Source organism: Phoenix dactylifera, chromosome 12 (genome assembly GCF_051530095.1).
Source record: "Phoenix dactylifera cultivar Ajwa chromosome 12, Ajwa_hap1_PhDact_Kaust_v1.1, whole genome shotgun sequence".
In the NCBI taxonomy this organism is placed as follows: Eukaryota; Viridiplantae; Streptophyta; class Magnoliopsida; order Arecales; family Arecaceae; genus Phoenix; species Phoenix dactylifera.
The window spans coordinates 13,899,571-13,971,659 of record NC_143201.1 but is presented as its reverse complement, the minus strand read 5'-3'; the positions used below and the strand labels follow the sequence as shown (position 1 = coordinate 13,971,659).

Below are 72,089 nucleotides of genomic sequence, written 5' to 3'. Positions count from 1 at the left end.
AATAAATAACAAACATTCAAACTTCATTGATCAAAATAGGAGCATTTTAGTACATTCATGCCAAAAACAAAAGCAATTACAATGTTCCTTAATCAAAGTTTAAAGATACATGATAAACACAAAATACATATGAGAACTGGATATCTAGCCTAGGCTCTAAACAGAAATGCTAATATCAGCCTAGGGAGTATCTAATGGCTGGGATCTAGTCCTCATCCTCCTAGTGTATGTGGCGAGGGGAGGTCAGCCTGGTGAGACTGTGTCTGGCGTGGAGCTCGACGAGCTGGATGACTCTGTGCCGAAATCTCTGACTCAGCAGCCTATGGCACAGATGGTCCATGGGTCTCTCTCTCTCTCCGTAGAGCTCCTATCTGCTGCCTCAGATCACTGATCTCAGCAGACATGATGTCCAGTCGGCTCGTCAGCCCATCAGTGACAGTCCTCGCCTGAGCTGACATAACATCTAATCTGCTCGTCAGCCCGTCAGTGATAGTCCTCGCCTGAGCTATCATAATCTCAATCATCCTACTCCAGAACTCATCTGTATCTCTCGGAGGAACAGATGACGATGGTCCAGCCTCTGAAGGTGCAGTAGGATGATCCATATGCTCCTCATCCTCAGGGATAGGGTCTCCAATATCTGGTGCATCACCCTCTGGTGCCTCACCCTCTGGTGCCTCACCTGAATCCCTGCTCCAGTATGAACCCACTGCCCGTTCACTTTTTCATAGCCCATACGTATAAGTGTCCGTGCAGTGTATGTATCAGTATGAAGCAGATACCTGGATACCTCCCCCTCGACAGATATGCCGTGCTGTCGAAAAATCAAAGTGAGTATCATACCATAAGGTAGGGATACTCTGGAGTTGCAGATCACCTTCCTCAATTGCCTCAGTATCATGGCCGGAAGATTCAGGGGAATACCCTGAATAATGTGCTCCATCACTACAAGATCTCGCTCAGTGATGAGATCGAATCTCCCGCTCTTCGGAAATAAAATCCTATTTATAATACTGAGCAGTAATCTCATTTCAGCAGAAAGAGAGCTAGCTATTACCTTCTCAAAAAAGTCGAAGTTTTCATTTTCCATTATCAACTGTAGGGCTCTCATCTTATTTTTAGGCTTTTCTGGAGTGGCTCCTTCGCAGGGAAGATGAAGTAGCTCACTCAAACTCTCCTCGGAAACTCGAACCCTAACTCCTCGAACTTCCGAAATAAGTCCTCCCATTCCAGTTTTAAGGAAGGCATAGAACTCCCGAACTAATCCGGGGTAGATCATCACATCTAGGGAGCAAAGATACTCCCAACCTTGCCTTTGGATCCATTCCCTCAAACAGAATCCTTCTTGATCAAAGAACTCGGAATGGATCCTTCTCCCCGTTGTAACTGGTCTCCCCGCAAATCTTGCAAGTATTATTGAGGGGGAAGGAGGAGGAGGTGGCTCGGCATGTGCCTCACGTTGCGGAGACACTGTAGATGGCTCCGTAGCTTGTCTTTCCTCACGTTGGATCCGTGAGACTCTTCCGGATCTCTTGGCTACGGCTCTTTTGGGTCCCATTTCTCCAAGATCTTAAGGTAATCTACTGTTTGAAGATGTTTGGAGGAGTTTGGAGATGGGGAATAGAGTATTCAGAAGAGGACAAGGGCAAACAGTGCCCTAACAATGCTCTCGGGTCCCCCTTTTAACAGTGGGGTCCCGACGTTGGGTCAACTCAAGAATTTTCTTGGGTCGACTCAACGTTGGGTCGACCCTATTCTGGGTTGGGTCGACCCAAGTGCAGAATTTTTTCTTTTCTCTTCCTTTTTGCTTCAAAAAATTTTCCTTGCTTCCAATCCTTATAAATTCTTTCTGGGACAATGATACATGAGTAGGAAATCTATAGATGACAAGTTTGATTCATGTTTCATGGGTTTTTAGAAATTGGAGGAATGTATCATGAGAGTACTTGCTCCCTTTTATATTTCTTCAATAAAAAGGATCACATATGCCTAATTCCCTCCTTAGCGTGCAGAATCTATCTTCACTCAATGGTTTTGTGAATATATCGGCTAATTGTTTTTCAGTGCATATATGTTCAATACATATGTTTCCATTTTGCACATGATCCCTAATAAAATGATACCTTATTTCTATGTGTTTGGCTTTAGAATGTTGAACCGGATTTTTAGTAAGATTGATGGCACTCATATTATCACACTTAATAGAAATATTATCTAGCTTAACTCCATAGTCCTCTAGTTGTTGCTTAAGCCATAGTACTTGAGCACAATAACTACCAGCAGCTATATATTCAGCTTCAGCTGTTGACAGTGCCACTGAATTCTGCTTTTTGCTAAACCATGATACTAAGTTGTTTCCTAAAAATTGACATGTGCCACTAGTGTTCTTTCTATCTAATTTGCATCCAGCAAAATCAGCATCTGAGTATGCAAGTAAATCTAGACAAGAGTCTCTTGAGTACCATAAACCAATGTTCGCAGTTTCTCTTAAATATCTAAGGATTCTCTTAACAGCACTTAAATGTGACTCCTTAGGATCTGATTGGTATCTAGCACATATTTCTACACTAAATACGATGTCTGGTCTACTAGCAGTAAGGTAGAGCAAGGATCCAATTAGTCCTCTATAGAGCTTAATATCAATACTCTTCCCTTTTTCATCTTTGTCTAGCTTACTAGTAGGATTCATTGGAGTGCCTACTCACTTATGATTTTCATTCCCAAACTTCTTTAGTATTTCCTTTGTATACTTAGTTTGATGAATGAAAATGCCTTCTTTAGTTTGTTTGATTTGTAATCCTAGAAAGAAACTTAGTTCTCCCATCAAACTCATTTCGAATTCTCCATGCATTAAATCAGCAAATTCTTTGCAAAGAGTATCATTTGTGGCACCAAAGATTATGTCATCCACATATATTTGTACCACTAATGGATTTTTGTCCTTTCTTTTGAGAAATAGTGTTTTATCTACATTTCCTCTACTAAAGTCATTATTAAGCAGAAATTTGCTTAATCGATCATACCAAGCCCTAGGTGCTTGCTCTAATCCATATAATGCCTTATGTAGTCTAAACACATGATTTGGCAATTCATGATTCTCAAAACCAGGTGGTTGCTCTACATATACTTTCTCCTCAATAAAACTATTTAAGAATGCACTTTTTACATCCATTTGATACAATTTGAAATCCATGAAACATGGAAATGCTAGAAGTAATCTAATAGCCTCTAATCTAGCTACAGGAGCAAATGTTTCATCAAAATCTATTCCTTCTTCTTGATTGTATCCCTTAGCTACAAGTCTAGCTTTATTTCTTATAACTAACCCATTTTCATCTAATTTATTTCTAAAGATCCATTTTGTTCTAATTACTGAGTTATGTTTTGGTCTTTCAGTTAATGTCCATACATTACTTCTTTTGAATTGATTTAATTCTTCTTGCATGGCATTTATCCAATTAGTATCTTTTTTAGTTTCTTCATAAGTCTTAGGTTCTAATTGTGAAACAAAAGCAAGATAATCATTTAAATTTCTAAGAGATGATCGAGTTCTTACCCCTTGAGATGGATCACCAATGATTAAGTCTTTAGGGTGTCCATATGCATACCTCCATTCCTTTGGCAAGTTTTGAGATTGTGGTGGCACGCAATCATCTCCCTTATCTTGAATTGGCACGTCATCAATATTCAACTTTTCAAAGTCGATAATTCTTGTATCATCATCAAGAATATTTTCTTTCCTAGCAGACTCACTATCAGACTCATCAAATATAATATGAACTGACTCTTCCACTACAAGAGTTCTTTTATTGAATACTCTGTATGCCCTGCTAGATGTGGAGTATCCTAAGAAGATACCTTCATCTGACTTGGCATCAAATTTACTTAGATCCTTCTTGCCATTGTTTAAGATGAAACATCTACATCCAAATACTCTAAGATATTTAGCAGTTGGTTTCTTATTCTTCCAAAGTTCATAAGGAGTTTTCTTGGTTATTGGTCGTATTAAAACTCGATTTAGAATATGGCAAGCAGTGCTTATAGCTTCAGCCCAAAAGTACTTTAGAAGATTTGACTCACACAACATCGTGCGTGCCATTTCTGCCAATGTCCTATTTTTTCTTTCAACAACCCCATTTTGTTGAGGCGTTCTAGGTGCTGAAAATTGATGTGAAATACCATTTTTATTACAAAATTTTTCAAAGTGTTGATTTTCAAATTCATTACCATGATCATTTCGAATTGCTACTAAGGTGAGCTTCTTTTCATTTATGATGTTATTATATAGTTTCAAGAATTCTGAAAATGCTTCATTCTTATGTGCCAAAAATGAAACCCATATATATCTTGAAAAATCATCAACAATAACTAGTCCATACTTCTTTCCTCCTAGACTCGCAGTTCTAGTGGGTCCAAATAAATCCATGTGTATGAGTTCAAAAGGCCTAGTTGTTGATACTATATTCTTTGATTTGAAAGATGATTTAGTTTGTTTTTCCAATGAACATGGTCCATAGATTTTGTCCTTTTCAAAAATTAATTTTGGCACATCTTTTATTAACTCCTTCTTGACTAGTTTTGATATTAATTCCATACTAGCAGTCCTAGTCTACGATGCCAAAGCCAACTTGTTTCATTTTTTTTTCTTCATTAGTAATTAAGCATAATCCATTTTTCTTGCCTAAATCATGAAGATCTACCAAGTAAATATTTCTTTGCCTTTGTCCTACAAGTACAATGCTATTATCTTTAGGATTTGTGATTATGCATACTGATGCTTCAAATGTGACTTTAAACCCTTTATCACAAAATTGACTTATGCTAAGCAGGTTATGTTTCAAACGCTTAACTAATAAGACATTTTCTATAAAAATAGATGGAGTAATGAAAATTTTACCCATTCCAATGATATGCCCTTTACCATTGTCTCCATAGGTTACTACTCCACCCTTCTTTGATTCCAAGGTGACAAATTGATCTACGTCACTGGTCATGTGTCTTGAATAGCCGCTATCTAGATACCATCGTTTTTTCACTTTATCAGCCGCAAGACACCCCTGCAATCAAGATCAAGAAAGAGCTTTAGGTACCCAAACTATGTTGGGTCCTTTAGGGTTAGTACTTGATGTTCCTTTTGGAACCCAAACTTTCTTGAATTTAATCTTTTGATTATTACTTAATTTGTTTTGACTGGACTTTCTATAGTTACATTCATATGCTTTATGTCCTAATTTATTGCAGCAATGACAAGTAATATTTTTATTTTTAGCTTTTACAAAAATGTTCTTTAAGAGTTTTTGTTTCCTATTTGTTTTATATCCTAATCCAGCCTTATCATATACAGCTTTTTGACTATCAAGAATCATATTTAATTTGGTAAAACTAAGTGTAAACTTATCTACTAAGGATTTATATTTTTCAGCATCTTTTTTTAACTTGATATTTTCAGCAATTAGATTCTTGATTTCATTTGTAAGTTTCCTACTTAATGTTTCATAGTTATGAGATAGTTTTAACTTATCTTTGATAAGAGATTGATTTTCTTCTTTTAGAACTTTATTTTTATTGATAAGTTTCTTATATTCTTCCATGAGTTCTAAGAATGCATCATGTAATTCATCAACAGTAAAATCACATTCAAGTTTAGAATCTACCTCATCGTCATTGGCCATATGACACATTTGGGTCATCTCTTGATGATCTTCCTCTTCCGAACTTGACTCCTCACTTTCACTCCATTCAGCCATGAAGTTCTTCTTTTTCAGTTTTCTTGCCATCCATTTCAAATCTGGGCAATCTATCTTATAATGCCCGGGTTTGTTACACTCATAGCAAATAGGAGTTTCTTTTTCCTTTTCTTTGTCCTTACCCTTTTCTTTGCTTGAGCTACCTTTGAGGAAGGGTTTCTTTTTATAAAATCTATTCTTACCTCTCATAAATTTTCTGAATTTTTTTTCAAGCATAGCCATCCCTTCTTCATCAAATTCATCATCATCATCTAAATCTTCCGATTCAGTTTGTTGTTTAGGGGTGGTAGTCTTTAGGGCAATGGGCTTTCTTCTCTTGACCTCATCTTCCGAATTTTGCCTCATTGTCAACTCATGGGTCATGAGTGATCCTAGAAGTTCCTCTAATTGTAGTGTGTTGAGGTCCTTAGCTTTCTGAATTGCGGTTACCTTGGCCTCCCAAATTCTTGGTAGAGACCTGAGAATTTTTCGCACCAATTCAGAGTTAGTGTAAGACTTTCCTAAACTCTTAAGCCCATTTATAATTTCAGTAAAACGAGTAAACATATCAGTTATGGACTCAGTAGATTCCATTTTAAACAATTCATACTTGTGTACTAATATGTTTATTTTTTACCTTTTAACTTGATTGGTCCCTTCATGAGTGACCTCAAGTTTGTCCCAAATTTCTTTAGCAGAGATACAAGTAGATATTCTATTAAATTCACTTACATCTAATGAGCAATAAAGTACATTAATAGCTTTTGTATTTAACTGTGCCAATCTTCTATCACTTTCATTCCAATCCATTTCTGGTTTGGGTATGATAGTGCCCTCTATATTAAGTGTGGGTGTGTGAGGTCCTCTAGTAATGATGTACCATAATTCATAGTCTAAAGCTTGAATGAATATCCTCATCCTAGCTTTTCAGTATATGTAGTTTGTGCCATTAAATAGAGGTGGTCTATTTGTGGATTGCCCCTCACTCATAGAACATCCCACTTGGGTTGTCATGATCTTTAACTCTTGATTGTGAGATCAATGAGTACTATTGGAGCACCTTGCTTTGATACCACTTGTTGCCCAAGGTGACAAGCCAAGAGGAGGGGGGGTGAATTGGTTTTTTTTAATTTTAACTATCTTACTTGTGTTAAATGAAGAGTTAGTAAACTTAAACAAATCACAATACAAACAACAAGAAGTATAGTGGTTCGGTGCTCTCCTTAGCACCTACGTCCACTCCCCAAGCAACCCCTTGGGAATTCACTATAATTCCGCGGATTACAGGTGGATTGTTTTTCGGGCTCACAATCCAAAAACCTTTACACTTTGGTTTTCCGGGTTCACCAAAAACCTATGTTGGTTTTACGGGCTCACTAACGAACCTATGTTGGTTTTACGGGCTCACCAACAAACCTTTACAATTGGTTTTCCGGGTTCACCAATCAACCTATTCCGTTGGTTTTGCGGGCTAACCAACCAACCTTTACAAGTAGTTTAATAAACAAAGGAAGAAGATTTAAACTCCTAGATGAGCAAATATAACAATATAATCTACAAAGAAGAGTTTAGAGAATATTTATCGCTTGATGTGACTTCTCTCTTCTTTGTCAAGGATGCTTCACTCTTCAAGGGTGGATGGAGCTCTTGATGACTCTTTGAATCTGCTCAACCACTTTCTTTTGACTCTTGAATGAAGCACTTGGATGAAGAAGATTAGGGCACTTTCTCTTTCTTGTGTACTCTTTGATATTCTTTGGAAAGGATGTTCTATCTGATGAATAGTGCCACTTTAAATAGTTTTCTTCATCCATTGGACAAGCCCCAATGGTTAGAATTCAAAAACTAGCCGTTACTCACTGTTGGAAGGACAAAAAGTACTTCTGCAAAACTAGCCGTTATGCTTCTGCCCGTGTTTGGGTCGGCTCAACCTGTCCTTGGGTCGACCCAACTTTCACTTGGGTCAACTCAAACATTCCTTGGGTCGACTCTCTCAGAAACACAGAAACTTGCAATTCAGCCTTCCTTCACTTGGGTCGACCCAACCTTTTCTTGGGTCGACTCAAGGTTCAGTTGGGTCGACTCAACTTCTTCTTGGGTCGACCCTAACAGGGTTTCCAGAGAACCTTTTCTGTCATCTGTTCTGTCTTGCCTTTGGGTCGACCCACTCAGGGTTTGGGTCGACTCAAGCTTGGGTCGACTCAAGCTTGGGTCGACTCAACTTCATCTTGGGTCGACCCTCTCAGTATTTCTAGAGAACCATTTTCTGAGTTGTTTGAGAAGCTTGATGTTTGGGTCGACTCATGCTTTCCTTGGGTCGACCCAACTTACTGTTCATCTGTGCCATTTTTGCAGAAGTGTGCCAAATGCTTTCCTGATGTGCCGGGATCGACCCAATCATCCTTTGGGTCGACTCAATCCACACTTTGCTGCATCTCAAGATTAGATTCATTCATATAAACAATGAAATGTATCTTTATCAATTTATACAAATATACTGAGAATAACAGACTTATAAATGAAGTATCGATTTAACTTATAACATACTCTTGATAATTGCTTGTTAATCATCAAAATAACACTATCATCCTCACTTTCATCTTGAATTTCTTTTCCTTTATAAATCCATTTGCCCTCAGCTTTGACAAATCTCATTCTCTTCAGTGATTTGTCATTGTAGACATCTTAGTATTGAAGTTCTTTCTTGGTCTCCCTTTCTAGGTTCACATTGAAGTAAATAAAGACTAATGTCAAGACCATACCATATGAAAGTGAAGTTTCCTTTCTTTGTCCTTGAGTCTCCATGTACCTGATCATCATGCAGGGTAGATTGAGTGGCAATCCTTGAATTACATGGTGCATGACCAGTATGTCTCTCTTAGAAACAGTCAAATTTTTCTATCTTCGGAAATAGCATCTTGTTGATCATGTGATGCAACAGACGCATCTTTGCATTGAGTTGATTGGCACTGACTTCAGTCCAATCTTCTGTAACTTTTCTATTCAGAATGGTGCTCACCCCTTCTTTCCTATTTTCCAGATGATCTCCATTCTCTCCAACAGCTAGAACTCGAAGAGCATCCTTAAGAATTTCTTCTAAAATTAGGATAGCGATCTCATTGACTTTGGACGAGATCTAACCTTGCCCAAATCTGGCGTTGTTGTAGAACTCTCGTACCAAGTCTGGATAGATCGGCACGTTCAATGAGCACAAGTACTCCCAACCCATCTCCTTCAGATTTTGACCTAGAGGGAAATTCTCCTTCTCCAAAAACTCAAAATCACTCTTCTTCCGGTGGAGACAGTTCTTACGGAGAGGGGTCCTTGCTTCGAAACTAAAGATGGAGGTGATAGAGGGGCCGAATCTGGCTGAGGTGGCGGCGTTTCTTGTCTTGGTGGATTCACGGTTCTTTCTGCCCTACCTTTCGTTCTCCTCTCAGTTTGAGGAGTAATACTCTTCCTCTTCAGTCTCGATGTGTGTTGCTTTCTTCGCACCATTGGAAGATCAATCGGGATCTCGGAAAGATTTTCTAGATTTTGGATGCTTTTTTATTTGAAAGGGGGTTTGAAGACTGAAAACATTCTAAAATGGAATGAGACGTTTCAGGTCTAACATTTCAGAGAGAATGTTTTTAAAATTTGTTTCAAATAGTACCACTTTGGTTGACTCATTTAACTTATGAGTCGTCTCCTATAGGTTAGGGGTTGACTCATGAAAGTAGTGAGTCGTCCCTTACTACATGAGTCGACTCCTCATTTACATGAGCCGTCTCCTCAAACAATTCAAGAGATAAAATATTTTTAAATAAGATTTTAAGATCGATTGCAAACCACATATCAAATCAACTAAAATTCAATCATTAATAATCAATCAAAATATACAATATAACATTCATAATTAGTCATCAAAATGGATCACAAATGCATAATTCTCCTCTTAATTTACAAAAGACTTCTTCATTAAGAGGTTTAGTGAAAATATCTACAATTTGTTTATCAGTATTTATTAATTTCATTTTTATATCTCTATTTTGAGCATGATCTTTTACGAAATGATGTCTGATTTCTATATGTTTAGATCTTGAGTGTTGTATGATATTTTTAGTTAGATTTATGGTACTAGTATTGTCACATCTTATAAAAATTTTATTTTGTTTTATGCCATAGTCCTTGAGTTATTGCTTAATCCATAGGATTTGGGCACCGCAACTTTCTGCAGTAATATATTTGCCTCAACTGTAGATAGTGCTATGAAATTTTGCTTCTTGCTAAACCAAGAGATTAAGTTTGTTCCAAAAAATTGAGAAGTTCCACTTGTACTTTTTCTGTCTAATCTACAACCAGCAAAATCAACATCTGAATAGCTAATTAAGTCAATTGTAGATGCTTTAGTATACCATAAACCTAAATGTTGAGTTCCTTGTAAGTATCTTAGTATTCTTTTAACAGCAATAAAGTGTTAGATGTATGCCCTAGAAGCCAATCTGGCGGACACATTATTAATTTTGGGACATAAATTTGTACTTGACTTTATTATTATTGAATAATAAATGAGCATCTTTTCATTCATATTGTTTATGTGTCTATAAATCGTCCAAAAAATTAATAAGATGATGATACATATTCTCAAGAGTTGAGAATTTGAACCATGTATTATTGGTGATTAATTTCTAAATACTTCTGATCAATGGATCATCACGAGGATGGTGATCGATCCGATCAGTGCACAGATCGCTTTTCTTATGGATGGACGAGACTCGAGTCCACAGTGTAGGGACACTGAAGTGATAGTGCAGGTGCTTGTTAGAGAACAAGGGTGCTGAGCGTGACCAAGACAAGAAGTCACTTGGATGTCTATCCACTCGTCAGTGACTTACTTGATGTTGCAGTAGTGTGACTGGTCCTTTGACCTGCGATGCTTCGGCTACTCACAGTGAGGTTATTATAGTTTGACTGCATATATACATGGTCTCTAGTCATATGGGTCCTTGTAGTGTAGATTGGCTGCTGTAGATTCACTGTAGGAGTAGGGTATGCACCTAAATGAAATCTATCGACCTTGATAGATGAGGAGAGATCCTATGTGATTTATTAGACTGAGTTCTAAGACCTTGGCTTGGGCAGTAATATACAGTGGAGAAAGAGTTTTCTCCACTATCGAACTCAAGTCGAATAAATCTAGACATATGACAGACGACGGAGTTTGACGAGTATCCATGACCTCCGGTCTGTAAGGATCCACGATAGAAGGACTGTATCATATGATAACTGCACCTAGAGGTTCATCATTCTATTCTGCTAGGTAGCCACTACATACTACTAGGTGTCGCTGGTGGATGGTGAGACTCACAGGGATCATCTTGATGGTCGATAATCCCTGGTGAGTTGAGTTGGAATTGTTTCAACCCATTGAAAGAAGTTTTCAATGATATTGTGATAGAGATCGCAATATATCTCACTACCAGTCAGAATAAAATCTATGGGGTCACCACATTAGAGGTAATGATCGATCCGATGGTTGAATTGTGATTAAGAATCACATATGATCAATTAGATTGATAATTGGTTAACCCGCTAAGAGTTAGTGGTTAGAAGAAGAAATAATTGCAATCGGATTGCAATTTAATTTAATTAATTGGACTTGATCACGAGTCCTACTTGGAGTAGGATTCTTGGAATCCTAATTGGACTAGAATTTCAAATTAAATTAGAATCCTACTTGAAGTAGGATTTCTAAAGTCCTAATTACCTTAGGGCTGAAATTTAATAAGTCCTAATTAGATTAGAATTTTCTTAAGTCCTAAATGATTTTAATTTTAATCTAATTAATTAAATGACTCCTAATTGGATTAGGATTGAAGAGTTCAATTGAGTCATGGTTCAATTAAATTTTAATTGGATTATAATTTGGAGAAATTAAAATGGGTGTACATAATCCTATTTTGAATAGGATTGGACCCATCCTTTGGACCCAACCCTCCCTACTTGATTTGATCAACTAGGGGCTGACCATATGGGAGAAGAGGGAGGGGCCCATGCCTCTCCCTTGGCTGGTGGCGTGAAGGAAAAAGGAGGGGCCATGCCCCTCCTATTTGAATTCAAAATAGGGATAAAGATAAGCTCCTAAAATTTAGGTGCTCATCCTTATCCACACACCATAAAAGAAGTGGGTCAAGGGGCTGCGAATTTTGAGTGAATTCCTTTCATTTTCAGCTGTGAAGACCTCTCCTCTCTTACTTTCTTTCATCCACCATCAGCAAGAAGAAAAGAAGAGGAGGCTTTCATCTCCTCTTGGTCTTGCTTCCTTGGTTCTAGCGTATGGAAAAGAAAAGGCCGCGAAGGGTCTTTTATTCTTCTTCCTAGATTCCTTCTTCATCTTCCTCTTCTCAAGGCAATCAAGAGTTGATTCAAAGAAGAGGATCTCAGCCATCAATAGCCTTCTCTCCAAGGGAGCTAGCACCCCGAGGAGATCCAAAGACTTCGATCGAATCATTACTTCGTGTGGATACTCGTAGAAGCCGGACGCGTGTGCGGCTTCCACTGAACCTTTATCAAATACCATGTGAATCAGATTTGTGGAGACCATCTACCCGCACAAGGTGAAGATCTGATCTTCTTAATCATGATTTTAAAATGATTTAATAAGAATTTAATCCTAACCTATCTATAAATGGTTTTATAATACGTTCATGGGATGAACGGGATATGCACATGTCTTTCCGCTGCATATCTAAAAATTTTTGAATTTTCAGCAGCATGTGACAGATCCTAACATAAAGTATGATTCTTTAGGATTTACTTGATATCTTGCACACATACCAACACTATACATTATATCAGCTCTACTTGCTGTAAGATAAAGTAGAGATCCAATCATGCCTCTATACAGCTTTGAATCAAAAGATTTACCTTTGCTCATCTTTTTCTAATTTACAAGAGAGGCTCATAGGAGTACCTAATAGTTTTGAATCTTCCATACCAAACTTTTTTAAGATTTTCTTTGTATATTTACTTTGGTAGATGAAGATTCCATCTCTTGTTTGCTTGATTTGGAGTCCAAGGAAGAATTTGAGTTCACCCATCAAACTTATCTCGAACTCACTTTGCATGAGCTTAGCAAATTCTTCACATAAACTTTCATTAGTAGCACCAAATATAATGTCATCAACATATATTTGAACAATTAGGATATCAGCATTTTTCTTTTTAATAAACAGAGTTTTATCAACATTTTCTCTTGAAAAATTACTCTTTATGAAAAAGTTGCTTAATCTATCATACCAAGCTCTAGGAGCTTGCTTCAAGCCATAAAGTGCTTTGTTCAATTTAAAAACAGAATTTGGAAGTTTATGATTTTCAAAGCTGGGTGGCTGTTCTACATAAACTTCTTCAGTAATAAAACCATTTAGAAATGTCCTAAATAAGTTTAACCTAAAAGAAAAGATTCGAGATGGTTCAATATGCTTATGAGTAAATTAATCTGGAATCTTTTAATTGATTGGAGCATAGAATTGATATTCTTAAAAAGAGAGGTAAACATCAAATGGTATAAAGGAATTGTCAAGGGAATCTAGAGTTGGTTTAGTTCAAATTGGATCTAGAATATGATAACTTGATTATATAATGGTATAAATATAGCATTTATCTTGAGAGTTAATCATGATCTAGTATGCTTGGAAAGTAAGGATAAAATTTTTGCTTGATTTTTATTATAAAAAAAGGATAATGATCTAGGATCATTAAGAAATTTTGAAGAATATTGATCAGAGTTGCGCAGTGAAAGTATGGTGGATTGAGTCATTTTAAACTGATCAAAAATGTTGATTGTGTTTTGTAATATTTATGATAGAAGACTAGATTTTTTAAATAAAAAATGCATTTGTTAATAAGAAAAGGTGAATATTATTGATTCTCAGGTTAATCATGATATGACTATGTTATTCTCTTCGATAGATTATTCCATAGTTGGCTATGCTGAAAAAAAAATGAGTATATCATGACCAAGGTTAGTTCATTATTGACTAAATATGGTTTAATTTGTCAAATATCCAAATAAATCATGTATCATTCATTCCCACCTTATTAAGTTAAATTTTAAGCCTTGTGACATATTGAATCATGGTATCAGTACTTTCCTTTTTTCGATTTGCTTTTATGATTTGATGCCTATTAATGAGGTATACCATTGTTGTCCACTGACCATCATTACATGTTTATTTTGTGAATCACATTCCTAGTGATATGATGATTTAACTATAATTAAGATTGGTCATTATCTTTTGTGGGATCAGCAGTCTACTATAATAATTGTATTGAATCCATTTCAAATTCGATCCCAAATAAAAATAATTTTAATCAATCTTGTTATGAATTGATCCCAATCCGAACTAGAGTGAATCTACATCAAGATGATGATTTCAATTTTAGATTTTAGTTAGTTACTTATCTAGTGCTAATCTTGCTGGTTTATATAAAATTTTTGATAATTAATCTAAAGTTATCTATTACACTGATTTTGATCAAGGAGAACGAGACCTTGGATTTACAATACTTAATTGGCTGAGCATCTCTAAATTTGGAAGGCATAATTTTCTTAAATTTTGAGGACGAAATCTTTCTAAACAGGAAAGAATGTGAGAATAGGCCCCAAAAAGGGCTGAAGTCAGCAAGCCCAGCCAACTTCAGCCCATGGCCCTTTAAAGAAAAAAAAATGAAACAGAGGATCGTGATCTCAATCTTCTACTCAGGCGTTACGGGAGTGGAGACGCTGCAGCAACCCTGCGTCCACTTGAATAGCCACTGATCTCACTCAACCACTAATAAATCACATTGGTGAAAGAGCCACGATTTTCTTTCAGAACGTCGTATAAATTCCTCTCCCTCTGCGATCGACCCCCTCATCCCTTTGAGAGCCTTGCCGAGCCTTTCCTTCCTCTCCTCTTTCCTTCTCCTCTTTCTCTAGTGGCCGGCATACCGCCCCGGCCAAGCTCCATCCGAAGTTTCTCCCATGGCCCTATTTTCTCCATTCCAAGACTTGTTTCGAGCGCCACCGCTACCGCTAGCCCGCCAGACTAGCTCCCCTTCCCCTTGTTCTTCTTTCCTAGATAATTCGAGCCTTCTTCCTCTATTTTGGCCCCAAACTAAGGACACCGTCGGTTTTCCTCTTCTCGTCAGCCGCCACAACAACTGTTGGCTGCTACTGCCGTCGATGGCTGGCCATCGGCCACCTAGGTTGGCCGCCATCAGATCCTCTCCACTCTTCTCTCTTCTCCTTCCTCTCTTATGTTGCCCAAGGAGACAACCCAAAAGGAAGGGTGAATTGGGTTTTAATTAATTATTGACCAATTAAAAATAAGATGAGTGATTAACTAAATCTATTGCAAGTGAATTAGTTAGATCACTAGATGCAATGAGTGAAGAGAGAGAAAAAGACAAGGTCCAATACAAACACAAAAAGGTTTATAGTAGTTCGGAGCCAACTCTTGCTCCTACGTCCACTCCCCAAGCCGCACTTGGAAATTCACTATAATCTCTAGAATTACAGCCGGTTGTTTTGCAAGCTCATAACCTAACTTGTTGTTTTCGCGAGGTCACAACGAACTCGATCGGTTTTGACAGGCTCACCGACTAGAACCACTCGATTGTTTTTCCAGATTCACAATCAAACCCAGTTGGTTTTTTTCGGTTCACCATCCACAACCTTACACCGTTGGTTTTATCTTTGGCTCACCAACAAACCTTACAATCCTTGAATCAATCCCTTGATTGAATCAAGTACGAAAACAAGAGTTTAAAGTTCACAAGAAAAGTTTCTAAAAAGCAAATATGAAATAATGTAAACAAGATTGAGTTAGAAGCCCTCAAACAGATTTAAGATGAGGAAGTGGGGGCTTCTCGATTTTTGAGTCTCCTCTTGAATGAGCTAAAGGATGTAAGACTGTAGGTAGAGCTTTGAATGTGAAGGAATCCCTTTTGGTTTGAGTTGAATGCACTTTTCCATTCTTTTGCTTGGATTCACTCTACGGAAGCTCTTGGTGGTTGAAAACCTTTAATGCTCAAATGGAATAACTCTCTTATTGTCTACTACTGTTCACTCTAGCTATTTAAGTGATTTTCTTCGAAAACTAGCCGTTAGAGAAGAGATTAGAGTTGTTCTGACCCGTCTGCACATTCTGACAGTGTATCCGTTGGGATCGGAGTCGGCTCGCATGATCTGGAGTCGACTCGGTTGTTACTGGAGTCGACTCACGCTTTTTTGGAGACGACTCGCCCACTATTCCAGATTTGAATTAAAGTGCATGCCATGTCCTGGGATCGACTCGGACCAAATTGGAGTCGACTCGCCAACAGCTGGAGACGACTCGTGCACCTAGGGATCGGCTCGTTCTTAAGGTTCCAGAAATCCAACTTTCTATTTTTCTTCCTCGAGTCGCCTTGGGTTTACTTGGAGTCGACTCAGCTATATTGAGAGGTGATTCGAGATCTTCGGAAGACGTCTCGCTCTCAGAGACCAAAAAATTGATTTTCTGTCTTTTGAACATATCTGTCTCGGAGTCGACTCAGACCTTACTGGAGTCGACTCGGCTATCTTGGGGGTCGACTCTAGAACATCTGAAGTCGACTCGTTCATAGAATCTTTGAAACTGCGTCTCTACCTTTCAGACTGCTTTCCTCTGGGAGTCGACTCGGACATACTAGGAGTCGACTCGGCTGATATGGGTGACGACTCGTAGTCTTCGCGAGTCGGCTCGCTGACAGGTCTCAAAAACTAACGTTCTGTCTTTTTTTCAGCTTTTCTTTGGAGTCGACTCGAAACCATCTGGAGTCGACTCGCCAAGCATCGGAGTCGACTCGCAACCTTCTGGAGTCGACTCGCTAATAGGATTTCAAATTCTATCGTTCTGTCTTTCTGTCTGTTCACAGTCGGAGTTGACTCGGCGTGTTCCGGAGTCGACTCGAGCTTGTGCCAGAAACTTTAAGTGTCCCGGAGTCAACTCGCAAAGTTCAAGAGTCGACTCGTGATGCAGACTTTGGTTCAAATAGAGTCCAATACTTAACCAAAATACTTTTAACCAAAGCTCGAGGCACTTAGACATAAATTTATAAAGATTTACCTGAAACACTAGATTGAATTTATTAGAACAACATAAGATATACTCAAATGCTTTGTGCTCATCAAAATCAATTAAGGAATACTCAATAACTCCACAATCTCCCTCTTTTTGATGATGACAAAATACTGAGTATTTGTAAAGTGAATTACTCATCCAAGAAATGATTCAAGATAAAATTTTGAAATGAATTCAAATGTCTAGTCATTTAGTGTATCCAAAATTGAAAGGTATGAGTTAGTAAACTTTGAAATTAAAGCTCTCCCTTTCATTTGGAATTATATAAGCCTTCAAATCATACAATCAATTGTTTGGCTTATATGTCCTTAATGAATTTGCTTTCTTAGAATTTCAGATTCTTTCCCTCAACATGTGCATTCAATTTTGTTGGAACTTTGTTCAAATTTTTTGGATCTTCCTTTAATGTTTTAAACTTGAACTTAAGTTCTTAATTATAGAAGAAAAAATCTAACGATTTGTTCTTGAATATGATCCAACTAATCTCCGAATATCTCTTAAAAATTTTCTTGTTTAGTGATTCCCTTTACTTGCAATTATATCATATGTTCTCCTCCTTTTTGTCATCGTTGCAAAAAGGTGAAGTATCAAAGAGTCAAAAACATACAAGAAGCATAGTTAATGAGACAAAAAGATATGCTTTTCATTCACTGTAAGCTTGAATACATAAAAGATGTTCAGAAAGTACATAGTACTCAAAACACAAAAAGCACAAAATACACAAGTTCTTAAAAAAGACTTTTCAATTCATTGTAAGTATTACATAATTGAGTACAATGATTGAAAGTCCAAAAGGACTTCAAATGATTTTCAAGAAAAATACAAGTTTAGGAAGGTGGACGTCTAGAAGAAGATGAGGCTCCCAAGGTTCGTCATTGACACTTCATAATCAAACGAACTGCCTCAGAGATATTTTCCAGTTGCTGAATGATTTCTGAAGTAGTCCTATTGTGGGTTTGGGTCAGCTGGGTTACACTGTCGATGTTTGCGTCAAGCTTATCTACAACAGCGTTTGCTACTCTTTTAGCTCCTTCATTTAGCTTTAACAACTATGATCTTACGGAGTCTTGCATCTTCTTTGTAGCTTCCTGAATATCTGAGAATCTCATGTATTGACCCTGAATAAGACATCTCAGACTAGATAACTCCTCCTTCACTTCAGCAATCATCATTGAAATAGCTATAGTGGAAGGGGTCATATCAGTATAGGGTGTACTTGTGGTACTCCTTAGTTCTCTCACAATATCATCCCTCAGTGCTCTGAGCTGCTCACCACTAAGCCTAACCTCAAGGGGCTGCTGAGATGGTGGCACAGTGGATGAAGGGCCAGCAGTGGATGAAGGGCTAGCAGTGGATGGAAAGATGGAAGGATCTGTGGAGGTATTCGGATCAAGGTCAGAAGTGGGAGAGTGAGGAGCAGTGGGGTCAGATGGTATGGCAGAAGAAGTTTTCCTAACCCAAGTACCCTCTACCTTATGGAATCCCATTCGGGGGAGAGTCTCCTCGTCCATATGGTCAGTGTAGCGAAGTGAACGAGAGGGTTTTCCCTCAAGGATAGGGACCTCTAATTTTCTAAAGATCAGGGTGAAGAGCATACCATATGGAAGACTCAATCTTGGTTTTTTTAGGGGATCACAGATATGACTGTAAATGAGTCTAGAAAAGTTGAAAGGGACGTTATGTAGGATGTTAAACATGATAGCTAGGTCTCTCTCAAAAATAAAGTCAAACCTACCCTTTTTAGGAAAAAGGGTGCGATAAATAATACTCAGTAGGAGGCGCATCTTAGCAGAGAGCTGATTTGCGAAGACCTCCTCAATGGGAGACTGGGGCACTCCCCCTAAAATGGTCGTAAGGGCCTCGGATCTATCAGAGGGGTGAGTGGGAGCTATACCCTCATAAGAGAGGTGGAGGTCTCGGGCAATGAGGTCCTTCGAGATACAGATAGGGACATTGGCTACCCTTTCTTGAAGACCGCCGCCACCCCGTGTGACGGTGCCATAGAATTCTCGGACTAACCCAAGGTATGTGGGTAGATCAAGGGAACAAAAGAAATCTAGACCTTGAGCCCTAAGATGATGCCTTAAGGTAAACCCTTCTCGAGAGAGGAAGTCAAAATCGACTTTCCTCCCGGTAGAGACAACTCTCCTGGCGCACGAGCACGAGGGAACCGACCGAGGCGGGGAGGAAACCGGAGGAGGTGGTCTCACGGGTTCATTCCTCGTCTTGGATCGTCTCTCGGCGCCACTCTAAATGAGAGGCCTCTTCCGGCGAGATACAATGGCTTTCCTATGCATCCCGACCTACTAAAGGAAGGAGAGACGTGAAATGGGAGGAAAATCGGAGGAAAAATGAAGGAAGGAGGCGGAGACGACCGTGGGAGATGACTCGAGGGTTTTGGAACAGTGACGGCCAAAAAGAAAGATTTGAAAAAAGTCGGTTCGTTTAGGATTAAAAGATGGATTTCCGACCTCGAGTCGACTCCTGAAAATTCGCGAGTTGACTCGCCCACGAGTCGACTCTCAGAATCATCCGAGTCGACTCGAACTCTGGTACAGACCAAAAACTCAGTTACTTAGAACCATGCCAAAAGAAAGAAAAATAGTAATCTTTAGAGCTTAAGGAATGATTTGATGATCATAGACGTGGAATACTATATAAAACATAAATTAATGATCAAAATCAATGAATGAGAGAAAAGAATCAAAGAAATGGATCAATCACTCTTAACTCTTTTCTAAGAATACAAAATCGATATTCACTCAAGGGTTTTGTGAAAATATCAGCAAGTTTAACATCAGTAGAAACAAAATCAAGTATCACATCATCATTTAACACATGATCTCTTATGAAGTGATGTCTTATCTCAATGTATTTAGTTCTTGAGTGCTCAATTGAATTTTTAGTTAGATTTATGGCACTTGTATTATCACAGTTTATGGAAATCTTATCTTGCTTAATGCCATAATCTTCAAGTTGTTGCTTGATACATAAAATTTGAGCACAACAACTCCCGGCGGCCATATATTCGGCTTCCACCGTAGATAGTGCAACCGAGTTTTGTTTCTTGCTAAATCATAAGATTAAGTTCTCTTCTAAGAATTGACATGACCCGCTGGTACTTTTTCTATCAAGTTTACAACCAGCGAAGTCAGTATCAGTGTATCCTATTAATTCTATACTAGATTCTTTAGAGTACTATAACCCTATATCTTTTGTTCCTATTAGATACTTAAAAATTCTTTTAACTGCAATTAGGTGTGATTCCTTAGGATTAGATTGATACTAGCACACATGCATACACTAAATATGATATCAGGACTACTTGCTGTAAGATATAATAATGATCCGATCATACCTCTATACAGCTTTTGATCTACTGACTTACCTGATTTATCTTTGTCTAGTTTGCATTATGAGCCCATGGGGGTACCGATTGACTAGTTTCCATCCATATCAAATTTTTTTAGCATCTTCTTGATGTACTTAGCTTGATTGATGAAAATTTCTTTCTTAGATTGTTTGATTTGAAATCTGAGAAAGTAGTTCAGCTCTTCCATCATGCTCATCTCAAATTCACTCTGCATTAATTCAGCAAACTCTTCGCAAAGATGATTATTAGTAGCACCGAAAATAATATCATCTGCATAAATCTGTACTATTAACATATCTTTGCTTTTTTTTTCAAAAACAAGGTTGTATCAACATTTTCTCTAAAAAATTCATGATCTAATAGAAATTTGCTAAGTCTTTCATACCAAGCTCTAGGAGCTTGTTTTAGACCATAAAGTATTTTATTTAATTTGAAAACATGGTTAGAGTATTGATGATTTTCAAAACCAGGAGGTTGTTCTACATAAACCTTCTCATTAATATACCTATTTAAGAAAATACTTTTTATTTAATTTGAAAACATGGTTAGAGTATTGGTTTTCTCTGGTTCACCAACCACAATCTTACACCGTTGGTTTTATCTTTGGCTCACCAATAAACCTTACAACCCTTGAATAAATTTCCTGATTGAATCAAGTACAAAAACAAGAGTTTAAAGTTCACAAGAAAAGCTTCTAAAAAGCAAATATGAAATAATGTAAACAAGATTGAGTTAGAAGCCCTCAAACAGATCTAAGATGAGAGCAAGTGGGGGCTTCTCGATTTTTGAGTCTCCTCTTGAATGAGCTGAAAGATGTAAGACAGTAGGTAGAGCTTTGAATATGAAGGAATCCCTTTTGGTTTGAGTTGAATGCACTTTTCCCTTCTTTTGCTTGGATTCATTCTACGGAAGCTCTTGGTGGTTGAAAACCTTTAATGCTCAAATGGAATAACTTTCTTGTTGTCTACTACTGTTCACTCTAGCTATTTAAGTGATTTCCTTCAAAAACTAGCCGTTAGAGAAGAGATTAGAGTCGTTCTGACCCGTCTGCACATTCTGACAGTGTATCCGTTGGGATCGGAGTCGACTCGCGTGATCTGGAGTCGACTCGGCTGTTACTAGAGTCGACTCATGCTTTACTGGAGATGACTCGCCCACTATTCCAGATTTGAATTAAAGTGCATGCCATGTCCTGGGATCGACTCGGACCAAATTGGAGTCGACTCGCCAACAGCTGGAGACGACTCGTGCACCTAGGGATCGGCTCGTTCTCAAGGTTCCAAAAATCCAACTTTCTATTTTTCTTCCTCGAGTCGCCTCGGGTTTACTTGGAGTCGACTCAGCTATCTTGAAAAGCGATTCGAGATCTTCGGAAGACGTCTCGCTCTCAGAGACCGAAAAATTGATTTTCTGTCTTTTGAACATATCTGTCTCGGAGTCGACTCGGACCTTACTGGAGTCGACTCGGCTATCTTTGGGGTCGACTCTGGAACATCTGGAGTCGACTCGTTCACAGGGTCTCCGAAACTGCTTCTTTGCCTTTCAGACTGCTTTTCTCTGGGAGTCGACTCGGACAAACTGGGAGTCGACTCGGCTGATATGGGAGACAACTCATAGTCTTCGCGAGTCAGCTCGCTGATAGGGTCTCAAAAACTAACGTTCTGTTTTTTGTCAGCTTTTCTTTGGTGTCGACTCGGGACCATCTGGAGTCAACTCGCCAAGCATCGGAGTCGACTCGCAACCTTCTGGAGTCGACTCACAACCTTCTGGAGTCGACTCGCTAATAGAATCTCAAATTCCATCATTCTGTCTTTATGTCTGTTCTCAGTCAGAGTCAACTCGGCGTGTCCCGGAGTCGACTCGAGCTTGTGCTAGAAACTTTAAGTGTCCCGGAGTCGACTCGTAAAGTTCAGGAGTCGACTCGTGATGCAGATTTTGGTTCAAATAGAACCAAAATACTTTGAACCAAAGCTCGAGGCACTTAGACAGAAATTCATAAAGATTTACCTAAAACACTAGATTGAATTTATTAAAACAACATAAGATATACTCAAATGCTTTGTACTCATCAAAATCAATTAGGGCATACTCAATCACTCTATATCTTCTTTCTCTTCTCCTTTCCTCCATATTTTTTAGTTCACATGATGAAGAACACCATTTGGGCCGTGATTGGGCCCAATTCATTCATTTTGGGCCTTTTGGGCCATGCTCATTGTGGGCCGATTTTGACCATATTGACACTGTTGGTTCGTGCCCATTATGGGCCGAGTTTGGGCCCTATTCATCCTATTGAGTCGTGTCTATTATGGGCCGAGTTTGGGCCTTGTTCACTCTATTGGGCCATGTCCATTGTGGGCCCGAGTTCGGGCCCTGTTCACCTATTGGGTCGTGTCCACTGTGGGCTACGTTCGGGCCCTGTTCATCCTATTAGGTTGTATCCATTGTGGGCTAAGTTCGGACCCTTTTCAACCTATTGGGCTATGTCCATTGTGGTTCAAGTTCGGACTTTGTTCACTTTGTTGGATTGTGTCCATTGTGGGCAGAGTTTGGGCTATATTCATCTATTGCAGTCGTATTCCTTTTGAGCCCTATTTGGCCTTGTTCATCCATTATGGATCATATTTCTTTTGGGCCCTATTGGACCTTATTCATCCATTGTGAGGTGTATTCAATTTTGGGACTATACATCCATTGTTGGTTGTATTCCTTTTGGGCCTTGTTGGGCCCTGTTCATCTATTATGGGCCCAATTAGGCCCTATTCATCCATCGTGGGCCGAGTTCGTTCATTTTGGGCCAAAAAAAGAAAAAAAAGAAAAAAAAATTCTCTCTCTTCTTGACTCATGGACCAGATACATTGATTGATCCAGGTCGACCCAAGCCAAATCTCTATTTTTCTATTTTGGTCAAACCGGACTGAATAGGCCAAGCCTTTGATTGAACCTAAGCATGTGGATTAGACCTGAAATTAAGTGGATCAGGCCTAAAAGCTCAACTAGTCTTAGATCATATATCTCCTTTTCTCTATAAGCAAGCACACATCCAGACTAGATCTAGACCTTTCAACTAATGGTTAACCAGAACCACTCGGTCCGAGCCCAAGACCAGGATCAGATAAATCTAGACCCGAGTTTAGATTCACTCTCCTCTCTTTTCTCTCTCTAGACATGCTCGGAGATCCTAGTATAAGCCCTATTCTTCTTAATGCACGAATCCAAGTTGACCCAATTTAGAGATCCTAAACCATCCCGGTACCTAGAGGGTAGACCTGCCATTACTTCAGCCCTAGCTGAATTTGACAACTTTTGATATTTACCGGAACCATTGAATCCTCCTGTCTCGGAATGACCTGAGCAGTCCGCCACTATCACTCGACCAACCTGATCTGGGGGCATAAGATCGTAGTGTTTAATTTTGACTTCAAAAATGATGGTAAAATTAATAATATTTTAATGATATTAAATAGGTACACCTGACCCATTTGCATGAAGTAGGATTTTAAAAAAAAGGTAACCTAATGCTTCAAAGTGTATTTTTCTAAATTTTTAGTAAAATTAATAATTAGTTTATTAAATTCTGATATTTATTTTGTCCTTAGTAAAACGGATCAAGCATGTTGACAATCAATTAAAAAAATATGTTATATGTTATAAAATCTAGAAAATGTGACAAGGCAAATTATGAACAATCTATTTTGTATGTATGTATTCTCAACATGGCTATAATTTGGCCCCGCCAATGAAGTTTATTTGTTAGCCTTGTCGACTTGTAATCTGTGAAAAATTGGTTTCGTCACCACACCACTGGTGATTAGAATAGTGAAATTTGGACATTATTGCCACCGGTGGTTAATAATAGTAGTTTTGGTATTTTGTGCGACCCATACCACTGGATTACATGGACATAGCCTGTTGATGTTGGAATTCTAGTATACGAAAAAGATAATAAATTTCAAAATAAAAATATGTTTATTAATAATTTATTTCTCAGTCATTATTTTATGTTTTAATTAAATATTTGGCATGCTTTGATCCCACACTGGGGTATTATGTTGCTTACTAAGCTAGTGTAGCTCATTACTTTACTTCTTTATTTTTTAGATCCAGATGCATGATTGCACGGGGCTGGGGAGTGCATTAAATTTTTTAAAGATACCTTTAGTTGATGACATTTTAGTTAGACTAGTTAGAGTATTTGATTTGATTTATGTTATTAGTTAACATGTGTTACTTTAAAACTATTGTTAGAAATGAATTAAATAAATTATTGAGTAAATAAATTTGCTATTGTTTTGATATGTTATGTAGCCTTGCATGCATGTATGCTCTACCGTATAGGCATGCGGCATCTATCACGCTCCGAGTTTGGGCGTGACAGATTTGGTCTGTCGTACTCTGGGTTTAAGGCGTGACAGACTTGGTGGCATCAACTCCGATGGCCAGCCGTCGACGATAGGAGCAGCGGGCGACTACGGCGGCGGCCGGCGAGAAGAAGAAAATTGAGGGCGTCCTCGGTTTGGTGCCAAAATAAAGGAAGAAGGCTTAGATTCTCTAGGAACAAAAGAACAAGGGAAAGGGGAGCTCATTGGTGCATCACTAGAGGGGAAGGTTCTCAGCCGAGGGTAGCTGGTCCGGCGGGCTAGTAGCAGCGGTGGTGCTCGAAACAAGTCTTGGAACATAGGAAACATGGCCATGGAAAAAACTTCGGATGGAGCTCTACCGAGGCGGCACACCGGCCACCAAAGGAAGAGGAGGGAGGAGAGGAAGGAGAGGCTCGGTGGGGCTCTTAGAGGGATGTGGGGGTCGATTGTATTGAGAGAGGAATTTATATAATGTTCTTGAAGGGAATCATGGCTCGTTCACCGCCGCAATTCACGCAGCAGTTGAGCGAGATCGGCGGCCATTTAAGTGGTCGCGGGTTTGCCATAGAGCTATCGCGGCGTCTCCGCCCCCTTGTAACACCCAAGCAGATGATCACGATTGTGATCCACTATTCCATTTTTTTTTTTTAAAGCGCCATGGGTTGAAGTTGGCTAGACCTGACAGCTTCAGCTCTTTTTGGGGCCTATTCTTATGCATATCAGAAACCATTGTAGCATGTCCACTGATTTCTTTTTCCACTATGTTTGCTTTATTAATATGCTCTCTTTTTTGTTTTTTCTCGTAGCTGCACTCACGCTTGAGATGTCTTTTCTTTCCACAAAGATAGCAAGTTGTGCCTTTCTTTATTTTGGATTTGTTGGCATTAGGGTATTTCCTCTACTTCTCTTCCAAATTCTTCAGGACTTATTCTCATCAATATAATTCACTTTAGAGCCAAAATGAACATTATGATTCTTATCATGAATTCGAGCTTCGTCTTCAATTCATAAATATTTCTAGATTGCTCTAAAGAGGGGGAAGTTTGGCAATTATAGCCCCCACTTATAATTGTTAAGGAATCTCCACTTTTAAATTATTAAGTTTATACAATAGGAATTAAAATATGAGCTTGATCTATAACTGTAACAACCCAAGACCTCACCCAAAATAGCTAGTCAGAAAATATTATTTGGATTTCTTGATCCTGTATAAGAACCCAATATTTATCCAGCGAATAACTGATGTGGGACTAAATACACATCCGTACGGATCCTTACATACTCTCCCATTTAAGCCCTGACGTCCTTGTCGCACTAAGGATTCAAATCTATTCAAATCTAATCACACGCACCACGATTGGCCCATAGGCTGCCCCAATAAATTTATGCTACAGTATTTCCTAGTCCACATAGATTTTGGACCAGGTCTACTTTAATACTCTTTGCAACAACCTAGGACTCCAGCCAAAATGGCTAGCTAGAAGATATTATTTAGGTTTCTTGATCTTGTACAAGTACCCAAGATCTATCTAGCGAATAACTAATGTAAGACTAAACATATGCCCACACGGATCCTCACATAATAACTGTCATGCCTAGATTCAGAACTTGATTTGTGACGCCCCAAATCTAAAGCATGACATGGTCATGATACCAAGGAGTACAACCCAAGATAACACGAAGCCAACATTACTCTTAGCCTTCAAATCATCTATTAAGAAAAATCAATATTGGTTCAGAGCGTCTAAATCGGACATCAATACCAAACCCATCAACCTCAACATTCAGAAAATCATTAACTACAAATTAATAGTCAATACTAAAATTCTTCTACAAAATTGCCAAGCATGCTAGCGCGAACTTCAAGCCGAGACCAACCTTCATCCTACTAATTCTATTTGCCTGGAGGGAGAAAAATAAAAGAAGGTATATGAGTGACACAACTCAGTAAGTAAATCTTTCACTACCTTAGTAGATCAAGCATAAGTTTTTCATATCAATGCATCATTTAAGAAAAATAATAGATATTCCAAAATAAGTATTTCATAATATATTATATTATAAATAGATCTGAAAGTAAATCATGCATTAACAAATCATCCATCTTTCATAAATATAGTACCAAGTACATATTGTAAATAAATTCGCAAATCGTTCTTCATGTCATGTAATCCTATTATAGATCAAAACATCGCTCACAGATTTTTATGCTATGATCACTATAACCTGTGATAGGGCCATTTTCGTAATCGACAAGATATCGTAGTTCATATTCGTTATCAATTTTAACCCGTTGGCAGAGGGTCGTTTTCGTTGGATGCTAGCTTCAGGGTGTTGATTGACCCTTATTTCTACAGGCGGTCATAGCAATCTGAGAGTCTTTAGAAAATTTATATATTTTTCTTAAAAATATATATAAATTGGTGAAAAATACTAAATATCATGATTAGATTCATATTTTATAACAAAGCTATTTTCATCAAAACATTTGTGAAACTATTTTTCATAATAAGGCATGATTTTCATAACACATATGTTAATCCATAATTTTAAGAAAAAGCATGATATTTTCACAAGCAAATTTTATACACAAAAAATATGATCATTTGAAACATAAAAAGGAGTGCAAGATCTACTTACATCTTCTGTCTTAAACTGTCATACTAGGCGATTCAGTTAACTCTATAAAAATATTAAAAAATAATTACTTTCTGTTTGACAATTTTAATTGAATTAAAATAATAAAAATTAGGAACGAGCATTCGACGATTCTGGGTAGGTCAGGCCTGAGCGATTCGATTAACAGATTATAGGGCATAGACATGATCAAGGCCAAGGTCGTTTAACATAGTTCCTCATCAGTGGATTCCATGGACTTTCACAAAGCTGGGTGATCTGTCCAGTAAGCGAGTTGGGCCTCGAGGCATTTCAAAGCCACTTTCTAGGGGTCAACTTGATTTCGCAGATCAGGTCAACATGACGATTTCTATGGACATTCCAGAGAGAGAAAGTGGAGAGAGGAGAGAGAAAATAAAGAGAGAAAGTGGAGAGAATAAGGGACAAGGGAACCGTGAGGCCCTCTCTCTCTATCTTCTTCTTCCTATGAAGTGGAAGGAAATGGGCTGCAGCAGTCGCTCATGGCCGGTAAGCTCTGATCTCCCTCGATCTCCTCCTCCCAGTAAGGCTGGAGAAAGAGGAGGACTCTTGTTCGGAGTCCAATTCTCTCTCTTCACGCACACAAGGCGTATGGGCCTTTGCTCAATGGACTTTCAGCCCAATTTATATATGGGCCGGTCAGTGGATCGGGCCCTCGCAATAACAGAAACATTATCAATCATAATAAATTTGAAATATTTTGAAGTTAAAAATTTGACGGCACCTTGATTTTCTGTGTTTGTATTTGATCTGCAAGGCCTTGGAGATTTTGCTTGGGGAGTTGGTTGATGTACAAACGATATGATTACGTGTTGAGAATATGCCCGCTGCATGGCAATTCATCTTCTTCACATTTCTTACGTTATGGCCTACACTTGATCAGTATCATCTAGTTTTACTGTTTGAATCTCTGGCTGACTAGGATCAAGGACATAGCAGATTTTTTGTGCGGTGAGTAAAATCGGCATCTTGTCCTTCCAACGAGTAAAATTCATCCCATCAAATGATTCATTACTTTGAAAGCAGTTTCTGATCCTGACTCCATTGCAACATCATCTCAACACGTCTTGAGGCAATGGAGTACTACGAAAGCGAATCAGAAAATTTTATATGGCTTTGAGGCGTGTATACATATTATCTTTAAGGTGATGTTCGCCCCCACTTGAATTCATTTGCTGCTAGGTTTGTAGCTATAATCATCTCCAAGACACAACAAAAGCACCAGAAATCTGCACACAGCAAATCTGAAGATCTATCTTCAGAACTTTTATAAGAAACTGCGTACTTGACCATGAAAGGAGAGAGAATAAGAGGGAAAATTAAAGAATGAGTGATTTGAAATTTGTGATCAGATTAATATCTCTATTTACAGATGTTGACACACCTATATTCATCAAACAACATGATTTTTCGGAAACATATATTCATGAGATAATGTGACTGTTCACATTAAATTAGTAGCTATTTAATTATCATACGCCCACAATCACATTGATTTCCAAGAATCACATTGATTCATCGAACCGTTGTGTGTCTTTACTGAAATGAAAAGAAAAATTAAACATTGAAGAATCATAATCACACACACCCACTCTCATAAACTGATATTACAATCTATAAATCACAGCCTATTTTGGCAGGTTCAAACACACAGCCAATGTTCAGGTGCATGCATGGGCAGGCTCGTTGGGCTTAAGATGCTGTCAATTGTCTTAAGATGATGCGCTTGTTATTTTTATCCTGTGATGGACGTTCAGGATTAGATCTCCACTGCGAGAGCGGTGTGGTGTGACGTAGTGAAGCACTTTCACCTTACATCCATCCTCGGAACAACATATCCCGCATGGGCCGCACTTGGCGCACCGTCAAATCAAAGACCCGATATACGATTCGGCGCCCGGTCCCATCACCACCCCGGTGCATGCATCGACACCAACCATTAACGTGAATTGACCACTCACCGCCGACCGAGAGCGAATCCATGCACGCCAGTACCGAACGACTCCACCACTCGTACGCCGTTCTCCTGGTTGTGGAAGACTAACACCGTTACATTCTTCTTCCATCAAATCACGCCACATAGGTTCGTTCTCCGTCTTTGTCCTATTTCTAAACAGCAAAGACATTAGATCTTGTCAGATAGCACCCTGCATTTTTCCTTACTTTTATATGATTTTGTTCGTTTTATTTTTCATACAAAGTCAGTAGTTAGACACGTCCAAAACCTCTCGGAAGTCAAATATTCTACAGGTTAGTCACAACAAAATTGTTGACATCCAAGGATTTCTCATATGCTCCCAAGTTGCACCAGACCTTGCCCCGCAAGTAGTTTACTGAAGATTAGGGCTGCATCAGTCTCTCTCTCTCTCTCACACACACACACACACAAAAAAAAAAAATCTATTTTCTTCACACAAATTAACCGTTAGATCATCCACCATACAATTCTCAAAGCATTCCAAATTCTATCATTCATATATTGTACATATCTCAAAGCAATTGGTGGATGGTCAAATGGTGGATTGATGTGAAAGAAGATGAATCCTTCTTTCTCATGGAAGATACACCCACTATTAATTAAGAGGAGATGCTATGTGGAATACCTTGAGTAGCTTGATATCAATGGAAGGTAATATAGTCATATTGCCATTTATTTCATCAGGGAATATATCTAGAGGGCCCGTTATGATATTCTTACCGTAAAAGGAAGCAATATATAGGATACTTTGAAATTCATGCTCCAACCCATCATTAGTTTTTAATGCAACAGCATTCAGTTGTAAATGCATCATGATCTAAATACAAACCTAAAAGTATTATTGAAACTAAAGTATTTGTTGTATACTAGATGTAATTTTCATCCTATAAATAAGTATCCGTATATTTGCACTAAAATTATCTTAGGAATAAAAATTCGACATACAAAAGTATAAGAGTGTACAGATCCTCTTTTTCCCACATATATAATTTGAAGGATTTAGATAAGAATAAAAAGAAAACCAAAAACAAGAAAGAAAGTTTAGGAACAAGAGATAGAACAAAGACACAGAGAGATGAAACCTCTAGTCTCTTAGTTGATTTTATCATTCAGAGTTTTCTTATATCCCTACCTGAGATCACACAATTCCGACACTTCATTCACGCACTCTAAAGGTCAATATAATATTTAAAAGAAATGGCTGTAAGTGTTCCTACTGTGAAAGGTGTCATTTAGTGTCAATGAAAGACACAAGGGGTTATACGCAAAAAGAGGGCTTCATCATCCAGTGGGTGTTATCATAATCTTGCACTTCAACACGCAAAACTAATCAACAGGCAACACGAATACACGTGGATCCCACCAACCAAATTCCCAGCGTACGTAGAAATTTTGTGTCTCCATCGCATGCGATTAAAAAAATCACAAATACAGCGTCCAAATTCCATGTACTTGTTTACATACTAGAATAAAAATCCACATATTTAATAATACTTAACTAAAATATAAAATTACATATATCTACCTTGACTTCCGACCATCTCTCTCTTCAACTATTTCATCCCCACCAGCACCTCAAATTGGGGAATCCATGGAAAGTGAGATCCCAAAGCCTCTCTCTTCTCCCTGTCTTCTCCTCCTTTGTTCCTCACAAAGGAAGAAGGAACCCTAACCTCACTGTCCCCATCCTGCAGCCTCCACTGCCTTTGCTTCTTCTTCTCCCCCTCTTTCCAATCCCCACAAACCTCCCTTCTTCTTCTCCTAGCCCTTCTTCCGAAATATATAAGTAGTCACTTGTCTCCTACCACCATCATGGAAACGATCGGACGGCGGCAGGTCCTGAAGAAATTAATATAACATGATGGTCCCAGCACGTAACCTTCTCGGGCGACACTACAACAGCTATGGTGGCCATTTCGACGACTTCCAAACGGAATTCCAGCGAGAAAAGGCTTCATCACTATCTGGCCTAATGGCCGAGGAGGTTCCTCAGGGAAGTGGCAGCAAGGAGGAGGAAGGAGAGGAGGCGGGGTCTAGATCTAAAGAAGGTGATGACGACTACCAAGGGTGGCTCCAATTAGGCATCGGTCGCCGGCCGTCTGGTGGTTCAAGGCTAGATGATGCTCCGGTAGATCCAACGAATAGCACGGACAGGAGTAGGGGTGAGGCAGTGGAGCTCAACTTGCTTGCTGATAGGTCATCAGGTGCCTCACGGCCCCCATTGAGGGTCGTTGGTGCTCCCACGATGGTGCCATTGTTTCCGCCGGCGGCGGTGGGGTACCGGAGCGCCGGTGCAACGGCGAGTAGTTCCTCGAGGCCGTTGCCAATGTTAACAAGCTATAACTGGGGGCAATTCATGTGCCCATCGGAGAGCCTGGGCCTGTCGGTGGAGATCGGCGGCAAGATGAGGGTGGTTAGCCCACCGCCCAGGCAGCAGACCGGAGTGTGGTTCTTGCTCCAAGCGGCAGAAAACCAGTGAGTTCTGAGGGCAAGGATCAATACCCTTTTAATTTCTAGATTTCGATCGTACTTCTACTGTTTATGTTTAGCTCTTATGCATGTATTGTTCTCCTCATGGATTGCGCTTTGATGCAGCAAGGAAGAAAGTCTAATGTCTTTTTTTCTTTTTTTAACTTTCTTCAAGGGTCTGAGTGTGTGATTTCCCCCCTCCCACTATTTTCCATTAAAGATGTTGATCTATTAATGATGGGTTGCACTTTTTCTTTTTAATGCAGAGTGAAGGAACCCTTTTTGCCTCAGATACCCAAGAGCTACTTGAGGATCAAGTACTTTTGCTACCTTTTGTCTCATCTCTTTTCTTTTATCTTTTCCGTTTTTCCAAAATATGCATCTTTTTGCCCCATCTTTTTTCTATTGCATTCCAAACTCTTCTCCTCTCGGGTGCTGGATTTTATTTTCTGCTTTTTATAAAAAATGTTTGTTTTGCAGAGACGGGAGGATGACAGTTGGATTGCTGATGAAGTACTTGGTTGAGAAGCTTGGACTAGATGGTGAAACTCAGGTAAACTCTAAAGCCATTTGTCCGTTTGTTTCCTTCTGTTTATATTAGATACTTGGTGCTGTTAGTTTTTAGGACTTTATCCACTCATGTTTACGTAATGAAGCCAAGATTGACTTGATAGAAGCTCATAACTAGAATCAAACCCATGCTTGAGTTCATCTACATGGTTTTAGGCACCTATTAGCCTTACATCTTCATGATTGGTGTTGGAAGAGCGAAAGGAACTTGAGATCCATAAGGATTCATATGCTGAATGCTTACTTTTGTAGTTGTATATTTAGGTGAAATGTGTGTATCTGAGTGGCATGTCATTATTTTCTATGATTAAGGTTCTCTAAACTTGGATTGAGACAAATCAGGTTTGGTAAATAGTTTGCTGTCAGTGGTGGTAAGGGGTTTATTAGGTGTCGGTGTTAGGATGCAGATGGTTAGCTTGTATAGGTTCTTGATGCCTTTAGTTCTACTTCTCAGATCCCTCACAAAAATTATTTTAGTAAGTACTATAAGACATAAATTAGAGGTGAAGATATGTCCTAATTAAACCAGTAATCTTGTAGAAATTAAGGAGGGAGAAATCCGTATAAGATTCTAGATCTTGGCTTGGTCATGATTAATGTTGAAAATATTGCAAGCAATGGCCTCTTCACTAACTATTTTCTATTTTTTTGGTTAATTACTATTTACTAATTCATTAAGAACTCTACTGGCCTTGTTATTAGTTGAAAACTCTGGAAATGCTAGAACCCTCAATTACATTTGATAAAAGATATCTACAATTATCAAAAATGAAGCTAATAATTAATTATAGAATTTCTATAGAATTCCTTCAATAAAACATTTGTTCACGAAGCATTTTAAAAAAATTTCCTAGTTACAATCTTATTAGACACATAGTTCCAAAATTTAATGTTATGTGCAAACTGTGCAACAGTACCATATATATAGTGCATACATGTGTATCCCGAGAAACATGGAACCCAAGACCTTCCCCAACATGAGAGGGGTTCCAACCAGCTGATCCAAGTCTTGTTAGCTTCTTAAACTAAATGTTACTAAATTATTGTTCCATTCTACCTGCATTAAAAGAGTATTTGAATGGATTTTGTTCAACATTTTGTTCGACAACATGAATAAATGCAAAAGAAAGTGGTATGAAATAGAACAAAGAAGTTCTCTTATTATCCTAAAGTTGATATTGACATTAGAAATGATTTCTCCTTAAAAGCATTTATTTTTACCAAATCTGAGTGTCAAAAGAATAGCAGAATAATTATTTTATTTGTTATCTTTCTAGATTGGTAAGGGTCTTGGTAACCATTTACAATGCTAATTCTCTATTTTGAAGGCAGGACTTTGACTCCTCTTGAGGAAAGGAGAAAATTGAAGAGCTAATAAATATAGGTTCAAAATTAAAATGATTGTCGAGACCCTTTCTCTTTCAGAATTCTCAAGTTTTGGACTAGACGCAAGTTCGCACTTGCTTGCAATATTCACATGTTTTCGCGTCTTAATCCTGTCTCACTAAAATCATCTCTCTCTCTCTCTCTCTCTCTCTCTCTCTCTCTCTCTCTCTCTCTCTCTCTCTCTATGTATCTATCTATCTACCTATCTCCATCTCTATATCTGCATGCGTGATGCTTAGGGAATATCTGTTCCTCAGACTTGGTTGCCTTCTCTCTTCTCGTTCCTCTTTTTGAGCAAATTTCCTCTCTATATCTTTAGTTACCTATCATTCTTAGTTTAGCATTTCCATGCGTAGGAGATTTTGCATCATAAACAAAAGGCATAAGTTTGGTCTCTTAATGTCATAGGCAGAAAAAACTCTAACACATCCATGAGGCCAGTTTGTAACTGAAGCTAATTAAAATTATGAAGTTTAAGACTGAAGAAAAACTAAAACGAAAGAAAGAAATAAAGATGAAAACATCATAGAAGTAATTGATAATTGGAAAGTTTGCTAAACTACACCCATATTTTAGTGCCTTGCAGAGACAAAGGAAAGTCACCAATGTTTGCATATATGTCCTTTCCTCCACCATATTTTTGAGAGTCATCATTTATAAGAGATAGATAATATTTCCTTTTCTGGAACTGAAATATGCAAGTTAATTAAGTCTTATTTTTCTGGAATTTTCTTATTTTAAATTTCCTCTTTTTTTTAGAGTATTTTCCTTAAAAATATAGGAAGATAATTTTTATATTCTTGTTATGCAGTAACTTACACAGTTATGTCCATATACTCAAGCATAAATTTAATCAAGGATTAATATTCTTAGAGATTTTCTTCCCTTTGTGTTCATATGTATACCAGAATATTTAATTTACGGCTTAATCTGTGCTTCATTTAATCTTTCCCTTTTTCACTATTTAAGACATTCTAGTTGTCTGTGTATGTAGTCTATTCTATCGTGTTTTCCCTATTTAACACACACCATTTTTTAATTGTTTTTTAATTGTTATTTACTCGTAGTTTACGTTTGACTACACAAGTTACTTTGATCTCTTCAATAAGGACTCAATAGCATCAGGTTTATACATAAGGTCATATTGCTGCAAAGATCCCATCAAAATTATGCTATGCTTCCATCACTTCTTAACCATGTCTATTGACAATAGAAGAAATTAATTTGAACTTATTTCAGAAATTTAAGTTCTTTTGTTGTGAGAGTGAGAAAGAGATGAATTTGACTTTTTCATGTCAATGGGCAAATTTGTGATCTCTAGTGTAACTCAAAAAAGAGAGAAAAAAGTCAATGGGCAAATTCTAGGAATTACCTTCAATTTGGACCAGATTCTTGCACCAACTGCGTTCTGTTTAGTTGTCAGCCACAACTTCTTCTTCCTTACTCAAACATTCTATTATCAATTATATGATCCTCATGAGTTGTTAACGTGAACATTAGTGTCTAAATCATTCCTCCCGTATAATACTTCTTTAATCATATATGTCATTATATATTTCTAATTTTTTATTTCTAAGGTCAACTCTAGATCATCAATCCCTTGTGTTTCTCTTAATCTCTAGTTTAAGCTTTAAATGGTATTAAATGCATTGATTGATGCTCAAGTGGTGTGAATGAATGGAAAGGGGGTGATGATATTAATAAATAGTTTGTCATCTGTTATAGAAACAAACTACACATTCCACTTGACACATGCCTTGTCCCTGAATAGAGATTGATTAAAAATATGAGAAACATGTCACTTGAATTAATAGAAAAAAAACTTCTTAATGATTGAAACCCAAATCTTGAAGACATCAATTAATTCAAATTTGTCAAGCTTTTGAGCTTCATATTGTCCATGTTGAAGCATTCTTCTTGTCCTATTTTGAATGTGCAAACTACCATATTAACATTAGCGAAAACTACAGATTATTTTGATGAAAACTGTAGATTAGAGAACCGTGCCCGTGTAACCATTATAAAGACATAGTCTATTATGGAGACCATCTCAATCATTGTTAGCCATCAGCCTGGAATGCATTGACCTTGCAACCTAAGCAACATCTCCAACTATGATTACATGACCCAATGAAAACATTAATGTGGGAAAAGTAAAAGAAGTAATGGCAAAGCGGCTCAGAATTCTCTTGTAGAGGCATGAACATAACGTGTTGACCCATAATCCTCTACGGTGTATGTTGTTTGCATTGTAGAGTACTGTGTAGCACTCGATGACCGTCACTAGAATATGGGCTGCCATCAAAAAAAACATGTTGTGTGTATGATATGTAAGACAACCTTATTTGAGTTGTCCATCTCCTAATGGCAACCATCGAGTGCCATATGTAAAGCACTCTGCGGTGCAAACCGCACACTGCAAAGAATCCAAGCTCATTTGCATGACCATGGCGGTGATCAATCTTTTTTGTCATGCTTTCGCATGGCTCACGACAGCTAACACAAGGCCCTACAAGCCCCCTAGAATTGTCATTAGCATACCAATTGAGGCCCTAAGTGGTGCACCTTTTTGGAATATTGAAGGCCCTCATCATCTCATCCACAACATAAAAGGCATGATAGGCAATGGAGAGCGGCATTGCATGGGAGTTTTTATCAACAACAAAATGATTGCAAGTAGGCGAAGCGGAAACCATCAGAACATAAGGAAAAAGAACGGACCACCTTCCCCTTTGTAGAGATGATGTATTCCTCGATGCATGGGGATTATAAAGGCTTAAGAAAAACTTTTAAGGCGTGAAAACAAGTCTACATGGAGACATGGGCATGGAGGCGTTCCCATCATTCCTCCCTATAATTGTAACTAATGACGAAGGTGGGGCTGGAGGAATATTGACTTGTTTTGGCTTCTACGACAAGGGGAGGGTGGCAAGAGGAAAGGGAACGTGAGAGAGACGTGCATGAGATGATGTGTTTGTATTCGTGTCACCTTAGGTTAGGTAAAGGTAGGATGTCCAGAAAAAATAAAGAAAACTATACTGGCCGATTCCTCGACGTGGTTTTAGGATAGGATCGTCCTCTCTCTCTCTCTCCCCTCCCCCTCCCCCCCCCCCCCCCCCCCCCCCCCCCTCCCTTCCTCTCTCTCTCTCTCTCTCTCTCTCTCTCTCTCTCTCTCTCTCTCTCTCTCTCACTCACTCACTGATGTATGAGATAGTGGAGGTCTGGTCCCCTATTTGGCCCAAAACCAAAATAGTGTCATTTTTGAAAAAAATAAATAATATATATATATATATATATATATATATCATACTGTTTTTCTCTTATTAAAAAAGAGATGCATATGAGTTCTTATCTCTCAGATGGCGATAGCACTGCTGTCATCAATGCGCATACTGTTCTAACTTTTACACCTTCATGGATGATAGTTATCCAATTTGACAATCGAGACACTAGTACCAGCCGGCTAAATCTCTTATGTTCCCACGTTTTAAACTGAGCTTATTTGTGGTGCTTTTCCAGTTTGTTTTCTTTCATTCAATTTGGTAGAGTCATAACATTTCTTTTTTGAAAGAAAGCACACTAAACAAACCAATGCAAGAGAAAGTTCAACTCTGTAAACTTAGGAAACAAAACTTGAAGTCAATCAACATATTCACACAATGTCATGAGTTATCCAAGTCACATTCTGTATCGTTTTCTTAAATAAACGTTGCAAGAGGAAGGGTCTTACTATTATTTGCTTAAATAATACATTGCCACTTTAGATTCAGTCAATAATAGGGATTGATACGTTAATTAACTAAATTCAGTTTTCTGAATAATAGAAATTTAAGAGGGATCAAGTTGTCCGAATCCGTAGACTTTTATAATGGAATTTTTTTTAGACCGATAATAAAACTTTCTAATTATTTTTGGGTAAACATAAACTATATCTTTAATAATGTAATAACAAATATAAAAAAATATAAAATCAAGTTCATGGTGAAAGGGACAATTAAAACTCTCTAACCTCATTGACCACCAATATATATTAGTCTGAGTAAGACAATATTAGCTTGATTAATTATATAATGACCAAAACCTATGTTGAGCAATTGTCCCAACTGCCCTAATTAGTGCTTTAGCTAATCATAGCACAAACCATGCCATGAGCCATGGACTATATTACAATTGATATTGAGCTAGTTTACTGTTATGCTGCATGGTTTACAATAACAAAGCCATGCAGTATGTTGGAATCTCCATGTACATTTAGCATCTCCTGCACTGAAATCTATCTTTGGATGTTATGCCTGTTAGAGCTGTTTACATTTTATTAATCCCCATGGACATATCTTCTAGTAAATAAGTTCCCAGACTTATAAGCCATGGGATGGTCTATGATCATTATAGTATTCTTCAACTACAAAAGTAAATAAAAAGATGAACTATTTTCTTTCAACATGATTTCATTTGTAATTGTATGACTTAATTTATATAGAAATTTACCATCAATGTTACATGATTATTTTGTACGCATACATAAATGATTATTTAGTTTACGGGGTGACGTGGGTGCTTAATGGGAAAGCATGGGTACTGGGCTGTGGGGTTGGTGTAACGAAAGGAATAGCGAGGGGGCGGGCAGCCTACGGAGGTAGTTCGGGCAGCTACATCCGTCGTTTTCGATCGGCAGAAGGCTACCCGGGAAATGGGAGTTACGTCCACGCGTAGCTGTGGACCTGTGGAAAGGGCCTTTGTCCATGACCCCAAGGGTAAAGTAGACGTCAGCCCCTGACCATACCATGATAGCATAATTAATAATATACCAAGCCTACTTTCAAATATCATTGTTATTTTATTTTATTTTATTTTTTTAAAGAATTTAAATCTCAATATATTGAGTATCGATGAAGCAAAAATGTCGTTTTATCTTATCCCAATATGTTAAATAGAAAAATTTAGAGGGATAATGATTTTTCAAGCTCACCTTAGCCAAAAATATATTTAAATATCAATTTCAAAAATTATTAATAAATCTATTTAAGGAAGTAAAAGGAGTGTTTGAAAATTGGTCGATATGGGTAATTGTATCGGCCGATTTCTCGGATTTTATCAATTAATAGCAGCTAAAAAGTGTACATATATTTTGGTCTAAATTTTAAAAGATACACCATCTAAGAATCAAACCTAGAATTTCTGATTACTAAGCTAGAACAATTATTGTAATTATTTCAAGAACTATAAAAGAACTTTTTTTTTAGTCCAATGCATACAAGAATTCAAATGACTTTGATAGAATCATAGCATAGTGCTAATCATACACTGGATTGTCCTCAAGTTTGATGGTTGTTTTTATACTTAAATCCAGCTTATTGAGAACTTATTTGTTGATAGAAACTTAGTGCCCTTATAAGTTTTCTGGCTTGCAATAAAATTCACAACTTACCATATCAGTTTGGATGCTTTTCATCCATTGTTCAAGGATATATACCTTAACATCTGTCAAGAAGAGAGAAGGGATGAAGCAGGACGGAGAGAAAACTGTTGATGAATGGCATGCCAATGTCTTTTGATCATCATATTTCAGGAATAACAAACCCCTCAAAGGTGATTTATCTCGTTCCTAAAATTTAGAGATTAGATAAGCCTTGTCCAACTCCCTTTCCCACCTTGAAGCATCTCCTCCCCTGCCTCAAATCCCTCCTTCAGTGGGACCATAACTTATCTATGAATGAAGCAAAAGGCACTTAATTCACTTGTCGCACAAGGTATTTCTTGCATTAAACTTACAAGTAAAGCTAATACCAATACATTTTTCATGCATTTGTAATCTAATATTAACTTTTCTAGAATACAATAGAATGGTTTTCTTTCTTAGGAGGTCAGAGGGGCTAATCCCCAGCTGCTACTCTAATACCCACCGCACCCCACCTAAGCCAGAGCTTAGGCCACCAGGCAGGCTCAGTCATTGCTCGCAGCAGAGCTAGAAAAATTAATTAATTGAGAATCGACACTAGGGGCTAAAGCAGGCTGCAATCAAGCCCTTGGCATCTTGCTTAGAGGGCAAGAGACAGTATCATTCGAACTAACATTTGATGGTTCGACAGCTGCTTTTCAACATGCCCATGATATGTGATTATGGGCATCTATATTGTAATTAAAATTAAACATGATCACAATAAACTAAAAGAAACTGTTATGGTAATTAAGTGAACTTGTCCTACGATGCATCGTTCTGCAGATTTTATGAATAACATAGCCCATGGAAGAAAATTTCAAACCAGATCTAACAGCGATATATTGGTTTTGGTTTTGTTAGAATCCATTAAATGATTGATTGTGCCAAACTTAGCCGGCCTTATCAAACTTTGTCAGCCTTCTAGTTCTATATAAATGCTGCTTCTGTACATTGTAATTGACGGATAGAAATATAATTCTCTTTTCTCCTTCTCCTCTTTCAACAGGTTTTATTGAAAATGAAATAGCAAAGCTTATTGATTCATTCATGCTTAACTTGGAATTTACTAGTTCTTGTTATGCATCCTGCCTTCCCTTTGTAATTATCTTTCTCACACCACACTAACACATCCATGCAACTAATCAGGTAGTGATTACATGTAGAGGCCAGCAGCTTCCTCCCTCCATTACATTACAGCATGTTCGAGACCAAATATGGGGTTCGAGGGAGGGAGCGGAATTGCTCCATAGCTCACCGAGCACTGAGCGTATCATGACCCTTCAGTACAGCAGAAGCCGATAGAGTGCTTCACTCGGGCGGAACTCGTCATCCCGGTGGACGTTTTTGATCTTCGTGCTTATACTTCCACTCTGACCTGGTTCCCTTGTCTAACTTATTTGACGAAAAGGATTTGGAGCAACCAACTCCACGTCAAAACAAGGTGCCAGGAATGATAAAATGAAATGCGTAGTTCCAAGTCCACTGGGCTTGATTTGCTTTTGGCTTTCCTTTCTAATTCACTAATTCCAGATCCTGACGCTTGTTTGCCTTGTTCCCTTTCGCTCAAAACTAGTTTTATTGTGAGCTTCATATCGTGGAAGTAGAAATAGAAAGAAAGCAGAAGCATGATTGACTATATAGGACTGGTTTGGTTTTTGGGACAAAGAAAGGAAGAGAGAGAGTGTAGTCAACAAAAAAAAATATAGAACCTTATGTTTTATTTTTGAGTTTTTAAAGAAGAAAAATAGAAAAGTAAATTTTACATAAAAATAAGATTCCATATTTCATAAGCAAGAAAAATCTATGTAAGATACGAAAAAGTTCAATTTTCACTAACCGAGAATTGGGATAATTTTTTATAAATAAAATTTTAAGCTTTTAAAAAGAATGGGATAAATCTTTTTTTAATTAAAAGTACAGATATTCTACACAACTTTTTGAAGAAAATAAATACTCAACCAAATATAAGCCACTATAGAATGTGCCACTTTTCATAATCAACAAAATATCCAAAATCCACTTTCTCAGGCATCATATACTTAAGCATCAATTTTTTAGAAAAAAATATTTTAATAAAAGAAAACCAAACGAGCCCACAAGTACAAAAGGAGAAACTAAAAGCTAGTAACACTCAAGAAACTGTTTGGACGAAAGAAAACTTCAATACTGAAGAAAAGAAAAACCGAAGGGACGCTAAGGGGCTTCAAGATCGACTGCTTTGAATCTAATTCCGTGAACACCAATCAGGCAGTCTTAAAAGATGATAAAGAATTTAGTATGCAAGCAATAGTTTAGGTATGTGTGGTTGTGTATATGCTGTCCGCAGCAGTGGTGTCATAAGGGACGAGTTTTACTGTCATCAGCAGTAATGTCAGCAGATTACAATAATATCATAGATCCATATAAATCCTTGGAAATGATATAAATATGATGCATAAGCATCAGCAACAGGTTGTAGACAGATTGCTCACAAGCCCTCCAGGAGTACATGTCTGGCAAGAGAAAATAAGCCAGCTCTGGTCATGCTGCGATCAAATTTCGAGCACGAACGAGCTCAGGAAATGCAAAGATGTCAGTTGAATAATTTTCCTAGCCATAATCAAACCAAGTTGATATCATCATGATCACACGTTGAACAAAATCAATGTCAAGGATACCCCTTGCATTATACTAAATCATGTTCAATGATATCATTCCGACAGGCTATGATAACAAATACTATTTCAAAAACTAGTTTCATAAGCCCCAGAAGAAAGTATCTTGAAAGAGCCATCTCTGTCCCCAGTGATAGATCGCAATTTATTTCATGATGTGCCATAGTCCCAGGTGTGATAAAAATCAGGCAATTACTACTTCTGCAAGGCCTTTCTACTTCTAAGGGAACTCTATGCAATGGAAATGTCATGGACAAGAGAGCATGGAAATATAGGCTTTAGATGAACAAATATATGTTAAGAATGATAAAATGGATATAAACAGGAGTATGGAGTAGTGATAACGAGCTCTTAATTGCTGTCTTAATCCACTCAGTTGCCAAAACAGACTCCATATGCTGAAGAGGATACCGTTCGCATATAAAATATAACAAGCAGATTCTGATGCACAAGCAAAGGCGGCGGCAATAAATCAATAGAGCTTAGCTGACAAAAAGATCCCATTCAGGCATCCATATTTTCTGTAACAAGACACATACTGAGGCACAAGCAACAGCAACAAGGAATATAGAGCTAGAAACTTGTCCATGTGGACGACATCATCAACCAGGAAATATTAAGAAGAATGGACGACACATCACTAGAAGAGAACGAGCAACAAATCACCATACCAACCATTAGGATGTGACCTGAATTACCAGGTGTTAACATAGGCATGCGGATATATTCAAGAAAACAAGAAGAAAGTATCATAGTTGGAAATACAATCATCCCACAAGAAATTAGAACCGTAAGTCTAAAATTGCAAAACCCTCGAGTTTTCAAATACATATTCTTGCTGAAACGAACCATAATACACGAGCTTCTACTTGTTCCACCTAGAAGAGAAATGGCAATAGATTATATCTTCTAGAAAAACCTGCAGTTGAATCGGAGAAATACTTTCCGGTACACTCAAAATTTACATTTCTGGGGCTCTCAAGCACGCCCAGGAATAAAAAATCTGAACCGGATCCACAAGGATGCATTCTTAATACAACTTTCAGCTTTGAAGATAACTTTTCATTTACCATGCTAACTCCTTGTTGCGAAAATTCTGATTATTGCAATGTCAGGGTTCTTCTTTTGTCTTAATTTCCTTTGTCTCAAAGGCATGCAGCTGTCACATAGCTCCTATAAGCACTTCCTATACGCTGCTTAAAACATGGTAACTATTTTGCCTATTGCTACGCTCTCCTGGGAAAAAGAAAATGCTTGCATGATATCACCTCTAAGACATAAATTTTGGGTCTCAATTTAGCTCCACACAAGAAATTCATACAGTGCTGGAGGGCACAGAAGCCCCATCCCTGTGCTTCAGAATCTCAAAGATTGAAGACCCTGCTCTCTCCACAAGATAAAAACACAAGTTGAATGTATGAATAGTGTCAGTAAGAGGAGGGAGCAAAACAAGAAATAAAAGGATAAAACACCAAAAACATATGAACCCTACACACATATAAGATCATATTCCTGCAAAGATTTAACCCACCAAATGAAGAGCTTAATACTCTCTTCCAGAAGAACACCCTAAGATGTTATGAATGTACAGAAATTTAGTTTAGTTTTATTTACCATTGTATATAAACAAGGGCAGTACCACACTAGGCTTACGTGCACTTACGTATATATACCACATGAAAAGTTAAATTCTTATAAATTTAAAGATAAACAAATTCTAGAACATTCTCCATAAGATAGTAACCAAGTGTTCTAAATTTTAAAAAGAGAACAGTCTTCTTAGATAATTTATTGTGCACATTCATTAACTGTAATGCAAACATACAAAAATTTGAGTTCATACGACTCTAGCTTGGGCTATTTTTCTGCATACTTTACAGTGAAAAATGCCCTAATATTATTGAATTTTATTATTTTGCAATATACTATGCTCACAGGTTTTTCTTAACTTTTAGTCATAATAATTAAAAAAAATATGTAACCAACTAAAAATAATTTTTAATATCTTACAACCAGATCCATCTTTTCTAGGTACCAAGTTCAAGTACGTTAATTTCCATTGAGTGCTACCTATATTGTGTTACCTAATCAGGAGCAAGGACACGAAGAACTTCTCTCTACTTCATGAAAATGTAGCGAGATAAATCACTGAGCCTCACCAAAAATTGCTTTTCCAATACATTATTTTAAAGAAAGAGGAAGTTGAGTAGATTGGAGTCTGCCATACAAGATACCTTTAAAAAGGAGTAAGTTCATAAACTCTTTTGCTATCTCAAAGAAAGGCACAGAGTCCTCGATCTTCCTTTATGAACAGCCTCAATATTGTCTCTCCTTCTAGTTCTTCAGTACTTCCTCTAAGAAACAAGTGGTGCCTATCATTGAACAAGGCATGGCCTCTCACCCATCTTTAAACCCCCAAGAACCACCGAGCACTTGCTCAAGTGGTATCACCCCTTGCCACGTGGGCAACAGAGGCGGAGTTCAGTTCCAGACGGAGACAGTGGGATAGGTATGGGGTAGAAAAGGTGGAGATTAGCCCCACCTGATCCCCAAAAACAAAAAAGCCCGTCTTCTAAAACCCATCCCTCCAACAGAACAGATGCCTCTCCTTTCCCTGTTGATCACCCTTCTCTCTTAAAATGTCACCACACAATCCATGCAATATTGTTCGATATGAAGCGATGTACTACCATAATAACTCAAATATCTTGAAGAAAAAGCTAGGTTCGATCAGATTAATAAAATGTGATCTAACAAAATAATGGCTTAAATATGTCAAAGCAATGCAAGGTTAGATCATATTAATAAGATAACTAATGATATACATAATCCAAGATTTAAGTGCCAATGCATACCAACTGGTACCAACCATACCAGATTGTATCGATAGCAATATGCCCCCATGTACTAGTACCGCATTGACACATGTAGCATTCTCGCTTTTTGTTACACCGGGACATAATGGTGTACCATGTTCGGGCACCATACAGTGATCTGTGTCATTGCATGGCGATATGGAAAAAAAGAAACCACCATACGCATTTAATAGGGAGTGAATATTTGAGAAGTTGAAGATTGATGACTCAATAGATTCTAATCCAATAGAAACAATTCAAAGGCTGCATATCAGCTTTCCAATGATCCCACAATCAACGATCAATAGGTCCATTCAGCTGAAAATCCATTTTGTATCTAACTGTGGAAGATCCAACTGACAAAGATGACTATCTACAAGGAGTCAATGAGGATGGTCAAGTTTGAGCTCTTGTGCCATCAAATATCTAATTATTGACACCGGTCCAACTGATGATCGGTTGCATTGTGGTCAACAGCTGAGAATCATCAGATCATGTGTGCATTGTGTTTGTTCATGTTATTCTTAATGTCAAATATGTTCAACATCATGAACTCATAATATGATTATGTATACATAAAAATACGTGCACATACAAAGTCTGTGCATATGTCTATGCCTGTCTGTTTAGTTTGTGTTTATGTACAGTATATGAATGTACACACAATGTGTACATATATGTGTATATATGAATACATATACACACACACAAACATATGTATGTATGTATGTATGCATCCATACATATCCATATACATCTATGTGAATGTATAATAAATTGATTATGTCATATGAATTCATGATGTCAAACACATATGGCAATAAAAGTAATACAATCAAAGACAACACATGATTCCACATAGAAACACAATGAAAAATTTCAGCCGCACCCACAAATAGCTAATGACATGCAAGAACAAAAATACACAACAAATCCACATCTTCAAAGAATACAACATACAACACCACATTACAACCACCCAAACTTGTATACATGCACAGTTCAAGAAATCACAAAGACGGCCCTTTTCGCACCTTGCCGCCTCTGCAGGATGCACATAAGCCATGCTTTGTGCACTTAGGTGAAGTTACTTCACCATGAGGTAGGCAGTGTGCTGAGGTTGCACCAAGATCTGCTTTGCATCTTGGGCATACCCACAATAAACTATTAGGTTGGACCTTAGAAAGATCATGTCAATTTAACGAATGAGTAAAAAAAATCTATATTGGGTAGCAGAAGAATATGTCTTGAGAAAACAAACAGTTTGATTCCAAGTTTATTATATTTTCAGATTTACTTTTATGGTAAATTACAAAGAATTAAGTCTTTTGTTTGGTTTTTGTGGTCCAAGTTAGGAGTCAAAAGTAATATTTATTAGAATGTGAGAACATTTTGTGTTACAAGGTTTTATGTTGATTACAAGTCATTTTTGAGTCAAATTATGTTGAAAGAGTTCTAAACCAAGCATGTACTTTTGAGTCCTTCAAAATTAGGAAGGTTTATAACATGGTTGTTAGGCGTAAGCTCCAAAAGATCTTCCAAAATGACAAAACCCTTTCCATTAGCAAAATGGGAAATGATTCCCATATCTGGTTCGGAGATCATAAGCATATTGCATTGCAAAAGCAATTTACAGTAATCTTTACAGAGATGGACTTAGAAGCTCAGATCACCAACTTGGCAAGGCCAAAAGAAAAGATAGATGGAATCATACTTTCATTTCATTGGATTAACTGAACCCCTAAATTTGTACAAGATAATCAACATGATCTCCTATTCATTCAATTTCTCATTGCAAATTCTCAGGTCCTATATACAAGGAGATCATGTTCTCTCATTGTCTGCTATCCAAGTAGAGATGGGCATTGGGCCGTGCCGGGCACGGCCCGGCCTAGGCCCACCCGGCCACAGACCAAACGGGCCGTGCCTGGCCTGGTCTGTTACTAAGCCCGGCACGGCCCTAGGCCCATGGGGTGGTGGGCCATGCCGGGCCCGGCACGGGCTGTGCCTGGCACGGGCCATCTGTCTAAAAGAAAATAGCCGTTATAGGTGGTCCATAACGGCTATTTGTGGCTTTTTACCCATTTTGCCCCTCCCAACAGCCATAAAACGGCTAATTTGAGGGGTATTTTGGAAAAAAAATTGGAGTCCTATAAATATCCCTTTCCTCCCTCATTCTCACCACACCGTGCCGTGCTTGGCCCACGAATCGAGCCAGCCCAGGCCCTTATGGGCCGTATCGGGCTCGGCCCGCGGGCCAGAAATCCTTAACCCAGCCCGGCCCCCTTTTATGAACCGTGCCTAGCACGGCTCGTTACTGTAGCAAGCGGGCCGTGCCTGGCACGGCCCACTTCGTGCTGGGCCATGGGCGGCTCGGCCCAATGCCCACCTCTATATCCAAGACAGATAAGGATAACAAACGAATGCATTTAATATGAATAAATGCATTAGCACACGAGCAAGTCATCTGTGTCCCAACAAATTAATCATGTTCTTTCCATAGGGATATTAAAACAGAGATTAGAAGCAGCTTCCAAGATCAAGCTTGCTGAAGAGCAAGCACAGTGAAAAGAAACAATTACCAAATATTCCCTTTTCAATTATATGATATGTGACGAGAACAATGGGTGCCTATATTCTCTGACTCATTAAAACCAACTTTTAATTGGCCCTTGATTGTGATGATGGTCTTTCCACTCCAATAGTCACATTATCAAATGCAACAAAGTTAATATTAAATACCATAATAGACTGGACTCTTTGCTCCCAAAGAGGACGTAACAATTTTTGATCCACAAAAACTTATACAGGAGTTGCCTACTGAAAACAAGGAGATGGGGATTATGACTTGGAAAAGATATCATTATATTAATTAGCCAAGACCTTTGCAATGATGATGCAGCTCCAATTACATAGGCTAATAAGTGAGAACTCAAACACTTTCCGCTTTGTCTTTTCTGAAAGACCGCAAACATTTGGTTCAATCCTCGGGACTGCATAAAGATGAGAATCTAATTGCTGTGTAGTCATGTTTAATGATCAACCACATTTTCCAATAAAAGTTAGGAATAAAAAAAGTAAGATCCTATAATTATTAGGATTCGAAATGAGAACACTATCTCGTAAATCGCCTATATATCTGAAAATCTGATCAGAAGTCATTTTTCCTTTTCCAATAAGATAGGAAGAAATCAAGGGTGGATTCTCCTCACTATCAATTTTTGCTTCATAGCTCCTCATAGAGTTCTGCGCATTACTTCAAGATGTCATCTTCATTTATGTCAATGTTATAATGCGCTCTTGGATTGTAGTCTTCATCTCCTTAACAATTTGTAAATCCTCATATACTGCTCTCATCCCCGAATAGTTTCTTATGCATGCTTCTGATCAATCTAATTCAATAGACATTACATAAAGCTTCATTGGTAGATGAAAAAAAAAATTGTCTGAGACCCCTCAGCGGAGCCACATAAATATTCCATTTGAATATCTACCGCCTTACATTTTTTTTAACTCCATGAAATTGGATCTCATCTAGCTCTTTAACAATAAATTAAAATCTATTAATTGAATTGCCAATCAAAATTTTGTTATGATTTACTAGTGGATTTTTTAAGGACCTTGGTTTGTCAGCATAAGGCTAGATAGTTGATCTTCACCAATGCTTACACCACAACCAAAACAAGTCATTCCATAACTAGTAGAAATTCTCAAAAGTAAAAGGGTTTTTAACTATAAAGTAAAAGGTTACTCATCAAAACTTGGACAAAAGAATGGTGTAAGGCCACTCCAACTAAGTGGAGATCTAGTAATCTTGGAAAATAAACATCTGAAGCGAGTCGATAATGCAAAGTGTAGAATCTCCAAAATCCTTCACCTTTCCAATTGTACTACACACAAATGGAGATCCATGAACCCTAGATCCCATAAAACAGCATAACACCAATTATATAAGATCATCCCTCACTCAAAGCCCATATGAAACCCAAAATACTTTATCCAATAGATAGCTAATTCCCCTAAAATACATATGGCAAACTTAGTCTTTTAAGATAAAGAAGCTCCCCAACAAGGTCTCTTTTCTCTTTGCAATTACCATGCGCATAGACAACTACAATATGCACTAAACAAATTAGTATTTACAAAACCACCACATCCGGTTGCTCACGTACGAACCATCTTAAATAGCTAATGTATGAGTCCTTGACAAGCAAGTCTTCAGGATCTCCTTAATGCCCTTGAGCAAGCAAAATAGGAAAAGTTCACAGCAACAGAACTTAAACATTTGACTGGGCTTAGGAGAGGAAAATAAACCTCAATGAGCAGATAATAAATGGAGTATTTATAGGGCTCAATATGATGCTCATGCCTTCCTAAAATGGCCTTTAAGTCATAACTTCATGATTCATGAAAACACTACAATAGTAAAATAAGCATAAGATTGCGAAGAACATTTAATCTCATCCCATACCATAAATTTGATCCTTTTGCCTTCCTAATCGGCATTCATATCATATCCAAGTGAATTGTAAAATAAACTTGAAAGAGGCAAGACATCAAGAAAAGGGTGATGGATTTGCAATACAACATGAAAGGTAGAATTTTGATCGTCTACAAGAGGTGTGATATTTTGTTCCAATTATGGCCAAGGAAGAATATGGAGAATTTGGTGGAAATTGTGTCATGTCAGACATGGTAGCTTTTGTCCTTCGTTACCAAAAACCCCTTCTATGTGCTATAATTAAATCAATCAGTCGTGTTCAGTGCCATGTGCAATCTGGCATCTATCTCTTTGAGTTTCAAAACCTTTTCCTTAAGACATGTCAATCTTTAATTCAAGCTATTTAGGACAAGCCTCAACTAGATCCTTAGCTTTTGTTTCATTTTGCTAATTGAAAGAAAGGAGAAGAAAAATTCTCATCCTGCAATTGCAAACTTGTTATTATTGCACCATTCCAACATACTGAAGGACAACAAGAAGGATATATAGTGAACTATTAAATTCTAATTCCACTTCAGCCCTATCCTAGTGAATGCAGCAAGCAACACGTGTTATAGGCCTGTTATTTCCTCATACAAGTTGTCGGTCTAAGTATAGATTCTCCAAGATCAAAGGACATCTATAGTCAATTTCTTAACAATAAAGATCTATAGAAGTTAATTGCCCTAAACAAGAGCAAGTGACCCACATATGGACTGATGGTGACATATGATGGAGTGGCAGTCATATTTTTCTAAACCCCATGTGTTGCACATTGTATCGACCTCATGTTGATGGAGATTAGAAAGATTCATAGGATGTAGCAGACAGTGGAGACAGTCCAGTCCACCACCAGATTTATTATAACCATAGATAAATCCTATCACTGATAAGAGATACGCAAAGATGGAGATCTTGAGACCATATGTGACATGGTTTACTACTACCTACATTGTATTTGATAGCCTCCTTAAGAAAAAAGCAGACCTGCATCATATGTTTACCAGTACCGAGTGGCAAGAGAGTACATTTGAGAAGGCCGGCACTAAAGGGAACCATGTGAAGAATTTAGTGAAGAGGCAGACATTCTAGCAACAGATCAAAAAGATAGTGAATGCTATCAAGCCATTATATGAAATGCTTCAAGTACCCCCAAATAAGCTTTCAATATTATATGATGAAGAGAGCAAAAAATCAGATCAAGAAGACAGATCTAAAGCATGTCCAGAAGTACATCAATATCATTGAATAGAGATAGGACCACCATATGGGTAGGAACTTGTATCTAGTAAGTAAGCAAAAACATTAAAAATTTGATTACTTCTGTATTTGTACAATTTTACTAAAATAATTACAATCTCTATCACTACCTCAACCTGAGGTTCCAATACCTTGGATCGACATGGACGAGAAACTTTTAGTTGCCCCGTGTAATATGATCTACAAGATAGAGTCTAATCCAGAAATCACGACTCTATGCCCACAAGAGATAAATTAACTTAAGTGGCATATATAAATTAATCAACTCGTGTTTTCAATCATTAATATATTATAACACATTTTTTTCACAAACGAAAATATTTAGGAAGGACACTGACAGTTTTCGAGTCTCGACAACTGTTGTAAATAAAAAAGTATGAATACAGATATATTAAATATTAACGATAACTATTACTTGATGTTTTATAGTTATTATGATACTATCTTATATATAATTTTTTTCAGTATTTTGCAGCTGAATGGCGGATCCATTTTGGACTCACAACGAAAAATCTTAAGCGGCTAGCCATCCAGATCCTCTTTCAAACGATCATCTTGAGTTGTTGTGAGCGCAATTGATCCACCTTCACCCTCATCCACAACAAGCATTAGAACCGTCTAACACAAAAGCACTCAATGACTGTGTATATGTCCACTACAATCTAAGATTAAGGTTGAAATGCATTCAGGAGGAAGTGGAGCTGGAATACACGAATCCGATTCAAAATGCTTTTGTTCGAGATGAGGATGATCCCATGATCTGGTGGCTTATGGGTTAGCAGCAAGAGCTGGAGCTTGATGAGCCAGAATTGCCTCCACGACCTGCAGTCTCGTAACCAGCAAGACTAGGATGAATGCAGATCGCAATATTCTATGCATGCTTCAAGTTGATCAGCTATAACCATGCGTCATAAGAAAGCTGATCATTATATAACTCTATATCCAAGACATCCTTCTAAAGATATGACCGAGAGTTGCTTAGAGGAGGCCATCATACTACCTAGTTGACTCAATCAAGTGGGCGACATCCATCCTCTCAACATAGCTGATTGGAGGGGGCACGAAGAAAAAGCATGCAGCTACTCATTATAGCTTAAAAGAAAAAGAAAAAATAGCTGCATCCCCGATAGAGAGAGTGGAGGAGTTAGTTTACTCAAATTCAGAGACCAGAAAAACCAGCGATGACAGTTCTAATGATTATGGATCTAGCGGCCAAGAAATTGAGGACATGAGACCATCATTTATGAGACAACAGCAAGATAATCTTGGATTTACTAATGAGTCCCAGTTTACGTATCCCATATAGGATAAGGACCACGGTGCACGAGCTGGTGAAGCTCGCAAGAATACAATTGCATATAGAAGCTGGGCTCCTCGAGATCGTTCAAGAGGACATAATGCAGATGCAGATGACCTCGCATATGGAGTAGGATCCATAGATATACCAGATTTTAAGTTGTATGCTGAATTCTACCTACAACCACAAGCAGCATATGATTCATACAGATATGGATATGATACGTCTAAGGCATAATTTTCTAGTGGCCATTGTCCTATGCAGCCCAAAATACCTTACGGATCGAAATTTGTTGCTGGCATATTCGGATGGCTCCTCCCTAGTCGTATTATCAACCAGAGGATACCTCTTAAAACTAGAGCTTTAGTAAGAAATCCGAGACCGGTTATAACTTAGAGCACGTATCTTATGAGATGAGCATACAAGACTACAATGTCGCTTGGTAAGAGAGCTAGGCTGATATGCCTCCTATTATGCTAATGATCCATATCTACGACAGACATTGCTACTCGACGAGCTTCTAAATGTCAGTATGCATATTATAATTTAAATACATTTAATTAATTTATCATTGTATATTTTGTATCTCATAAACTGATTTGAGGATATTTGATGTTGCTTCTTTTGGCGTGCAAAGCCAGGATCATTGGCTTTCCTTTACATTTTAGTTTTCAACCTCATGCTAATGCAACAGACTGGGGTAGCAAACCCAATGACACATATTTGCCAAATTTTTGCCTCCACAAGATAGCATTATTTTAGAGCAATGCTAAGGTAGATGTTAATGTACATCTCTACATCTTCCATCTCCTTGCATTCTGAAAGGAACAAGAAGCCTAGAGGAAGATTCCCTGTAATCCTCATCAATATAGCAAGCTTGTTAAATCTTTTATTCACCATTTGCTTGAGACATTCAAATTGATTTCCATATTGGAGAAGCTTGACATCATGTCCATTTCCATCAATAGATATACACCAACTGCCAATATAAATCTTCAAGAACCTGGCTCTAGGATCACTTTGATGTAGCCTTGTAGATGAATAAAGGCTGTGTGAGATTTAAACCAGCATTATTTGGTTCAGATCTACAACAATCTGAACAAATCTCAGCTTTTCAATATTCAAACCTGAATTTAAAGAGATTTTCTAAGCTACAGCAGATTTTGCTTCGTGGCAGCATAGGACATCAAAGATAAAGAGAGACAAAGTGGAGAGAAGAGGAAGAATAAGAGAAATAGATGGGAGAGAAAAATAGCAGAAAGGAACAGGACACCTATAGCTTTTCTTTCAATAAAATTCTGTGTAGCCATAGAAAAATAACCTTAGAGAAATAGCATGAAAAAGAAAACTTGAAGTCTATCAGAAACTAAAAATAAGTTCTGCTATTCATCTTTTTCCTTGAGAAATACCTATAGGATTTAACCCTGGACATCCAGAAGGACAAGTCTCCAGGAGTGAGGTTCCAGCCAACCATGCTAACAGTTGTTGGCAACATAAATTCTGCTATCATCCATAAGTGAATCGCAAAGGCAACAATTTCTTGCAGAAGCTACCATTATAAGGCAATCAAAAAAAGGTTTCTAATACCGGTTTAGAGCTAACATGTAAGAATTCTAAAGAGTCTTTTTGTCAGTCTTGGTTATTTCATTGATCAATAAATGAGATAATATGTTAGGTTGTTTCATTGGATATAACAGCTGTTGCTCTAGTTTTTAAGATACAAGATCAAGCCAGCAACAGAGTGCTTTTTTTCAGGGCTAGCCAAGAAATGTAGATCCAATCCCTATTATTTCCTTCCTTATTTAAATTTGCGTCTATGATAAGCCTTCTTTGATTTCTTTTCTTCTTTAAGGAAAAATAAGGAAAGAGTATTTTGATTGCTTGGAATCCAAATCAGATAGTTTGAAAGGTGTTTTAGGGTTTAAAAAGAGTCTTACTGCAGCAATTTGAGGATTGATTTGCAGGAAAAATCAGAGTTCATCCTTCTTATCATTTTTCTTATCACATCAACTTGGTTCTTAAAGATATGGCTTATTGAATTTCTTTTTCTCAATTCCAACATAAGTTTGCCCCTTCCTAATGTAACAAACAACACCAATGTTTTTGCTACAATATCTAGCAAGTGCTTTCCATTTGAAAGCGGGTCTTCGCTTATCACAAAAAGAAAATAAGGTTGGCTGTAAGTTGTGCCACCACACAAATCAATATAAATGGAAAACAAGAACAGAAGTTATAGCCAAACACTTCTAGAGACCCCTTCGCTTTCCTAATAACCCAAATCTTTTGTCCAATTTTTCCCCTTTCCTTATACATATCAGAGCTATTTATGCATAGGCACTATCACCAAAAGTCTGCTGCACAGTCCTATTTCATTTCCCAATGCCACATCCTACTTCTTTTTCTTTTCTTCTACCATCATCGTTTTGTCTTCCTTGAATCCAAAGGCAGCCACTTCACAGTTCTAGCGAAAGATATTGTACTGGAAAATGGTTACACATTCATACTTGTGAGTATATAGTATCAATTTGTTTTGTTATCTCTCGATGTATTACTGTCAGTAGATTAACTGCTTCATGTGTATCTATGAGCTAGATGCATATTATAGTAATGCCTGGCTCAAAACACAAAAGTTCAAGTAGCATTATCCAAAGCAGTGCAAAGCATAATCCTCACCTCCTGGGAGATTTTTAAATATGTGAATATGGTTGGCCAAACCCTTATTGAAGTAGCCACCATGCATGAACCGAATTCTCAAAGCATCCCTTAATTTCACTCAGACTTTATGAATTAACAATAGACTATGAGCAAGACCAGTTAACAAAGCCTTATAGTAACTACAATAGTTATAGGAATCAATTATATAAGGCCAAAGTAGTAAAATATGCATCAACAGCACACTTCATGCCTTTCAGAAAAATAGGGAACCCATATGAGTTCAAAAATCATAACTGAAAGCTTAGTGCAGAATGCTCCTCAAAAATTTGAAGCTATAACACATAAATAAGGTCAAAATTCATTGCATTAATTGCATAACAACTTTCAACATATTCTACTTGCAACTGGCAGAGAAGAGCTTGCCATAAATAATACTGGTATGATAAACTTTTCACCTTGTTCTTTTAAAATCTTATATTATATTTGAACTTGCCATAAATCATTTCCATGGTGCTCCATCAAAAGTTGCGAGAAGCTGAGGCCTCATAACATTTATGATCACAAAACAGCATCAAAAATATACAAGAATTTAAGGCGCTATAATTTAAAGTGCTATGATTAAAAACAAGTTATATGTAACTTAGATTCTAAGAAACTCTGCAAGTTGATTCATGAGAGAGAGATCACCAACCAACAACTTCAGGCAGCCAAATATCCTTTTTCCTTGAATGACACCATCCATGCGAGCTACGAATCACATGGCCTTCTTCCTGAGCTTCTGGATAGAACAGTACATCTTCCTCCTCGACCCGACTGCATTAATCCCCATGTCCTTCAGATCCTCCAGAGTCAGCATTGGCAGCACCTCATCATCCACCTCATGGATCTCAAACACCGGAGCGTACCGGCCCAGCCCCAACCCATTGAGCCACGATCGGACGCCACCATCCTCGACTGACCGGCACCACCCGTTCTGATTGTTCCAATCCCTATTATCCGTCTCCGACGGCAAATCACCCTCAGCCAAAGGACCACCATCCCGGCTCTCCGAAACCCTAACCCTAGCTGCCGCCCGCCTATCAGGACTCTCTGAACCCTCCCTGTAGCCCTCGTCGCCGGCGTCCTCCCCGCCGCTCGATTTCAAGTCGGCGCCGTCGTTGCCCTCGTCGACCTTCAGGATCCAGCTCGACCTCGCCCGCCTCACTCCGCCGCCCCGCCACGCCTTCCCGTCGCGACTCCCCCGCCGGATCCCGGAGGCGAAGGGGTCGAGGTTCTCGTCGACGGGGAGGAGGACGTGGTCATCGGCGGCCGGGAGGGCGTCGAGGGCGTCGCCGTCGGGGGCGAGGGTGGTGAGGGGGCGGGTCTTGGAGGTGTGCTTGGTGGGGTCTTTGAGGGGGTGAGCCCGGGGCTTGTGGTCGTCGGAAGGGAGCTTCCAGTGCTTCATGCGGCGGAAGTAGGGCTCGTAGGGGATTGCGGCAGGCTGGTCGCCGATCTCGCCGAGGCGGACGCTGGGGCGGCGCTGCCGCTTGGAGCCCGGGCAGGGGACGAGGATTTCCACCGGGCCGCCGCCATTCGCCGGGGCCTCCGGCGGGTGGAGATCCGCCATTGGAGCCGAGCCGGAGAGAGAAGAATGCTAGAGGGTTCGGGAGCGAGCGGAGGAGTGAAGGAGTGGGGGGTTGTGGATGCGAACTTCCCATGGGTGCCGGGAAGGGATTTTCGCTCACCGAGAGCATCAACGCTGCAATGCCTGTTTCAATGATTTCATAGAATAGGCTCGAATGCACGACATATGTTAATCTGACGGCCGTCGGTGTAGTTTAGCGAACATCAAGATGGCGTTTGCGCCCACGGTCCTTTCCCACGGGTAATGAGACGTTTGGATCTGACAGTTGTCATGCATTTAAGGCAGTTGGAAAGCGGATAAGAACTTTTCTTGCAGCGAACCGACGCTATATGTTAACGAAGGGTCCATGGCTTTTTATGATATTAGTTGACTCGGTTGTCTCTGAATTCAAGCGAGTCAATTCCTGCGGGCGGGGCTCTGCGGGCGGAAGCCTGATGATGTGAAATCTGAACGGGAAAGGTTATCTTTCTTTCGTAACATACGCAACATGTAAGTCCCGATGGAGGAAAAATTATATCGTACCAAACTAGCACGGTATAAATAAATAAATTCTATCATATCAACGGAAGAAATTATCATCAAATAAAATAAAAGATATTTAAAAAAAAAAAAAGATTTCCTCGCCTCCTTTCTAGACAAGACTTCAGCAAATCCAACAGCCGAATCTCCATAAGAGAGCTATTCAATCCAGTGACCTCCGACAATCTCATTAACACCATTTGCACCCTCCTCTTCCATCTTCGCTCCTCCATGACCACCCCGTCTAGATCTGCCGCCCCAATCTCTCCACACCTAGGATATCCTTAACCTCAATATCTCCATCCTCGATGCCTATATCCGCTCCCTCTCTATCTTCATCGACCTCGCCACGACCGGCACTCCTTCTGTCGTTGTCTACAACAAAGCCTCGCCCTCCCCCCATCCCTTCTTTTTTTTTTTCTCCTTTAATGTGTCCAGAATGTTCATGATGTGGTGGGTTTTTTTTATTTTTATCTAATGTACCGCTGAGCTAGTACACTAGGTGTATGATATAATTTCTCCAAGTGGAAAGTTTGATCATTTAGAGTCCCGCTGAGCTAGTACATTAAGTGTAGGATACATAATTTCTCCAAGTGGACGGTTTGATTATTTAGAATCATCCTTGGGGGTGGGTTGTGAATAAGAATAGAAAGGCGGAGACTAGTTTATCTTAATCTAAAAAAAAATAATCTTTTTCTAAGTTTCTAACCCCAAGTGCAGTTCAATTCTCTAATATTGTCTTTCTGTTACCATTTATATTACACAGTTCCTTATTGGTCCACATTAGTCTAAGCAATATCAAATGAAGCACTACATTTCCACATTGCAATGGAGGTTTTTTATTTGGCAGATTCACAAAAAAAAAGGGAAATCCTAGTCTCCCTCATCTTGGAAGACCCTCTTCGCCACCACCCAAGCAGGAACCCCCTCAGCCTCCCCCTTCATTATTGTCATGGCATCAGTTGCTACTGGGGCACCGCCAACATGATAGATCCACCTTGTCATCTTCCTCTCCCTTGAGACCCACTTTGGCCATCGCAAGAGTGCGTCATCCTCCGTCCTACCACCTTCCACCCAACCAACCTCATACCACCTTGACACCTACTCACCCATGCTCACCACACCCATTGCACCAATCTCATGCTCTTCACCAGCGGCTAGCTGCAGTCTAAACGCTCAAGGGAGCATCCGAGCTGAATGCAAGATTTGCGATGTGGTCGATTGCTCCAAGGATCCAAGAGAGTAGGTCAACATTCGCATACCATTGTAGTGCAGGTCACCATGAGAATTCTAGGGAAAATTTAAAATTTGAAAACAAAGCCAGTAAGTGATAGAAAAAAATAAGATAGTGGGGGTGACCAACTGGGACACACGACAAAATGGGAGAAAAGACATATCCAAATAGTCAGCAGAGGAAAGTGACAATGAGGGATGTATAAATATAAAATTATAAAATTAAAAGGGATCTTTCAGCAGAATGAGTCCATGAAATTATCAGCATGGTTTTATCCTCCATTTTTTTATTTTTTTTAATTAGCTTCTAATCTTGGACGGCTTAAGTAGCATTCTGAAAGTTAAAAGTCTTCGAAGTTTAAGGCAATGGAACCTACAATTGGTCAACGATGACCAGTGGCATGCCTGAACAGCCATCAGACTTGATCATAGACTTGGCTTCCTCTCTATCCCACTTCAAAAAAAGGGAGAAACACTATCATGTCATTGACATTCATCGCCCTCTTCAAAGTCACTCCTGGATTTTTCAGGCCCAACGGTATGACAAGCCATTTGAAAGCTACAATTGACTCTAGATGCTAAAAAGCCACCTTGTGTACATCTTTTGCTATAAAAATCTAGTAATAGCTCGAGTATCTATCTATTGAGGAAAGTACCTTGTACTAAGGAGGACTATATCTAAACATTCACCAAAATGTTTACAATCCGCATTGCTATTCAATGCACACCCTCAGCATCCCATTCTTCATTACCTCAAGGACTATATTAGAAACTTCTCCACATACCGGTGGTTTGGATGAACAGGGCCCTGTATAGCGTTTCAACCTTTTCGTTCAACTTAAAGTGTCACCTTGGCAAACATTCTCCTCTTCAATTGGATACACTGTCTGAACGCTTCTTTGTTGGTAGTTTATGTTCCACTAAACTAGGTCGAGTCGCGGTATCTCTTTGTAATCCCATGAAAAACGATCATGATATTCTTTAGAAGAACCACCAAATTCTCCCGATCTTTTGGATTTAACAAACCATTTACAAATGTAGTATGTTTATCAGCTTCAATTCCAAGATTTATTTCAATCAAAGAATCATAAACTGGCCTTTTGTATCCTCCATTGCTGTAGGTGCTCATCTGGAATGTCTTCTTCATGTATATACTTCACCACCCAAGCCGAATTTGCTATAAATTGATCTAGCTATATGCGTAGGCCACTATGTTCCACATAGTATCCTCTACGGCTTTCACCTCCTCAAGATTTCTACCCATGAATACTGTGTTGGTTGGGCGGCTCTTGGATACCCATGTAGGTCATCACTCTTCAGAACATAGGACAGTCCAATAGTGTCTATTCTTTGTACATTAAAGGCTATAAGGCTGGTTGGCCTTCCATAACTCTCCAACCCCAGGAATTTTATGAGGCCGAGATTTGAGTTATAAACTCATGGCTCGGTCACATTAGCATTCACCTCAACTGGCCTATCATTAGGCATGACTATCTTGATTCCATCTTCTCCTTCTCTAGCATCTAAGTTGCAGAGTAGAAGAAGATAATGCAAAGATGAAGATACATAATAGTTGGCATTAATCCAATCTTGTCGGAGCAATGCACTGTAAGTGGAAGCTGCATGCATTGATCATAAAGAAAGTTGAAACAGATTTCTTTATCCCACTTGAAGGTGAACTGGAAGGTCTCCTTTGGGTTTATTCAAACCACCCATGAAAGTAATAACCACCACATTTTTAGTCAGTAGATCATCTTCTCCTTTCCCTAGTCTCCTCAGCCTTCATTGTCCGCCAAGATTTGGCGTGTATGGGCATTAATATAGAAAGGTTTAATAGATGCCAACCTATTTCTCTTGTAAACTTTTGCAAGATACATCGAACCTTCAACTAGCTTCCTCTATAGTAATTAACGATCTTTGTGTGCTAGAGCTATACACACACACACACACACACACACACACATACACACACACATCACCAATGTCATCAGCGTGCAAGATCTCTGGGTACTCCCCTTATTACTCTACATCTCTCTCCATAGAAGCTTGCTAATCAATCCTAGCTTAGAAAATGTAAGGCAGAATAAATGCCATATTCACATCTACGTCTTTGGACAGTGATCCAAACGAAACTTTCGTATCGAAAGAAAAAAGCTGGTTGGTGCTTTCCTGAACGGGTGGAGCTGCTCCCATTGCGGTTTTTTTCCGAACGGGTGGTGGGTGTCACTAATGTCGGAAAGTAGGCCGGAGAAGATGAAGGCTCCGGCGGCTGACCCAAGGCCAATCCTTCCGGAGTCTGGAGAGGGGGGTCCGTCTTCGGCGGCCATGGTGAAGAACGGCCCGAAAGTGCCAATGTGGACCTCTCACCGGATTACCGATGGTGAGGTGACCAGGCTGAGGATGCTCTTTCCGACTATTGTGGAGATCCCGGCGGAGCAACTGGAGGAGTCCAGGTCGGCTTGGATGCAGCGGGCTGTGCTATTGGGGAGCCTGGGCCGGCGCGTCCCGATCGACTAGATCGCCAGGGAACTGAGGCTCGGGGGAAAATTAAGCTTTAACGTGGAGTGCCTCCCCTTGGTCATAACAATCTGAAAACCTTTGTAAACTTATATATTTTTCTTCAAACATACACACATATAGATAAAAAATTGCTAAATGACATGATCTGATTAATATTTTATGATAAATTATTTTCATCAAATTATTCATGAAACTATTTTTTATAATAAAGCACAATTTTTATAACACATATGTTGATCCACAACTTAAAAAAAACTATGATATTTCCACAAATAGATTTTATACACAGAAGATATGATTATAAGAAGTGCATGACCTACTTACAAGTTCGAAAACTAATAAGAAGTATAAGATTTACTTATCTCTTTCGTCTTAAACCGTTAAACTTAACTAGGCAATTCAGTTAACTCTATAAAAATATTAAAGACAAAATTAATTCATGTTTGACGATTTTAATCGAGTTAAAATAATAAGAGAGAATGAAGAGCGTTCGACGATTTCGGATGGATCAGATTCGAGTAATATGATCAATAAACCATAAGGCATGAAATTGATCAGAGCTAAGATTGTTTAATATAGTTCATCATAAGTTGGGTTTATAAATACTTAATGAGGTCGGGTGATCGGTCCAGTAGGTGACTCGAGAACCAAAAAAGTTTAGGAACTCATTCTAGGGGTTAACTCAGATTTGTAAATCAGGTCAACATAACCTGACTCCAGAGATTCTTGGACATTCTAAAGGGAGAGTGGAGAGAGGAAAGAGAAAGTGGAGAGAGGAGAGAGAATGCGCAGAGAGGCTAGAAAAACTAGAGAGAGAAGAGTAGAGAGAAGAGAGAAAGAAAGGGATGATTCTCTCTCTCCTCTTCTTTCTCTTCTTCTTTTCTAGGTAGCAGGGGAGAAAGGAAGGTGGGCTGGTGGTTATCGTAGTCATAGTCTGGCGAAGTAGCAGCAGGCGGTGGCAGCCAGTATAGGGTGACCGGCGGCGGTGGGTGGCCTGTCGGATTTAGCCCCAAAATAGGGCCAAATAAGGTGTCATGGCTCAGTCGATCTTGGGTCCCAATCCATTCGCCGAAGGCGGAGGCTCCGACATTGGCCAAAGGACAACGTAGGGGAGAGGCCAAGAGTTTCGGCGACGAGTGCCGACAGCGGCGATGGTTGAAAAATAGGAGAAACAGAACCAAAACAGGGGCATCCTATTTGGAATGCAAATGTGGCGATTGCCGACTCTAAAAGGGCCAAGAATAATGGCTACAAGCTTGAGAAAGAAAGAGAAGAAGGTGGAGAACTCTCACCATAGTCCGACAAAGTTCCGGTGGCCTTTTTCCAGTGATAATTCGAGAAGGAGCTTTGGAGAAGAAGCCTGGAATCAACGGTGATTACCGACGATTCTAGTGGTGGAAATTAGAGAGAGGAGGAGGAGGATTAAATAAGTGAAATCTCCGAGTTCTAGTTAAACTTGGAGTCCCCATCTTCCACTAGAAGCACAAGAGAAAGAAGACTCTTTTTGAAGTCTTCTTCTCCGCTTCATCATGCCACAAGCCACGATGACCTTGGGCTGGCCTCTTGTGGGGGCCCAGCCCACAAGCCCAGTTTTCAGGTGCCAGCCCAGAAGTCGAAGAAAACTGGGCAGCTACAAATTCAGCCTCAATATGTAATGATCTGACTTACATTGCTACCTTGGTTTTCCTTTGCTTTTATTCCATCAGGGTGGGGTCCTTCCCAGACCCGCAACACTACTATTTCCTTTGAGGTATGTCCTCAAAACAGACAAGGTGTAGTTATCCCTAGACACTGACCTGACCTTTCACATGCAATGCTTGCTTTTACGACTGAGGATTACTGCTAATACCATTCTGACCCAATCATGTGATCCCCTCTTGTCGGCAGGGACGAAGTTAAACCACCGTGGACCACGCCCGAATGTTTTCCGAGCGGTTTGGTTACGAGAAAAGGCATTGAATACAGTCCCACCTCAAGGCCATACCACCCTGGAGACAGTGATCCTGCCACCCTATCCAACAACAACTTGGCAAATGTGCTCTTCCCTTCCTCCGTTTCGAGTAAGCTTGGCACAAGAAGATTGAAGAAACAGTAGAGAGGCGGGGACGGGGCATTAAGCATCAAGCGTTAAAGGCAGAATTGCCTGCTATGTGCTAAGTGTTCGAGCGACATCTCTGAGCAGCCTAACCCCACACAAACGTCTTTTGCATGGCTTCACTAACGCATTGCATGTGTAGCTACAGTGAAGTGAGAAATCTTGCATGGAGACAACTAGGAACATTAGCCTTTCCAACCTCTTTCCTTCAAACAACGTTTGGTTTAAATGATATTATCAAAGCATTTGGAATACGTTTTTCGCGATTTGTTGCAGTCATGTAAGCCCCCTTTTTCACTTTCGTTCACAAACATCTCCTTCACTTTATAGTCTTGAACTTACTTGGGGCCTTGAATGATGAGATCTTTGCAGCTATCTAATTATTTGGTTACGCCTGTGACGCAATTCTAGTAGTTACTGCTTCCACACACAGGTTATGGATGAACACCAAAATCCAAAGGAGATTTTGGATAGGAATGGGCAGCAAATTATCTAGAGTTAGATGGAAATCCTTATCTCAATTAATGAAAGCCTCCAATGGATAGAGGGGCATGATTCATGAATTTGACTTCAATTACATGGAGGAGCATTCTTTTTGATGTTGCTGGTTTACCTTGATTAAGACAGGAACTGACCTGATAAGGTTTCGTCTTGTTTTGGACGCCTGTGGTTAGACCAGTACTATGGTTGTGCGCGAAAAAATCATGTCTTCCCAGTTTTTGTTTGTAGAAATCTCACAATTAGAATTGAAAAATCTTTTACATATTAATATTTCATAGTCCATGATCTTTTTATCGCTCATGCTGACCTTACTGACATCAATGGAGCATTCATTTAAGAGATTCGAGTTTAAAATTAATTTTTAGGTTATTATAAGAATATCTTGTAGTTCAAATTCACTCCCACATATTTGATATCTGCCAAAGGTTTGGCTAGTAGGAAGCATCAAAACATAAAAAAAAAGCTAGGAACATTGACAGCTTTGGAGTAACTTAAAAACTTATAAAAATTTAAATCGATTCAATAGTTTGATATGTTTTTTTAGGAGCCAGTAACATGCAAAACAATCATAATGTGAAGCGTCAAAAGAAGAAAAAAAAGGGGGAAGAAAGGAAAAAACTACAAGAGATCATGAGTACTGCATTAATTATTTGCCAATGAGACATTCATTTACATTTGTTTTTTTCCATCTCCTGGTGAAAGATATCTTGAGCTCACCTTACATAAAAGTTATCATGATTGCAACTAGATTTTCTATATGCGGCCTTTTCAACCGATCATTTACGTGGCTCAACGCGCGCGCGCGCGCACACACACACGCACACACGCGCGCAGAGAGAGAGAGAGAGAGAGAGAGAGAGAGAGAGAGAGAGAGAGAGAGAGAGAGTGTTAAGAATAAGCAATAACATGTGGAAATCAGTAATCCATCCATCTTTTTGACTGCATGTATTCGCAGAGAGGAAAGGACGCCATTTTACGTTGATATTCTTTGTTAACATCTTAACCTTCACCAGACTCACCCTCACCTGTTCCTTTCCAACTTCCAAGACAACAATGGCAAGTCCCGTACTACGCTCAGCCGGGTGGGCCTTCGCCAGCCCTGAGCCGAAACCATCTCATGTCGGCCGGGCTGGGCCCCTGATCCGGTCCCTACATGAAACGCGCAACATCCTCATCTGCTGGCCGGTAGAGAAAATTATGATAGTGAGATGTAAAAAATAAAAAAAAAAAGAAGCAATTATCAATAATGTTTTGTTCCATCCAATTGCTGGAGACAATCTAACATGTATTTGGCATCAGCTTGTACTTTGACATATGTACGAATATTTATAGGTGTATATGAGGAGAAATTATTAGGTGGGCCAGGTCCACAATAGATTTAGAGTGGAATCACCTAAGTTTCATTTCATCCTAGGATGAAATTATTAGGTGGACTCATTTCGTTCTAAGTTAATGGTAGATCTGGTTCACCTAATAATTATTAATATATAAGAGGCAATCTAGTATCGTAGTGGATAAAAATTTGAGTCGCTTGTACCACATCACACCAAAATCAAGGTTGGAGGAATCGGTACTGGACCCTGTACCGATTCTCCAGCAGGATGGCTCGTTACGAGCCCGTGCCGTGCTGATACCGACACAACGAATAGATGGAGGAGAGACAAAATGAGAGAGGAAAAGAGAGAGAGAAAGCGGGGGAGGGAGGAATAGGATGTCAGAGGAGGACCAGCGAAGCCCAGCGGAGGCTGCGAGGGGGCTGGCGCCGGAAAAGAAGATCACTTAAGCGGCCGACCCCTATTTCTATATTCTAATCTTTATTAACTTAGATTATGCCTCGGCTCAATATACAAAATTTTGTTTTTTAGTGGACATTGGTTTTCTATTGGTTTTTTTAAGTTGGGTGAGAACCAAACAAGTACGCGAGGTTTTTTCTACGAAACATGAGGCATTTCTCTTAATGATTGTGAGGCATGAGAGAGAGAGAGACAAGGAGAGAGCTTTTGGCCTCCTTTCTTGTGAGAGAGCCGAGTCTGAATCTTCACTTACAATGTTTTAATAAAATAATTTTTTTCTCTCTCCTAAATTTTTCTTCTAGTATATTTTTATTATTATTATTATTATTGGTGTTTGTTCTGGATCCTAGAACAACATGTTCGATCTACTTCGGGTAGCATGCTATTCTACATGATATCATAGCATAAACTTGAAAATTGGTTGTTTGTATGTTTATAGCTTAGCATGGTTGAAAAGTTTTAGTAATTTATTGTGTAGCAAGCAAGAATGTGGACGGGATCAAAAAAATAAACGATACCAATTATGCCTATTGGAAGTCTTGCATCAAGTCTTATTTGATTGAATAAAATTTATGGAAGATTGTGAACGAGACAAATATGGATAAAAGACCAAAAATAAAGAAAGAGTATTCAAGATAATCATCAATAGTATTCAATAGGCAAAAACAAAGAAAGAGTGGAAGACCAAAGCTAGAAGGGCTATGTATATTCTTAGAATCAATATGGATGAAGATAATCATCAAAGTATTCAAGATATGGAGGAGCTAAAAAAGAATGGGATATTCTTGCTGCTCTCCACATAAAGTCTCATGAGGCTCAGCTTTAATTTTGGAGAACGAGATTGCTGCTCTCAAACAAGATAATCTTACAATCTCTCAACATTTTCTTTTCTTAAAGAAAAAAATTATTTAATAAGCTTGGCATTTGATCCAAATTTTTGTTATGATGAAAATGAATTGCATAGACTGCTGGTTCGAACTAGCAACTGGCACGAAACCTGGCACGCCTTTACCGACGCTTTGTAGCGTCGGGCAAGAAGGAAGATGAGCCGATGCGTCTAAGCATCGGCCTAGTCCAACACAAACCCACGGTTTTAGGCGTCGGTCCATATTGGCCGACGCTACTAAGCATCGGTTAACTTGCATAAGAACGACGCTTAAGAACGTCGGCATATATCCTATTTTGGCCGATGCTTTATGAAAGCATCGGCGTAAACTATGCCATAAAGCGTTGGCGTAAACTATGCCCACCCTATAAAGCATCGGCGTAAACTATGCCCACCCCCACCTGCCTGACGTCTTAACTACGCTTTGGGGGGCATTGGCGGGTAAGCTACCGACGCTTAAAAGCATCGGTAAAGACTAAAAAAAGCACCGGGATATATCCTTTCTTTTGTAGTGCTCATAGTTTGAATAAAGAGTATAGTGCTTATATGCTTATTATTTCTGGATATCCAAAACAACTTGCATTACCAGAATTAGAAAATATATTTATTAATTAAGAAACACTTAATACTCAGATGTGTGATTTGACTATATCATCCCCTCAAAAGAAAGAGACCTTATTTTCTGATAGTAAAAATAAAAATAAGGTGTGGAATGATAATTTTAAAAATTCAAGAAAAAGGCAAGTTGGAGAATTTGAGATGGACAAAAATTCTAACCAGAAGAAATATTATAAATTCAAGGGAAGATATCATAGGTGTGAAAAATTTGGTCATAAAATTCAAGATTGCAAGGTAAAGAGAACTAATAGTTGGGCTATCACTATGCTATTGTTGCTTCTAGTTATCTTAATAGCCAGCATGCATGCATTTTGACTTCTTCTATTGTGTCAGATGTTGATTTTGCTTATGATTGGAATATCAATTCAGGTTGTTCTAATAACTTTATTGGTCATAGAGAGATATTTGATTCTCTATGTGATTATACTGGCTCTAATGCTATTGCCACTACTGATGATTCATTTTATCTTGTCAAAAATACTAGTCATTATCTCTTACATCATCTACAGGTTCATCTATCACCATGAACATTGTTTATTATGTGCTCGATATAAAAAAAAAATGATTTCTATTTCACAAATCAGAAACAAAGGGTATTTTGTTCTATTTGGGCCTAATACTATGGAGATTTACACTAATGTTAAAGCTTCTAGAAAGCTAATACTCAAGGTAGGAAAGTGAACATGTTTTATGTTACATCTACTGGCAATTGTTATGTTGATCGAACACTTAAACATCATATAGTTGATTTATGGTAAACTATATTGGTTCATATGAATAATGACAAAATTAAAGATATGCAGAGTAAGGAACTAATTAATGGACTTTATAAAAAGAAAGTGAAGACAAGCACTATTTACACTGAATGCCTGTATGAAAGATGCATAAATTACCTTTTAAAGAAAGCCAAACAACCACTATATTTGATATGTTTAGACCTAATAAGAAGGATTAGTACTTTATTGTTTACTAGTTTGAGGTATGTAGTTATCTTTATTGATAATTTTTCTAGATATACCTGAGTTTATTTTGTGTTAGGGCAAAATCAAAAATGTTCGAAAAATTTTGTCAATTTAAAAATCTGGTTGAAATTTTTTTTAATTAAAAATTGGATGCTTAAGAACTGATAGTGGTGGTGAATATGTTTCAAAAGAATTTCCTAACTATCTGATTAGTTGTGGCATACGTAGATAATTTACTTGCTGAAATAGTCATGGACAAAATGGTGTAATAGAGAGGAAGAATAGGTATCTATTTGAGACTATCTGTAGATGATTAATGCAAAGAATGTAAAGAACGAATTTTGGACAGAGTGCATGTAGGCAATGATATATGTAATTAATATGACACCTTTGAGAAGTATTGACATCATATCTCTATAACGAAAACCACTTGGGAAGCATCTTGATACTTCTCATCTTCGCATGTTTGGATGTGTTTGCTTTATGCATAATTTCGATGCATTCTCTAGTAAGTTAGATAAGAAGTCTATCAAATACATATTTCTTAGCTATGATGAGGTAAAGAAAAGTTGGAGATGCATTAATCCTATGACAATGAAGATATATATCTCTAGACATGTTGTTTTTGATGAAAAGTTTTCTTGATGGTTTTTTTATGGGTTTTATTTCCCAGTTGGTGATCTTAGATCAGTTGCTGATGAGGACTATGTATTTTTAGATGGATGTTGCTCCAAAAAAAAAAAATAATGAACCACTTCGCCTTCTACAGCTTCTTATTCTTTAGCTCAACATTTAGAGCTTTCTTCATCTTTGCTTACTTTTACTATTCATAAAAGTCCATTAAAATGGTATGCATGCCTCAAATTCTAAGATAAAGGAATACATTGATAGAGAGAAAGAATGCATGAAATTACTTCTAGAGGATCTATCGTTATTGTAGAGAAGCAAAAGAAAGAAGAAACTAGCTGACAGATATAGAGATTGGGATTATTCTTCTATTACTTATTGTTATGGTTCTACTTTTATTGATTTGCTAGAACCCACTTCATATGATAGGTCAAGGGTATTAGTGTTTAGGAAAATGCTATAAAAGAAGAGATTTCAGCTCTTAAGAAAAAGAGATAAAAATTTAGTCCCTTGCCTTGTGGTATTTCTTCTATTTATTGTAAGTGGGTTCATAGGATGAAATGGAAGAGTGATGGCTCTATTGAATGCTATAAAACTAGGCCTGTAGCTAGGCTATATTGTTGCAAATTTAAATACAATCAAAGTATTTATTTCCTTAGTAGATAGCAAGAGTTGGTCTTTGTGACGGATGGATGCAAACAATACCTTCTTATATGGTGATCCTGACAAGGACATTTATATAATGCAATCACCTGATTTTGTTGACTCCTCTCATCATAAGTTTGTTTGCAAATTTAGAAAAGGTTTGTATGGTCTCAAGCAGATGCGTAGAGTATGGTATGAAAAAATTGCTGAGTATTAATTATTTTGTGGCTATTCTCTATCTTCTACATATCCTAACTTATTTGTGAAACATGCTACTAAAGATATAGTGATTGTTCGCCTTTTTGTTGATGATTTGCTAATTACTAGTGATGATGTTGGTAAGGTCCATAGTGTTTGTGGACAAATATCTGTATGGTTTGAGATGAAAGAACTTAGTGAATTGAGATATTTTCTTAGCATTGAAGAAGTTAAGCTTAAGGATGGAAATTTTATTTATCAGAAAAATATGCTTTTGATTTATTAAATGAGTATGGATTGGCTAATTGCAAGTGTATCAGGATACCAACTGTGGAGTGATTGATTAAAACCCCATTTGATTTTGATGAGCTCAAAGCATTTGAGTATATCTTGTGATTACTAATGAATTCAACTGAGTGTTTCAGTGAAAATCCTGTCCAAGTGTCTCTAGATTTGGTTCATAGTATTTTGGATAAGTTAAGAAGTCTGCTGAACCAAAGTCTGAGACTCGAGTCGACTCCCGAGTATCACGAGTCGACTCCAAGCGTATCAAGTTCACTGGCACGAGCTCGAGTCGACTCCAGACTAGTACGAGTCGACTCCGACTGAGAACAGAAAGAAGAACAGAAAGCCTCATCTCAGAACCTGTCAACGAGTCGACTCCTGAAGTGCGCGAGTCGACTCCAATGTTCAACGAGTCGACTCCAGGGTAGTAAGAGTCGACTCCAAGAGGTACACAAAGAAAAGTCAGAGAGCAGTTTTTCGGGTCTGAGATACGAGTCGACTCCAGTGGAACGCGAGTCGACTCCGATGGTTGGCAGGTCGACTCCAAAGAAAGCATGAGTCGACTCTCAGCGGAACACAAGGAAAAAGTCAGAGAGCATTTTTGGGACTCTGAGATTCGAGTCGACTCCCGCATTGCACGAGTCGACTCCGAGACTCCGCGACCATCGACAGACAGAAAACCATGTTACTGCCTCTGAGATTCGAGTCGACTCCAAGACAAGCTTCACGTCAAAAGGCAGAAGACCAACTTTCGGAAACTGAGAGCCGAGTCGACTCCAAGGAAGTTCGAGTCGACTCCAAGACTGGATGAGCCAAAAGACAGAGGATCGGGAGTTCGGGCTCTGAGATTCGAGTCGACTCCAAGGACAGTCGAGTCGACTCGAGTGGACAAAATTCAAAATTGGATCCACGGACTTCTGTGGATGAACCGACTCCAAAATTGCCAGGTCAGCTCCAGAAGTTGGCGAGTCGACTCCGGGTCAAGACGAGTCGACTCCCAGTCGTGACGGCAACTTTAATTCAAATTTGGAACAGTTGCCGAGTCGACTCCGGAAAAGCTTGAGTCGACTCCCGCTACAGCCGAGTCGACTCCTGATCGCGCGAGTCGACTCCAACCCACCAACGGTCATATTGTCAGGCTGCGCAGAGTGTGCAGAACGGACAGAAAAAGCAGTGTAACGGCTAGTTTCCGTGGGGGTTGGCTTAAATAGCCACAGAAGACTGTAGCAAGGTAGAGAACAACCATTCCACTCCAAGCATTCAAGCTTTCAAGCTCTGCAACGTGCTCTTCAACGAAAAAGGGGAAGATCAGCATTTACTGCAACCAACTACATCTTTCCAGCAATTAAAGCCTCCTCCTCCTGCATTCAAGTCGACTACTCATTCGAGAGGAGATCGGAGTTCAAGAAACCATTCCTCTACTTCAGCTTAAAAGCGTTTGAGGGCTTCTAAACTCCTCTTTTGATTATATTGTTTTACATCTGCTTTTGAGAAGCTTATTTTCCTTTCTTTCTATAACTTGTATTTACTTGGTTCAATCGGGGGACTGAATCAAGGGGACTAAGGTTGGTTGGTGAGCCAAGTTAAAAACCAACGTGTGTAAGGGTTTGATTGTGAGCCCGGAAAAATAATCGGGGTTGGTTCTAGTCGGTGAGCCTGGGAAAACCGACCGAGTTCGTTGTGAGCTCGTAAAACAACAAGTTTGGTTGTGAGCTTGCAAAACAACCGGCTGTAATCCAAGGGGGTTATAGTGAAATTCCCAAGTGAGACTTGGGGAGTGGACGTAGGAGCAAGGGTTAGCTCCGAACCACTATAAAACCTTGTGTTTGTGATTGATTGGCTCTTTTCTTCTTACTCTCACATCACTCACAGCACTTAGGATTAATTAAATAACTTGCAATAGTTTTTAATTAATCATCCATAACGTTTTAAATATCTAAATTAATTTTAAAACCCAATTCACCCCCCCTCTTGGGTTGTCTATCTGGGCAACAAGTGGTATCAGAGCCAAAAACTCTTCCACTCAAGAGTTAAAAGATCAAAATGACAACCCCATTTGGATCTTCTCACATTGAGGGTCAGTCCACCCAAAGACCCCCTTTCTTCAATGGATCCGACTACTCATACTGGAAGGCTAGGATGAGAATATTCATCCAAGCCCAAGACTATGAGATGTGGACCATTGTAGTGAATGGCCCATACATCCCATCCACATATGTAGAGGGTGTTAAGGTACCCAAATTAGAAAAGGATTGGGATGAACATGACATGAGGAAGGCACAATTAAACTCTAAAGCTATGAATGTGTTTTATTGTGCCTTAGACCGTAATGAATTCAATAGGGTTTCAACTTGTAATTCTGCAAAAGAAATTTGGGACAGACTTGAAGTGACCCATGAGGGCACGAATCAAGTCAAGGAATCCAAAATAAACATCTTGGTTCATAAATATGAACTATTTAAAATGGATTCAAATGAAACAATCACATGCATGTTCACTAGGTTTACTGATATTGTCAATGGCCTAAAAAGCCTTGGCAAGAACTATACTAACAGTGAGCTTGTCAGGAAAATCCTTCGGTGTCTACTAAGGTTGTGGGAAGCTAAAGTGACGGCAATCCAAGAAGCCAAGGACTTGAACAAGCTACCACTTGAGGAGCTTCTTGGATCCCTTATGACGCACGAGCTCACCATGAAACAACACAACGAGGAAGAGTCCTCCCATAAGAAAAAGGTAATAGCTTTAAAATCTACTTCATCTAACAAAGACTTATCTTGCAGTAGCAGTAGTGAAGAAGAAGAAGATGAGGAAGATTGTGGTGAGGCACTTCTTGTGCGCAAGTTCAAGAAATTCATCAACCACAAGAAGTCCTATCGTCAAAGGAGAGGCCCCTCAAATTCCTACCGCAAGGACAAAGGTAAGAAAAGAGAAAATGAGGGGATTGGGTGCTATGAGTGCAAAAAGACGGGACACATCAGAGCTGAGTGTCCCTTACTAAAGAAGGGCAGCAAGTACAAGAAGAAGAAGAAAGCCCTTGTCACCACCCTATCGGACTTCGACGCATCATCTTCATCATCGGATGAAGAACAAGAAGAGAAGGCCAATTTCTGCTTCATGGCCAACGAAAACGAGGTAACTTCCGATACGCATTTTGATTTTACATTTGATGAACTTTATGATGCGTTTAATGAATTAATGATTGAATATAAGAATATAAATGTTAAAAACAGAGAACTAAAAGTAACTAACCAAACTTACATTCATAAGCATGATTCATTAATTAAGGATAAAGATA

At 38.7% G+C, this 72,089-nt stretch overlaps 2 protein-coding genes across 4 annotated transcripts; one reads left to right on the top strand and one right to left on the bottom strand.

Annotated features, from left to right (window-relative positions):
- Window positions 1–30,757: 30,757 nt before the first annotated feature.
- On the top strand, window positions 30,758–40,647 carry LOC103717037 (uncharacterized). Of its 2 annotated transcripts, none has more exons than XM_026808427.4 (4): window positions 30,758–31,697; window positions 31,958–32,008; window positions 32,172–32,244; window positions 40,251–40,647. In XM_026808427.4, exons 1-4 carry the CDS (start codon window positions 31,081–31,083, stop codon window positions 40,335–40,337), a joined length of 828 nt encoding a protein of 275 aa, XP_026664228.1. In that variant the 5' UTR covers window positions 30,758–31,080; the 3' UTR covers window positions 40,338–40,647. The 2 variants fall into 2 exon arrangements, with proteins under 2 accessions (XP_026664228.1, XP_008803489.2); XM_008805267.6 differs by having other exon boundaries at window positions 40,234–40,647.
- Window positions 40,648–42,424: 1,777 nt separating this feature from the next.
- Window positions 42,425–56,017, bottom strand: LOC103717032 (uncharacterized). 2 transcript variants are annotated; one of them, XM_008805263.6, is made up of 2 exons: window positions 54,980–56,017; window positions 42,425–43,121 (listed from the first exon to the last, which is right to left on the bottom strand). In XM_008805263.6, the coding sequence occupies exon 1, from the start codon at window positions 55,892–55,894 to the stop codon at window positions 55,043–55,045; it is 852 nt and encodes a 283-aa protein (XP_008803485.1). In that variant the 5' UTR covers window positions 55,895–56,017; the 3' UTR covers window positions 42,425–43,121; window positions 54,980–55,042. The 2 variants fall into 2 exon arrangements, with proteins under 2 accessions (XP_008803485.1, XP_008803486.1); XM_008805264.6 differs by having other exon boundaries at window positions 42,989–43,128; window positions 54,980–55,997.
- Between the last annotated feature and the right edge of the window lie 16,072 nt (window positions 56,018–72,089).

Bases quoted from the DNA above. Each gene is read 5' to 3' on its own strand.
- LOC103717037 (XM_008805267.6), top strand. From the start codon at position 31,081: ATGATGGTCCCAGCACGTAACCTTCTCGGGCGACACTACAACAGCTAT. The intron at 32,009-32,171 runs GTACTTTTGCTA...TTTGTTTTGCAG, and splicing joins AAGAGCTACTTGAGGATCAA to AGACGGGAGGATGACAGTTG. The intron at 32,245-40,233 runs GTAAACTCTAAA...GCAACTAATCAG, and splicing joins GACTAGATGGTGAAACTCAG to GTAGTGATTACATGTAGAGG.
- LOC103717032 (XM_008805263.6), bottom strand. From the start codon at position 55,894: ATGGCGGATCTCCACCCGCCGGAGGCCCCGGCGAATGGCGGCGGCCCG.